Source organism: Salmo trutta, chromosome 20 (assembly GCF_901001165.1).
Source record: "Salmo trutta chromosome 20, fSalTru1.1, whole genome shotgun sequence".
NCBI classification, from domain to species: Eukaryota; Metazoa; Chordata; class Actinopteri; order Salmoniformes; family Salmonidae; genus Salmo; species Salmo trutta.
In genome coordinates, this window is record NC_042976.1 from 40,599,433 (window position 1) to 40,660,380 (window position 60,948).

The 60,948-nt window shown below is 42.1% G+C and overlaps 1 protein-coding gene across 1 annotated transcript; it reads left to right on the forward strand.

The window, feature by feature from the left end:
* The first annotated feature begins 13,095 nt into the window (after window positions 1-13,095).
* LOC115156063 (potassium voltage-gated channel subfamily H member 7) lies at window positions 13,096-60,537 on the forward strand. The gene is made up of 16 exons (XM_029703293.1): window positions 13,096-13,554; window positions 14,014-14,244; window positions 24,105-24,260; window positions 27,536-27,991; window positions 28,206-28,226; window positions 28,751-28,965; window positions 33,940-34,365; window positions 45,718-46,117; window positions 46,253-46,452; window positions 47,477-47,729; window positions 53,985-54,190; window positions 55,595-55,691; window positions 55,830-56,054; window positions 57,469-57,625; window positions 59,187-59,370; window positions 59,575-60,537. Exons 1-16 carry the CDS (start codon window positions 13,479-13,481, stop codon window positions 59,830-59,832), a joined length of 3,561 nt encoding a protein of 1,186 aa, XP_029559153.1. The 5' UTR covers window positions 13,096-13,478; the 3' UTR covers window positions 59,833-60,537.
* The last annotated feature ends 411 nt before the right edge of the window (window positions 60,538-60,948 follow it).

Sequence of the window (60,948 nt, forward strand, 5' to 3'; positions counted from 1 at the left end):
GTGACTTGTTAAGCACATTTTTACTCCTGAACTTATTTAGGCTTACCATAACAAAGGGGTTAAATTCTTATTGACTCAAGACATTTCAGCTTTTCATTTTTTTTATCAATTTGAAAACATTTCAAAAACATAATTCCACTTTGACATTATTGGGTAGGTCAGTGACAAAAAAAATCTCAATTTAATCCAAATTTCAATTCAGGCTGTAACATAAAATGCAGAAAGTAAAGGGGTGTTAATACTTTCTCAAGGCACTGTAGAATACACAACCAAAGAAGCCAGGTGTGCCAGATATATAAAGAGGAGAATTGTGGTAAGAATGTGCCTAAAAAGCTGTCCAAATTGCTCATTTCTGAAGATGTTATGATCAATAATTGTGACATTTCCTTTGAGCAAAGTTATATTCTATAAGTCAGTTAGTTCTTTCAGTTCAGTCTGTATTTTAAATCATTGTTGCCGCGATGTGAATATGTCCATAAACAGAGTACCTGATGTTAATAATTCTAAATGTATACGCTCATATCTTCCACAAGAGGGCAGCATACAACTTTTCATAAATCAGGACGTTCAACATTGATACACTCAACATACGTTCAACATTGATACAGTCTACACTCTCCAAAAGAGTATTACATGTTGCATTACAAAAACTTAACATTTGAAAGAGCGTCTTCATCCAATCTAACCTTACTGTTCAGACATGCCAAACGTTAAGATTGTCATAGATGAATATTGTTGAATCAAAAAACCCAACTAAATATTATGAAACCCAACTAAATAGGTTAAAATGATGCCTTATAAATGAAACACAATCACACAAAAAGAAGTCCCTGTGACAGAGGGTGTACTTGAACATCAAACTGCCTCAAGGCACCTATAGGATATAAGCTTCTGCCCTTTGGGCCATTCCGGCTTGGACAAAGGCTTACTTACTTACTTATGCTTATCAAAAAACTAGATCTAAATAAACGTAAACAAAAACAAGCATATATCGACATATATAAGCACGTTATAAGGAACATAGAACCAGTTATGCATTTAGGTAAGTAGGTTGAGAACGTTGGAGTGTGAGGTAACATTCTTTTAAAGATAGCAATAATAAATTGTTCTCTGAGGCAATATTTATATATATATATATATATATATATATATATATATATATATATATATATATATATATATAACGAAATCAAGTTGAATTACAATTTCATCACCGTGCCGGGAGTGATGGGATATGAGGCAGCTAAAATTAAAACAATAACGGAGCTTCCAGTGGGCTGTTCCAACAACTGATGTCTGAATAGGGGCTGTGCACATTTAACAAACTGATCTTTTGCCTGGTCTTGGAATATGAGTTATTAAGTCATTACGCAGCTCATTGTCATTTAATAAAGGGTACCTAGTGAATTAGATTGCATCAAATGAGAGTTCCTCATCATTCCTGGAACACCTTCAATTATGCAGCATGAATTTCCAATTAGTATGGATGACCTTCCTGTGACTAATGCCATGCTGAGGTCTGATATACAGTATCTCAGGGGACAATTTACAGTAGAGGAAAAACTCCAAGTGAATCCAGGGTGTTGATTAAAGACGCTTACTGTAGGCTAGCCATATTACTGAAGCATTATAATATTTTCCCCTTGCAAAGGAATGGCCCTTGCCAGGATAGAATTGACCATAAATGTTCAATTACTGTTATTTGAGGTGTAGCAGTTTCCCCTCTGTACATACAGTGTACTGTAGCTGTAAACTGATGTCTTTTTTCCTCAACATATTCTACTCAAGTGCAAGATAATGTCAGTTAAAAGATGGGTTTCACATAATACATTTTTTTGGTGAATGTGAATGTGGAAAGATAGCTTAAGGAAAGAGACTGACGTAAATGTGGCTGCTTAATTGAAGCATAACATAATTTGAGAGGGTAGAGAAGGGCTTTATGTGTTGGCAGTCCTCCAGAGAAGCTCTGCTGTGCAGACAGACAACCCACAAAGAGAGACCCCAGTGTGGGCTGTGTCAAGCAGACAGAGCTGGAGGAGAGGGGCTTGCCGAATACAGTGTAATGCACTTACGTGGTAAAGACACAAAGAGAGCTGTATGATGTAAGAGGATACGCTTTCACCTGGTTGTTGCTTTCTGTTGTATCAAACTGCAATAACAAGCTACATTTCAATGCTGCCAGCAGCTGAGTTTCCCACAGTTCAAATGACTTGAAAATAGTTGGCATTACAGTTGTTTCATTCTGATCCCAAGCCTCCATATTTGCAGGACAGATGTGAAGTCTGGCCAATGTGTTATGAAGAGATGCCTTAGAACTATGGGAAGTCAATTTACATTGAAAAAAAAAGGCAGGCAGGGATCCATTGGGGTACAGCAGTTTCCATGGAAACGTCTGATCAGGCAGACCGGATGGATCTAGCAGCAATGAGGTAATCACTCCATTGAGGCCTGCCAACAGTTTGACAACAGTGGTAATGAACTGGTTCCCTTCTAAACTCCCAAAAGGATGCTAATAGTTTTGAGCTATTCCATATCCTGTGACAGCCATATCAAGAAATCTCCCAAAGAGAAAAAGACAGAAAACTAACAGTTGCTTTCATCCACAATTAATATGTCCAGCTGGTTTTATAATGGCTGGTTTAGTGAGTGGCAGGATGAAATAATACTCCTAACCTGTCTGTGTAACATCATACCTGTTCTATCAGCTGTGTTCTAATGCTACTGCAGATAAATAAAATGCATGTGCTTTTATAGGTGGTGCCTTTATAAGTGGTTTCATATGAATATAGTTGAAATATTATATTCTGAATATTTTCCATATGAAATACTTCCTGCTCCACCTCTCTTTCTCTCTAATCATATACCCTTTTTTGTCTTCTCTTTGTCTCCTACCGTAATGGTTTTGAGGCAAGATTTTCATTGTGCAAAACAAATTAATTATTTATGATAGAAAATTGGTACTTTGGAAAACAGCTCAAGGATGGTACCTTTAGCATTCCATTGAAAATGGCAGAGCTATGCCCCTGGGTAAATGATCAACAATCTGGTGTTATTAGAGGCCTGGAAAGCCATTTCCATCCGATAAATAGGGGCACTTATAGCTGGATCAGCTCAGTGTGAAACTATTACAAGACCATTTGGAAATGATGAAAGGTTTTAAAGTGAATTCTCAAACGACATGGATGTATATCTCTTCCCTGATTATTTGATTGAGTCCAATTTAAGCCAGTAATGCAGACAGAAACGAGACGTCCTACGTAAGCACGTGCCTTTTGTTTCATCATTATGCTGTTTCATTAATATTACATTCTTAATTTGCTGAATGGTCATCCATCTGAATCATGTGAAAAATATTCTAAAGACCAAAATATTATTCAAACTGAATTCAATTGGCTGTCACCAAGCATTTAAGTTCCTCCTTATGTTTTCTAAGTGCTGTGTATTTCTAGGGTGTGAGTCCTGGATGGGTGCCACCAGCCAACTAATACTGTTACATAGTGTTACACTGGAGATAATAGAAGGATGTGTAGCTTAGAGAGATGAGCCTGCAGTCCCAGCTTGGACAGTGACAGTAGACAACGCCAGCGGTTCACCATAGGTCATTGCCCTATTTGTTGGTGACATCAGGGTGAATTATCACTCCTGGCCTACAGTGTACCCTGCCTGCCTGCGTGCTGCTCTATTCTCACGGGACCCAGCAGCAGTTTCCTACACATAGAGGCACTAGGGACACATGGTGCCACATTTTTCACCCTGCAAATTAATGGGAAAATAGGAAGCAAGGCGAGGTCTCAAAGCAAGCTGGGGACTGAGCAGGATAATTGGGAGGTTTTCACCGCAGCATGCATTCTCATTATGCCTTAGTGATGCATCATCTACTACCGTACCACCTCAATCTAACTCAGTTTAGGACTTGACAATCGATGAATGAGCTCATCGTTTTCTTTTTGTAAGCAGATGTGTCCTTAAAACTCAGTTCACACAGTATAAACTTTAAAATGTTGCCCAAGATGTTTCTAACAGGGTGGATATTTCCTGTTACTGGTAGAGTTCTTCAGTGTTTTCTATTGTGTTGAATGTGCTCTGGGTTTGATTGTGTTTGTCTGCTTGCTTCAGGTAATGAGCTGATTGGGCACACCTGTGCCCCTCCCTATAATTGAGGAGCATAATGGTGTGCTTTGGGTGCAAGCCAAGCCATATCAAGTTGCAATGCCAGTTGCTGTAAGGTTGAGGTGTATTGTTGATGGCCAAAGCTATAATATAGAATTTCTGAGTGACCTGACCAAATTCACATAGAAATGTGTGTTATATATTGTCATCAGTCTAAGAAGCGGTAGATCTGTTCTATTTGAGTTGTGTCTATGCTTCCCGTTCTTAAGTTTCATGTTTGGGTCTTTTACTTTCAGTTTTGTATAACAGCTGAAAATACAATAGTTTTCGTTATGGAAAATATATTTCACAGCAGTTTAGATGGTACAATGATTCTCTAGGCTATACTTGTTTTGTCACAAACTGAAATTAAGCAAACTATTAGAATAGAGTGATTGCTGCGTAGTGGCTCTTTTTAAAGTAAAGTCATTGGCTGTATCTTGGTGTGGCCGCTTTGAGCCCAACAAGGTAAAGCCAACCTACTGAATTGTTTGTATTCTGATATGTATACTCTTTAAAGGGGAAGGCTAACATTTTGTATTGAATGTAGCTTTGCGTCACTAACTATTGCAGCCTTGTGTGGCTTCTCACTGTGTTCTGTTTGCTGTGTTATTCACCTGTAAGCATTGTGTGGCTCCTGAACCGTTTGCTGTGCCTTACCGAAGAACTTATTGTGCAACTCAATATTAGGAAGGTGTTCCTAATGTTTGGTATATTAAGTGTTTGAAATCCTTTTAACTATACTGAACAAAAATATAAACGCAGCGTTTAAATGAGCCATGTTTCATGAGCTGATATAAAAGATCCCCGAAGTGTTCCATATGCACAAAAAACGTATTTCTCTCAAATGTTGTGCACAAATTTGTTTACATCCCTGTTCGTGAGCATTTCTCCTTTGCCAAGATAATCCATACACCTGACAGGTGTGGCATATCAAGAAGCTGATTAAACAGCATGATCATTACACAGGTGCACCTTGTGCTGCGGACAATAAAAGGCAGTTTTGTCACAATTCAATACCACAGATGTCTCAAGTTTTGAGGGAGTGTGCAATTGGCATTCTGACTGAATTTCCACCAGACCTGTTGCCAGAGAACTTAATGTATATTTCTCTACCATAAGCCACCTCCATCGTCATTTTAGAGAATTTGGCTGTACGTCCAACCTGCCTCAGAACCGCAGACCTCAGGGTGAGCGGTCTGCTGATGTCAACGTTTTCAACAGAGTGCCCCTTGGTGGGGTTATTGTATAGGCAGGCATAAGCTACAGACAACGCACACAATTTGAATGCACAGAGATACCGTGACGAGATCCTGAGGTCTATTGTCGTGTCATTCATCTCCCGCCATCACCTCATGATTCAGCATGATAATGCACGGTCCCATGTCGCAAGGATCTGTACACAGTTCCTGGAAGCTGAAAATGTCCCAGCTCTGCCATGGCCTGGATACACACCAGACTTGTCACCCATTGAGCATGTTTGGGATGCTCTGGATCGACGTGTACGAAAGCCTGTTCCAGTTCCCACCAATATCTAACAACTTCGCACAGCCATTGAAGAGTGTGACATCATTCCACAGTCCACAATCGACAGCCTGATCAACTCTTTGCGAGGGAGATGTCGCGCTGCATGAGGCAAATGGTGGTCACGTCAGATTCTGACTGGTTTTCTGATCCACGCCCCTACCTTTTTTTTAAGGTATCTGTGACCAACAGATGAATATCTGTTTTCCCGGTCATGTGAAATCCATAGATAAGGGCCTAATGAATATATTTCAATTTACTGATTTCCTTAACTCAGTAAAATCGTCAAATGTTGCGTTTTATATTTTTGTTCAGTGTAGATTGGTGAGTGAAGATTGGCAACACATACTCCACACCGACTATTAACACAGCCCTATGCTGTACTCCCTGTTCACCCACGACTGTGTGGCTTTGCACGACACCAACTCAAAGTTTGCTGACGACACCATGGTTCTTGGCCTGATAACCAACAACGACGAGTCAGCCTATAGGGAGGAGGTAGATGTACTGTCATTGTGGTGCCAGGACAACATCTCCCTCAATGTCAGCAAACAAAGGAGTTGATTCTTTATTTCAGGAAGCAGAGCAGGGAACATGCCCCGATCCACATCAAAGGGACTGCAATCGAGAGAGTCAGCAGTTTTAAGTTCCTCAGCGTCCACATCAGAGGGCTTGACATGGAACAACAACACCACCACTCTTCTCAAGAGGGCTCAACAGGGTCTCTACTTCCTAAAGCGGCTGAAGAAATTTGGCATACCACCCCGGGTCCTCTCCAAAAACTACCGCTGCACCATCGAGAGCATCCTGACCGCTTGCATCATGGCCTGGTACGGGAACTGCTCCGTCCATGACTGCAATGCCATTCGGCAGGCAGTGACGGCCGAGTACATCACCGTGCTCCCACCCATCTAAGACATCTACTCGAAACGGTGCCTGATGAAGGCCCGCAGCATCATCAAGGACCCCACACACCACAGCCACAAGCTATTCTCTCCCTTACTGACAGGCAGACGTATCGGAGCATGAGGTCTGACACCAACAGCCTCGGAGGCACTTTCTATCTACAAGCCATCAGACTGTTGAACACCTGAACTGGACTGACCACCTGCTTTGATTCTCTGCACCTTAGAACACATGCACTCACTCACGTACACACCCACGTATACATTCTTGCTACCCACACATCACAACTGCTGCTACCAGACTCTTATCATGATTGCTAAATACTGCACAATTTAAACACTTGCCCCCCAAAACCCCCTTCCCCAAAACAAAATATTTTACGATAAATTGTGCCTTCCTGTATTACGGTAAAATGTTTATTCTATTCTACTGAGACATTTACTACGTTCCTATTCTTTTTTTCTTATTGTTGCGTTGTTGAAGAAACCTGCAAGTAAGCATTTCGTTGGACTTTTCAGCCCTGTTTACATGTATATCCTACTACTAGTCACGTTTTGTGATTAAACCCACCTCAACCACTCCTGTACCCCTGCACATTGAATGAGGTACTGGTACTGACCTGTATATACAGTTGAAGTCGGAAGTTTACGTACACTTAGGTTGGAGTCATTGAAACTAATTTTTCAACCATTCCACAAATTTCTTGATAACAAACTATAGTTTTGGCAAGTCGGTTAGGACATCTACTTTGTGCATGACACAAGTCATTTTTCCAACAATTGTTTACTGACGGATTATTTCATCATAATTCACTGTATCACAATTCCAGTGGGTCAGAAGTTTTCATACACTATGTTGACTGTGCCTTTAAACAGCTTGGAAAATTCCAGAAAATGATGTCATGGCTTTAGAAGCTTCTGATAGGCTAATGGACATCATTTGAGTCAATTGGAGGTGTACCTGTGGATGTATTTCAAGGCCTACCTTCAAGCTCACTGCCTCTTTGCTTGACATCATTGGAAAATCAAAAGAAATCAGCCAAGACCTCAGAAGAAAAAAATTGTAGACCTCCACAAGTCTGGTTCATCCTTGGGAGCAATTTCCAAACGCCTGAAAGTACCATGTTCATCTGTACAAACAATAGTACGCAAGTATAAACACCATGGGACCACGCAGCCGTCAGACCGCTCAGGAAGGAGACGCGTTCTGTCTCCTAGAGATTAATGCACTTTGGTGCGAGAAATACAAATCAATCCCAGAACAACAGCACCAGACCTTGTGAAGATGCTGGAGGAAACAGGTACAAAAGTATCTTTATCCACAGTAAAACGAGTCCATTATCGACATAACCTAAAAGGCCGCTCAGCAAGGAAGAAGCTACTGATCCAAAACTGCCATAAAAAAGCCAGACTACGGTTTGCAACTGCACACGGGGACAAAGATCGTACTTTTGGAGAAATGTCCTCTGGTCTGATGAAACAAAAATAGAACTGTTTGACCATAATGACCATTGTTATGTTAGGAGGAAAAAGGGGGAGGCTTGCAAGCCGAAGAACACCATCCCAACCGTGAAGCACGGGGGTGGCAGCATCATGTTGAGGGGGTGCTTTGCTGCAGGGGGGACTGGTGCACTTCACAAAATAGATGGCATCATGTGGAAGTAAAATTATGTGGATATATTAAAGCAACATCTCAAGACGTCAGTCAGGAAGTTAAAGATTGGTCGCAAATGGGTCTTCCAAATGGACAATGACCCCAAGCATACTTCCAAAGTTGTGGCAAAATGACTTAAGGAGACCAAAGTCAAGGTATTGGAGTGGCCATCACAAAGCCCTGACCTCAATCCCATAGAAAATGTGTGGGCAGAACTGAAAAGGAGTGTGCGAGCAAGGAGGCCTACAATCCTGACTCAGTTACACCAGCTCTGTCAGGAGGAATGGGCCAAAATTCACCAAACTTATTGTGGGAAGCTTGTAGATGGCTAACGAAAACGTTTGACCCAAGTTAAACAATTTAAAGGCAATGCTACCAAATACTAATTGAGTGCATGTAAACTTCTGACCCACTGGGAATGTGATGAAATAAATAAAAGCTGAAATAAATAATTCTCCTGTACTATTATTTTGACATTTCACATTCTTAAAATAAAGTGGTGATCCTAACTGACCTAAGACAGGACATTTTTACTCTGATTTAAATGTCAGGAATTGTGAAAAACTGAGTTTAAATGTATTTGGCTAAGGTGTATGTAAACTACCGACTTCAAATGTACTTGCATTTTCATGTTTCTAACTCGCATCATAGTTCTTGTTCGGTTTTTATTTTATTCTATTGTCTTTATTGTAATTGTCACTGCATTGCTGGGAAAGAGCTCTCAAGGTAATAATTTCACTGTACTGTTTTACACCTGTTGTTTCCTGTGCAGGTGGCTAAACTTTGAAACTTTGTATACTACAACTTGGAACTTTACCTAGCCACAACTTGCCTACTCTCAGCAAGATTCTTGTGCAACAGGCAACAATTTGTGGTCGGCCTTCAATACCTACCCCGGGATTGAGTCATTGAAACTGTAATTACTTATTTATAACATCGTAATAAACTATATATTTTTAACTCTGTTTAGTGTGATCTGTTTCCATGGCCTTGTATCCAGTTGTTGTCCTGGTTGACTCTGCCCTTTCCGACAAGAATCCGTCGTTACAACTGGCACGGTATCAGCTACAGGAATAGTATTTTGTGTAAACCCTGCATGTTACATGCTAAACCTCAACCTCTAGGAGATTAGAGGATGCTTTTAGTCACATGAAATGGCCACAGGTGTGAGTCAGCTCTTGTTGTTCATTCTGTTTTTCTTTTTATCTCATTCATTGCAGATGGTTTTGGCTGCTTGCAGGATGTGGGGTATAAGCACAGCACTCTATTTTGTGTTTTGCGCCAGTAGATTATTCTCCAAGATGGGACAGTAATGGTTTATATGGACAATGAGTAAGCCCTCTGCTGTGCTGTGTTACCAGGGTCGCCCTAATCAGTGGAGATTGTGTGTGTGTGTGAGAGAGAGAGACAGGAGAGCAGCAGGGGCGGACACTGCAGGGGACAGAGATGCAGTCCCTGCCTGCCTCCCTGCCTGCCGTGAGAGCTGGATTAGGCACTGGCTGCTGTTTTCAAATTGCTCTAAATTCTCTGAGATTAAGGGGAAAATGAATGAACAGTGACAGTCTGTCATGGGGGAAAATGCTTAATATCAAAACAGCCATGCAATATCCAGAACACATCCATAAAAACCAATATACAGTATACATGGGATCCTGTTTGATGATCTAGTGTTGAAGGTACATTATCCATTAAGCTCACTGTATACCGGTCTTAAAAGTCCTACAAATATAAATAGAACAAGCATGAACAGTGCTGGGTACAGTCTTTACTTTATTATCAGGAGGTTTACATTGCTTTGCTCACTTTCAAGGTTTAAAGAGCACCCGTCGGGCTGATGATCAATGTCCTTAGCTGAATGATGCTAACCATATTCCTATGCAGCCTTCCACTACAGGCTGTTAGTGGGGCTTTTAATGCCAGTCTTAATGTCAGACTACTCCAGACTGCATAGTGATCCACATGGGAACAATAGATCAGAGTAACCACTCCCTGCAATGTCATAGACGAGGACCTAGGGATGTGTGTGCAGCATCACACAAGGGAGAATAGTCATGTAATTTCGCTCACTGGCGGTATCTGTTTGTCAATGTTATAAGCCCCAATACCTCTACTCCCGTAGTACTGTTAGTCTCTGACATCTCTCAAGCAGTATAGACAGTACAGACAGTACATTTTCTTCTGCAATGCATCATATGCATCATATTCTTTTAATGACAGTAACTTAGTTAATGGGGCAATCTGGGATTTAAAAATAATGCATGTACCAATCCCAGATTACCCCGTTTATATACGACTAATTAGGACTTCAGTAACCAGCAGCCATTAGAGACATCAAACCACCGCTGGTAAGTAGGTGCCCTTACCATGTCATGGTTTGCAATCAAAGTGAGCGCCAGCCGTCATAGGCACTGCTGGAGCTATTTCCTGTCTTTCACACTCAGGATGCTGACTGCTGAGAGATAAGGGGCCAGATTGGAGGGTCTGTAATGTCCATACCCAAGGGCACTAGGGCGTCGGTGGGAGACTGCTTGCTTTGTGTAGAACACTCAAACGAGATCAGTAAATATTACTCCTCACCCACCCGTCGGTTCTCCTCTGCCGTGAACACTCAGCATATTTGATCATATAAATCAAACACACCCGTGACTAAGATATGTGCATTAGTCATATTCTGGCACCATCTCTAGAGTAAATACAAGTTATTTTGTAGTGTCTTGCACTGTTCTAAGAATGAATCCGTTTCAACATAACAAATTCAGCTTTAATTGTACAACAGTACGGATGACATCAAAACACACGCCATTTTATTATTTTATAACTCATAACTTGATTGTGGGTGAATGATGACCAGGCCTGGTACATATCTGCAGGGTCCCAGTGTAACTGTAGAATGAGTAATGGGTGAGGCCTCGCGATTCCCTTAATGCAACTGTGATTGAATAAAAGCCCACAGATACAGCTTTAAAGCCAGAGGGAGGCTGTGTTTTCCTGTAAGCCACACCAACAGCTCTGCTTAGCCACAGCAGAACCACCACGCCTTGCAGAGATCACAACACATCAGGTCAAAGCAAAAATACACATACATTCACTCTGGGTCTATAAATATGTTTTGCCAGAAGCCAAAATATGGCTTAATTGAGACTTGTGAAGAACTGTCACGGATAAAAAATGCCTGAGAAACTAAGTTTCACAAAGAAGCTGTGCCTTTTACTGGTCTTGGGGAAAAAAGAGTGCTCAGCTGTTAACGTGACCAATAGCATCACAATAACTGATAGTGTACGCAGCTGCATATGGTTTACAACGTAATATACAGGTAACAGACAAAATAAAGGAAACATCCAACATAAAGTGGCTTAAACAGGGCGTTGGGCCACCACGAGCCAGAACAGCTTCAATGCACCTTGGCATAGATTCTACAAGTGTCTGGAACTCTATTGGAAGGATGGAATGCCATTCTTCAACAAGAAATTCCATAATTTGGTGTTTTGTTGATGGTGGTGGAAAACTCTGTCTCGGGCGCCGCTCCAGAATCTCCCATAAGTGTTCAGTTGGGTTGACTGGTTACTGAGACGGCCATGGCATTTGGTTTACATGATGTTCATGATAATCAAACCATTCAGTGACCACTCGTGCCCTGTGGATGGAGGCATTGTCATCCTATAGGGGGCATAGCCATGCTAGCCGAAATAATGGCCTTCCCAGCAGTTTTATACATGACCCTAAGCATGATGGGATGTTATTTACTTAATTAACTCAGGAACCACACCTGTGTGGAAGCAAGTGTTGACATGATTTTGTCAGCTACTTGTAGATATCTTGCATGTGCTATATTGTGCATTTGCATGCAGTTCAAATACTCGGATATACATACCAGAATGAGATTAAAATAGCCCTCTAAAAAGAACGCTGGAAGACAAAATATGATGCAAGATTTTACACACCACAAGTAAACGCTTATAATGAAAGGAGGCATAAAAAAAGAAGGGGACAGTGCAGTACACATGCCATCTATTGAATATGTTGTTCTACTGGAGAAGATGGGCGGTGCGCTCCTACTGAAATATAAGGACAGATGTTGCAGGACAGTAAGAAGGGCTTTTCATTCTGCACACATTTGCATTTGTTTACACAGAGATTAGCAGAGCTGCCGATTGGTCATTTAGGGATTTCACGAGTTCAAATATAACACTCATTGAGTACATTTGAATTGTTTTGCTACACAATAAGACATAACAATGCAAATAAAATAAAAAACGCCAAAAACAGTGTTAAAGAGTATTTTATATAAGGAAATCTAGCGTCTGAAACTTCAGCACCATGGACAAGTCCTCGTGTGCCATAACAGCATAGGCTTCTCACGAGCTGTTACAGAACGCTTTCATGTTGTCATTTCGAAATGGTAAAGCTCAAGCTGCCCAGTAATGGCATGACACATACTGTGGATAAAGTACATCTTTCATTTCTCGTTGTGGCTTCATTATTTTTGTACCTGTGAACTCACCGAGCAAAGCCTTTTTCGTGAATATATAGCCTATACTGTCTGTGGATGATATAACATATATACTCTACGTAAATAAAAACCACGTGGCTCAAAGATGCCAAGGTTAGCGCTATCAGGGGTCCTTAGGACGTCCTTCCCCTAAACCCTACTCTTACCCTAACCTTACCCTAATTCCAACCTTAACCATGTTACATTTCAACTTCAAAATTGGCAGGGACGACGTCCCAAGGATCACAGATAGCAAGGACAAAATATCTAACTCATAGCGCACATATTACCTACGCACTGAACACGACATACTGTATGTACAGGTCGAGGTTGCTTCACTGTAGTTTCTCAGCACTGCAAATTAACCTTACCCGAGGTGGCAGCGCTGTGCACTAAGCCCTTAGGGGGGTAACGTCACTCCCCCTGGCATATCAGCCCCTGTCCTCTATTCTTGTCCACCACATCGCCACAGAGAACGTCAACATCGCATCCATCTTCAACTAGAAATGGTTTACAAACTATATCTGACCAAAGCAGAAATCCTCCCCGATTCCGTAGTATCGGCAAGGAGTCATTCAAATGCTCTGGTATGCATGCTGGCTGAAGTGTATTCTAGTGAATTTGGGAAAGGTCATTTAAAGTGCAAGGTGAGTGCGCCGAGAATGATTTGTGACAAAGGAAATATCAGCAAGAATCAACAACAGTAACTTCAGGGTCTCATTGCGAAAGCGCCTTTACACAAGAGCACGGAATAATCATGCCTGTACGAAGAGGTCACGTTGCGCCACAAAATACATTTCTTGGGATAATAATACGGAAATTCGAGGGACAGAGTAAGTATAACATCCCTGGTATCCTCGTGCTAATCTAAAGTGTTGTTCTTGGCGTTGTGGCGCGTGTGTTATGTTAGTCTGTTTGTAAAAGTGGGTATAGAGTGGGCATAAAGTTAGGTTTTAAAAGCTGTTGGATCGTATGAATTAACGTTCATATTTCTCCAATTAAGAATGGGTTTGTTCATTTAAAGAATGCGTTAGAGGAACACATCAAGCAGTGTCAAGAATGTATTTTGTTATGCTCTAGTCTTAAGCCAATAGATGTTCTCAGAAATCAAGTGCTATTTGACAACTTCTCGACAGTTATTTCAAATGATGCCACATTTGTATTAATGATATCAAATACTGGACTGTCTTCAATTTACAAATACTCTTAAAATGTTCATAAACCTCAAATCTAGACACTACAAACCAATTGGTTTGATAGCATTGTGAGTTTTTGTTTCCTTTTTCTTGCAGATAGGAAATTTGTCATAGCCAATGCCCGGGTGCAGAACTGTGCAATCATCTACTGTAACGATGGCTTCTGTGAGATGACTGGCTACTCCAGACCGGACGTCATGCAGAAGCCGTGCACCTGTGAATTCCTCCACGGCGAGCACACTGACACACATGCCATCAGCCAGGTGGACCAGGCTCTGATGGGCTCAGAGGAGCGCAAGGTGGAAATCACATATCATCGCAAAGATGGTGAGTCAGTCAGCCGGGCCAGCAACAGAGAGGTAGCCTTTATACACTAGGTGTGACATGCTGTCTCTGAGAAATCATAAGTTACAGTCCCACCGCAAGACGTCCACCTCCATGTGAGTCCCAAATGGCACTCTGTTCTCTTTATAGGGCACTACTTTTGACTAGAGCCCTTTGGGTTCTAGCGCACTACAAAGGGAATATGGTGCCATTTGAGATGCAGCCTTGTTTTGATTACATGTGCCGATATCCTACTTGAGAGAATCGGTGAACACAGTAGAGATGAGGTTATACAGTTTTGACAGTGCACTTGACAATGAGAAGTAATGAGAGCTTTTCCTTCAATTAAGAAAGTGTCTCCATTGACCTGTGCAATAAACGTCACTATTCATGTGGATGGAGCAAACAACATTTATAGGCAATTAACATTTATAGGAAAGGACTATCAATAGCCATTTTTCCTATCTATGTAGAATGTGGATCTTCCTTTGCATTTACTGAACAATGCTACTTTGGAAAATGTTTTATTTAGCTACCAACAATAACAATGTAGGTCTTAAACCATTATGGATATCATTGTTTTGATGAGGTATGATGTGAGAGTTTCAGTAAATGTTATTATACTCTAAGCGAGGAAGCAAGATAACCTTTGACAATGATATCTGGCTTGATTTTTATTTTTTTTAAATGCCATTGCATAATGGAGGTGTAATCAGTTGCTTGGCAGACAATGCCAGAAGGCTGAACATTCCAATTTATTGAAGACCTTGGCATCGGAGAGGTATTATAGTGATATACAGCATCTAGGAGCATGAACCAGCATATTATCAATTTCCAATTGTATGTATAGTAGAGACTGTCAGTGGCAATATGGTCGTTTGTACCTTCTCTTGGTCCTAGTTGTCACTAAGACACATGCAGCAGAGAGAGTGGATCTTGACTCTGACAAGGTCAATGGGGCTTGGTCAGCTGCCATGGCACGGTAGGGAGTAGTGTGTTGTCTGTGACTGACAGAGGAAAGGAAAGTGCTGTCTCAGTTCACTCTGGTCTAGAGCACAATATGCCGCGACTCACCCGCCTTCCTCCAAGGCTGTTCCAGACGATTGTAATGACGATACAAATAGCTAACAGCGAATCAATGTAGTCTTGTTTCACAATGACGATAAATCAATGAATTACTGCAGTATTTGCATACCATCCTGTAAAATATCTCAACAGTGGCGAGACGGGCCATGCCCAGTCACAACCCTTGTAGAGAAATCTATGAGAGTGAACAAAAACAATTAATCCAGTAATCAATGTACCATCATCAGACTGGAACCAGGGCTGAATCCCAAATAGTACCCTATTCCCTACATAGATCACTACTTTGGACCAGAGCCTTATGGGAATAGGGTGCCATTTGGGATGCTGCCCCAGCTTCAAAAGGTGGGCTTTTCTGTTTTCCTCTCAATTAGATTTAACTGTCGGTTCCGAGTTTTTCCCATAGATATTATTCGAATTCCTAATTCTATGGCTTTTCCTGAGCACATGAACTGAGCAAGGAAAGGACATGTGAGTTACCGTATTGAGCTTCATCCCTGTGAGGGGTGACACCAGGTTTGATTCTAACTGTACTGTGCATTATGTCTATGAGGCATTGTTATTCCAGCATACGTTCAAGGTCCTTGACTCCTCTAGATGTAATCCAAAAAGCAGATGTGGTTATTATCTCGTCTATCCTTGTTTGACTGTTCTGGCGAGGACCTTCAGTCCTCTTTGGGTTCCATTTTCTTGGGCCACTATCCCCACATGGGTTCAGTGCTTTTTTAGCTTGACTCTAGACATGATATGAACCGTGTTCAGTGCAGGCAGCAGTGCTGTGAAGTCGCAGTGAATTAAAAGGAAGTTGCTGCTCAATGACATACATCTAAAAATGTAATGCCACCTCCTGCCATTGTCAGGCAGTGCGCTTTTTGGTCAGTATAATTCACCCCTCAAAGTCATTGCAGTGTCGCTCCTCTTTTCAAGGGATAGTATATGATGACAGGAAGGCAGGTCATATTTTTTTGTTCCCCCGGCTCACGGCAATAAAGAACGTTTAACCCAACATGTTCTCTGCTTGTTCACTATATATGTGCATAGTGAAAAATGACTGTAGATTCACCGAAAAATCAAAATAGTTCAATTTTTTATCTTCCAGCAGCAGCAGTCATCAGCCTAGGCATATTTCTGCTAATCACGTGGGAATCAGAGCCAGATGTTCCTCGAGTAAGTCGAATAGATTGTTTCAGAATCCTGGAGAAAGACAATAACACAAAGTACCCTAGGGAGCCATTGGTGAGGAGTACCTCTCTGAAGAGCAGGGTTTTAAAGTCACTTTAGTCTCCGTGTAGTTCTGTATAAACTCAATGTGTCAATCATGGTTAATAAGGAATGGGAGCAGAGTAAAAGCCATGCGACACATTCAAACTTAATCATTACACTCGCTCTCCCTCCCTCCCGTGCCTCGAGACAGGTCTCTTAATACTTCTCAGAGGAGTCTAGAGTGAGGCGCAGGGCTCATGAATAAAGATGTCAAGGATGACACTGCGGTGACTGGGAGTGAGCGGCTTACCGCGTAAATGCATTACAGGGCCATGGAAGGGCACAATCCACAGGCTCCCGTAGACGGGAACACAAATGCAAGATTCATGACATCCTTGAGAGCAATGGGCCTATCGACGCGAGTTGTTTGTCGACCCCATTTTTGCTAAAGCATTTAGCTAAAGCCTATCACATTTCACCGAGTGGAAATGACATTAGCCACAATAGGGCTGAACCAGTGTTGACAACATAGAGAAATAGTTGAGCATAAGGATGAATAGGCGATAGTGTCACGGCACAGGAAATGGAGGAAGTGTGCCTGGCCAATATTAAATCATGACTCACAGCTCGATGGTGTTAGACCTCAGGTGCTCCCTCTTGCTTGCTCACTCACCGTCTACAGGAGCGCGATACTATCAAATGAATCAGAGTCATGCCGACATGTTAGTATAAAACTGCAGATGGGAATAGTCATGCTTAATATCTCTAATTTGGTTTTCATACTGTGTCATGTTCCCATGAGGAGGGGGGGGGGGTCTTGAAATGCCCGGTGACGACATCATCAGCAACACATCTCTAGCTCTTTGCCCCTGCAAAAAAAGCTGAAAAGTGAAGCTGTTCATGCGTATGCTTCGAAAAGGACAATCGAGACCGCAGTGAGATACACATCCAAAACCGTCGCCACAGGCACATTATCGCTCATCTCGGCGTTGAACAGTATATAGTTGTGAGAGGAGATGAATCCGAAATCACAACGTCTTCCCCGCTCAAAGAAGATTCCTAATCAATGAGATAAATACCTTCCTTTGCTGGGCTTTGTAAAACGATCCTATTCCGACGGGTGTAATAGTACTTTGGGAATGAATGAGTGAGTACAAAGGGAAGCTTGACACTGAGCAGCACGCTGAAGTTAAATATATAACAGTCCCAGCATAGCTAGCCGTGCTGCTGAGGTATGCGTGGGTGCAGGGTTTCAAAGGTGACTCCCCTTTGAGGAGCTGGAGGGCCGTCTCCCCGCTGCAGGGTGATGGGGAGGGTGGGGGCGACGTGGGGGACACAGGGGCACTCACAGTTGGCTGCTTCGGGAGACCTGGATGGATGCGCTCAAAAAGAGGTGCATGCATTTTTTATTGATCTTAGCCTCTTTGGTTACTCCCAGTATGTCGCAAAACACATTTAGCGTTTGCCAAGGTCAGACGTTTATTAGAAAGAAGCCATCCTATCAGAATAATGATCGGATTAAATTAAAACATATCAGGTTTGAATTAGATTAGTAGATTTTGCAGAAGTCTTCGATAAAATGGGCCTGATATAAAAGCTGTTCTTGACAGGCTCTCTGTAATTATCATCTGACAAAAAACTAATTAACACTGAGTACAGTAGGTAGCAGATGGAGCACTGAACATCACGAACACACGCCTTGGCCAGTCGCCCTACATGTCCACATATGAATTCATATCTCCATTTCATGGGGGACCCTCTTGAATCCAATCCAACAGCCACCAAACCATCTGTTTTACTTCCAATTAGCTTTTGCCAGCAATTAGCTATTTCAGCCCATTGGATGACAAATATCAGCTAGCTGGCTTGCTAGCAAAACACATACAGCAAGATGCACTTGAAATTGGTGTTCATCTTGATGACTTAGAGGACACTGATTAAAGATGAAAGTAGGCCATGATGACTAGCTTAGGGCAGTCTTAACGGAGGCGAGATATGGCCACATGGCCAACAGACTCCAAACAAAGGGTTAGTATGCCTTCCCTCCCCTTACATATTCCCCTCTTGATTGGCTATGCCCCGGTGCGGTTGTGTATGGCCTCCGCAACACAGCCCTGCAACAACCATGTCACATTGTATTAGCACGATAACCGTGGAGAGTGTCATGACTCATGTATAGCCTGCTCCATCTGGAACTGCTGTTTTTCTCTCTAAATGTTGGGATTCATAGCGAATCCAAAAAAATGAAGATCAGTGTTGAATGTTTTTAATATGGGAATGTTTCTCCCCTCGTTGCACTAGCATTTAACCTTAAGACGCGTCTGCTGAGCAAAATAACAAAAACGTGTGCCTATATCAATTTTGTTTTCAATAATGTAACGTACCTATAAAGATCCTAAATAGTGTGAGTGAGTACTGAGTATGTTTAAAGGAAGTACTACTCATAGCTAACTGTCCTAAACCCACCCTTATAAAAGTACTTTAAGACTTCTCTTTCTCGTCAGAATGCTTCTGTACAGAGAAGTATTCCAAGACGGAGATCACACAGCTGTAGACCTTTAGCAATCAATAATGGCTCGATGTGCAGCCATCTTTTCAATTATTGATGGTGGAAATAGAATCTAATGAAATTTCCATCATCTTGAAATGGGAACTGATATCAGTACAGCGCTGTATCTATGTATTCACACAGGCACAATACTTCTACAGGACTGGCAAGACATTGACCTTGTGCAGTCATTGGTAAGGAATGATATCTATTTTTATCCATACTTGAAAAGCATTGGAAGGAAAATTATAGTTTGCAATGCCAAGGTGATGTACGGTCATCATGTGTATAGTATGCAAAATAACACGAATTCAGATATATCTGATCTGTCACAATTTAGACTTCACTTACTATTGGCAACACATTGAATATATAGTAAATTAAGAATCAATTTCCCTTATCAGTTTTGTCTCTGCAGACTTTTGGGAAAATTTGAAATTCTAAGACTATCAAATCTTTCAGTTACCACATTATTTTCCTAAACCTCATCTGTGCATCTTAGGAATCACACAATTGCTTTGCTCGCTGAGCTTCTGCATTCATAGTCAGCTTGATAAAAGCTTTTTTCCATGACAGGTGTATTATCCTTAAAGGCCACAATATCAGTAAGATCAGCATTTCTCTGTGGCCTGGAATCTGACATTCAATGGGACCATGGTAAAAGCGCTGGAAATCTCATTTGACCTTCTGCCAGTCTGAAGACAGTGATCATGCTTGGGGGCTGAGGCAGCTCCTTAGGGGCTGAAGGGGCTGCTAGATTGACACTTGAAGGGAAACTTGAGCCCACCGACTGAAATTAATGATAGACCTCCAATCACTAGGAGAGACACTAATGTACACTATTAGACCTTTGTGTTCTCCTGAACCTGCCACTTTCAGTTATCCCAACCTGCCTGCAAATGATCTACAACTCACACAGGGAGGAGGCGGTAACTGGGTTGTGTTCATTAGTGCACACTATATTTCGTATCGGACACGTTCAGAAAGTCCCTCCTCGTTTCAGTCCGTCGTTTGCCATTTGTGCCTAGTGTATACAACTCGGTAACGCAACTGATAACGCAATTGTTTAGGATATGTATAGCACTGAATAACATGTCTTAAACCACAGGTCAAATGCACCACTAAATGCTCTTATTGCACATCACCCAGTGCTTTTCAGTGTGATTTACCACCAACCTGAGAGATGCACATAGTGTACGCAACACTGTTTATCCTGGCAGCTTTCCACAATCATGCACGTGGTCTGATGTGATCCGTGTACTGGCAGTGGGAATGAACTGGGGAATTCTCTATTCAATCAACACACCAGAGTCTGTCTGCCATAACAATCCTTCCTAATGACACTGAAAGGTGTGAATAGTCTCCTGACCACATGAAACCAGGACTAGGAAATGATTGGCCTGTTTTACTCCGAGTTCTATTTGCTTGTAACTTGTTTCTAGAGTAAGCATGTGTGTGTGTGTGCATTTGTGTGTATGTTAACATTATATTATAACGTTAAACCATCTTGTGTTGTGATAGAATAATCTTGAGATCACATGACTAGGCTGGATATGTCATCAGCTCATCAGAAGTATCTAACGTGATGATTCGGATTCTGCCATTCATCACCCCGGTGGAGGTAAAAAAAGAGAACGTTGGCTATTATACACCTGAGTAGGTGACTTTCAGCAGGAGACAGGATGAGGAGTCACCCAAATAGGGACCCAAATAGCTCAGCCTTTTAGCGGGGTATTGTTTTCCCATCTGGTAAGTTAAATCAATTCCCAAACATGCTGCCACAGAATCATTCTGGGTCTCCTCTTTCCTGCAGCATTTTCTTCACTGTGGTCACACAGCAGCTAGTTTCCACAGATCTAAAACGTGACGCAGTGTGAAACATTAATGTATGCCAACTAACCGATACAAGATCGGTGTATACACTGAATCATTTATTGCTGAGATAGATGTCTAAGGAGATGAATGGGGGTAATTTCCGTCATGTAATTGTGGGGAAACCTAAATGCAGTTAACTAAAATCGATGAATGATTAATGATTTTAAAGCAATGACAATGAGCAGTATTGATATCGGAGGAGATGAGTGAGGAGTTTCATACAACGGACATTATAACCCATACCAGACGAAGGCGCTTCTCTTATTACCAGTTCACCACAATTACAATAATTGTGATTACGTGGTTGTCTTACCGAACTACTGTAAGTTGAATGCACTGACTTTAAGTCGCTCTGGATAAAAGTGTCTGCTAAATGTACAAAATACAAATCCAATAGAAACGTAAATGTTTTTCACAGTTTTGGACATAAAATATTGTTGTGAAGAACGGTCATTCCGCTGGGGCTCCTATTTAAGTCTGACGCGGAAATGCAGTCCAACAGAGGATTGTTATGTTTAATCAGACAGACAGCCTACTGCTGATGAATGTGACTGGCAGTGTGGATGTGAGATCCAGCTCTGGAGGAGATTACTGTGAACACTGGTAATGTGTCCTCTGCTGGCCTGGCTGGTAGACGGTGAGAGACACATTTGCATAGGGACGGATGGGCATCTTTTGATCTTCTTTGCGTATTGCTTATTATGGCACATCGGGTGTTCTTCCTGGAAGGGCAGCAGATGTGTGGCTTGTTTTATGAGGGCAGTGAGACTCTGGGAGAAATGGAGTCCCACTGATGAAAGGATTTATTTCTCTCTGGCGTTGATGCTTCTACTCTGCATGACTCTGAATTAGTCTGAACCCGCTTTTTACAATTCAATGATAATGCTGATGGCATTATAATGCAGTGGGAGATATAGGGTTATGGAGATATAGGGTTATGGAGATATAGGGGTATGGAGGCTGCACTAGGAGATTAGGGTTGGAAAATCATCAGTTGATCTAATGACAGATTTAGCCACCAGATAAATCGGCATCATCAGTACCAAGACTATATTCATTTTTAGACCATGAGACCACCCTCAACCTCCTGGCCCCTCCAATTGCTGACGACAACGTGCGCTTATGAAATGATTTTGTTTGCGATAAGGACTGCGGTGGTCCGTGTTTGCTGTGGTCTAGTGTACTATAAAATAGATGTCTCTCCTATTCTTACCACCTTGCCCAGTCATATTCGAGGTTTCTAGGGGTTCTGATGGGTCAAACTTTGATTAGCATTTTGATAACGTACGGTATCTGCAGTATTTCACTTTTTAATGTGCATAGTATTGCTTACTAGGGTTGATTTAGAAAAAGCTGTTCAAAAAGAGGACCTTGCGTTATCATATCTTTGTACCCCCCTGACGAAGGCCATGCGGCCGAAACAACACGTCAGCGTTTTGAATCTTTGTTTCCATTGAACATGCCATACAAATAAAGGCATTTTAATGAATTATATGAAGAATGCCTTGGTCCTCCCTTCTTTTTGAAGGAATGCCTCCTATTCGAATGATATAGCCGCGCAAACATATATAGTTTCTACTTGTTTATATGGAAGGACCCTTAACATTTCAGTATGTATTTCTGTTTACGATGCTTTCTGAGAAGCTTGTTTGGTATCCTTTGAAATAAGCGAGCAACACAATTCTACTGACATTGATGCCCTACCGAGGCCTCGGGGAAGCTGGCCTAACATATTGCACCGGCTCTAAATAGATTGGAGGACCCTAAGGAACCAAAACCCATTTTTCCTGTATCATCATTTTTGTTGGTAATTAGGTAGTAGTGCAGCTTTAGCATATGTGTTATAACTAATTGACACAGAATTCAGCCAAGTTGAGGTAACTGGAAGAGAACAGTCAATCTCACTTAAAAAGGTGCTGATGGCGTTGTCAACTTTTTCTTCCTATATTATTACAGCATGGCTCAGCTATAGCATGACAAGCATTCAGGCTGGCAGATTGTTGTTGTTTTGATGTAGTGTCTCCAGCAGTGCTGAAATCATTTGCAATCTGTTAAAACTCTCTTGACCCTATTAAGTTCTGGTGTGGATATTCTAATAGTTTTAGGGGTTTGTGTGATAATTCCAGTACAACATATTTAGTAATACTATTACCTAACATAATACTGATTTGGTGATGAGATTATTAAGCTTTGATTAAATGTTGCATTCAATGTTTTGCATATACTGTGTTGTAGCCTAAATGCTTCCGTTTCCGTAGAACACACATTCACTGGGTGGGGGTCAGTTGTTTTTCTCGCTCCATTCTGCCTGGAGAAATTCAACCCAAGGTACTGATCCTTCTATAATCCATTCAGTGCATCCCAGATATTGCCATCTTATGGGCACAAGAAAGGGACTTTGTCTCAAATGGCGGCCTATTCCCTAGTGCGCTACTTTTGACCGGGGGACGCAGCCAAGATCTTGATAGTGGATTCTTCCTCCTCTTGAGAAGGCAGCTCAGCGGTAGTGGGTCTGGTATGACCCAGTAGAAACCTTGGGAGTTGACTCAGTTCCAAGCATAGTCCTGTCCTCCTATGTGTCCATTGTAAATTGTACCCTTTTCCCTGTATACAGTAGAGCACTGCTTTTGACCAGAGCCCAATGAATCCTAGTCAAACGTAGTGCACTATAAAGGGTCTAGGGTGCCATTTGGGCACATTGTGTGTGCAATGTGAAGCTCTGGCCTGTGTGCTGTATCCAGGAAAAAGCACGCTACCTATAAGGTGCCCTCTTGACCAGTCTGTGTCCATGTCGAATCAGCAAACTGCCTTACTGTCGTAAAGCTAGGGAATTCATGATGAACACTTAGCACTAAGAGAGGTGCTAGCAACATGGCATTACGATATCAATATTGCTAGAGGAAAAATAATAATTGGAATAATAATAATCTCTCTAAGTATTGCCATCTAGGGGTCAAAATTCTTTTTTTTGCAGGACACGATGGTTCCATGGGTTCCAACACTACATTATTATTAAATTGGAGCGTTCTCAGGTAGAGTAACAGGCATCCATCTTAGAATGGATTAGAAGTTATACTGTAGTGGAGCTCAACTGTGGAAGGAGATGATGAGGAGCATTAGCTTTTAGACATGACAGGTTTATTATTTCTTACAGGGACGGACTTCCAGTGCTACACTCACATAATCCCGGTGAAGAACGAGGAAGGCGTAGTGATGTTGTTCATTCTAAACTTTGATTACGTACTTGAGGAAGGAAGCAGTGACTCGACAGAGAAGCTGAATCACTCATCCCCGGAAAGAACTGATTCCAGTGAGTATCCGGATTCCTGCCCTGTATATGTCTACTGGTAATGTGGATATGCAGTATTACCTTTTTTTTTTAAATGAAATGTAATGTTTCACCCAAAATTGCACCCTATTTCCTATAAAATGTGCACTAAATAGGGAATAGGATGCCATTTAGGACACAGCCTGTGTAATGATGTAAGACCACAGCTAGATCAGGGGGAGCTCATCCCATAGGAAGTCCTAACTGACTTTGCAGTCCACTAGTAGAAGTGCCTTCCTTCCAGTTCCCAAAGACACACTCCTCTTCTATAGAAGGGCAATTACACATATGGATACTACCAATTGCAATTATTCATGCTCATCCTCATCTACATCTGCAAGAGGCTAATTAGGCAAGTTGTAGAAATTCAACCCAAGTCCCTGGAACAAATGTGGCTTAAAGTAAATGTCCAGTGTTTCCAGATTTCTATGACAAGTTTGAGGTGGGGTTTTTAAGTGTTTTTTTCACCAATTTATGCATTGGCCGCGAGTATGAGTATAGGGCGAGGCATTTCCATTATTTGGGTATGAGTTAACAGAATATGAACTTTTAAAACTGATGTTTACCGGACAGTTATTTTATCATCTGGAAGACAGCACACTAGATTGTGTTTCTCTTCACAAGTAAACTGAATAGATTTTTATTTCACCATTTATTTGGCCTCCGTCATTGTGGAATTTTGCCATCTCTTTATTTTGCTTCGTCTGTGCTTATTTTTAGATAGGGAACAAAGCAGTGGTATTTGAACTGGGGGCTGTGTCTCTTTACCATCTCCTCCACTGCTGTGTGTCAGAGGGTGTAAATGTCAACAAGACGTCTCTGCTTGCTCCTGATTTTGGAGGTGCCGAGCATCTCCTCTCACTGAGCAAGGCAGAGCCATCCGCACGGTTCAGTAGGAATCCTGAACACTACACTGCACCCAAGGCTGTGGGGGGGTGCACGTGTCCTCTGTGTGTGTCGTGTGCGTGTTGTGTGTGTCATCTGTGTGTGCATTATCTGTGCGTGCGTGCGTGTGTGTGTGTGTGTGTGTTCGTAACACCACTGATCAGAGCTGATTGCTTGATTTTTCATACTAAAGGTCTTTACTGAGGGGAACAAACGCCACAGAAAGAAGGAAAAGATAAGCATGTCGTGTGATCGATCAGCAGCTTCCTCACCACAGGCATCGGCTTGCTGTTATTGGCCTCACACAAATATGCTTCCCTTGCAAAGTGATTTTGGGGGACTAATTATGAACCCATGCATACTGTCTCCAGGTATCATAGCAACTAGCACAATAGTATGAGCAAAGGAGAGAATAATCCCTTCTTCACAGTCTGCACACAGAACCCCCTTCTCAGCAAAAAGAAGTACAAAATTACAGAGAAAAGAGATGCATTGGACCGTAAGAAAATGAATCTTTCCTCCGTGCTATTTATAGGGAAATGACGGTGGTATAGATTCACATAAACTACAATACATTATTTGAATTCAGGACTTCATTGTCAGCTAAATTCTCTGGGTGCAACCAATAGCTTTTCTGCCTCTCTGAACCATTTCATTCTAATTTCATACTGAGTTATTGCGACGGATTAATAGCTGCTGTATGGAATGGAAAATGAATGTGTTTAGAGTAAATGATGCCTAGAAGGCTTAACGGTATAAAAGAGAAAGACCTCCACATGCTTTCTCTTTCTTCCCAATGGAAATACATACTCTACAGTAGTGAGGCTGAAACGAAAAAAAAGCATATTCTAAATTGAATTCCCTGTCTTCTTGCTTCTGTATTGCTTCTATATCCTGTTCCTTTGACATTTCTACAGAACGCACAGGAACTGTGTTCTACATAAGTACATTTTGACATAAGCAGGAGTAAAACACTAAAACAGCCATTATTAATTCAGAAGGCTCAGTGAGGATCAAGTGCTCTCTGCCCTACCATTCATAAATCAACAGCTTCTATCTGCATTCATACCAAGCCATTGCAGGGGAACGAAAACAAAGCATGTGTCAGCTCGTGAAGGAGGCCATGTCTGGTGATGCTGGGTTTACAGATTGATGTCAATTATATACAGATTAAATAAGTGAGAGGAGGAAAGAAGTAATAAATCCAGTAGGCTACAACCAAAAAAACTGAACGTAGGCTTGCCAAATTCTGGTAACTTTCGCACATTTCTTCCCCAATATCCTGGTTGGTTCCGGATTTCCATCTGATTCCGGGAGTCTTCCATCTGGGAATTCCTGAAGACCTGAGAATTTTGGAAAAGCAGAACTTTGCAACCCTAACTCCATACTACTGGAACTTGGAGTTCACCTGAAATACGCATCCTTCTACTTTCCTCTGGCATCTCATATGATTGTAAATCAAAGACACCTACAGTAGAGATGCTGAGACATGTATTCCTATGTCCATAAAAAAAACTGGTCTAAATTGCAGACTTCCTGCCGTTAGGGGCCTGTCCAGGGGCCCTGTTGAGTGTGATGGCTTTATTGTGTATTAGGGTTGTAACATAAGTACATGTGGTTGGGGAATGGAAGCAGATGGCAGTGACATGATGCAAGGAGGGTGCTGAACGATGGCTGCCTCATATTTATGAGTGAGCCTGGGGCTCACTTTCACCACTTCTATTGTTAATGAACCCAAACTACAGTTCCCTGACTGGTTTATATGTGCCTGTGTGTCACTCTGAAGACGTTACTGCACAGTGGACACACATGAGGCACACGTGAGATACTGAACATACCACCTCTGTTAAATTAAGGAAGGAGATTCATTTTCCGTTAAGTGTTTTCACTTATAACCTTGAATGCGGTATGATACATTATGATACCCTACGGTGTACGTCAATACATAGTGTCAATTTATCAACGGTTTAATTCATTAATCATCAAATAAGAAAGAACACTATGACAGGCATTACAGCAGTATACACACTATGCACTATGGGTAAAGGGCCGATCAAGGTTATTCAGTCACGTACCATTGAATGCCATTGGATTAGAGGTTGATTCTCCGGCTTTCTGCTTCCTCTCTTTGATCATGAACACATCATTATAGAATTCCACACAATCAGATAAATGAAAGTGCACCTTCCAGCTCAAAGAACAGTAATGAGATTTGCATTCATTGAAAATGTGACTGAATTGACTAAATAATTGTTGCTATTGCTTATGCTTTAGATCTTTTACATGTTATGGTATACAGTCAAAATCATACTTTCTTATCATTTGATTGTTTGGTGCAGGAATAAACACGTCCAACATTTTCTATTGTTTAGGAAAGGGACGATTCTTCCGATTCCGCCAGGCTGCCTTTAGTCTGGTCTCCAACAAACAGTCTCTTCCACAAGAAGACCCAGATGCCGTCATGGTGGACTCCCCCTCCCCCAAACAGAACGAGGACTCTGTGGCTCTGACCAACTTCCAGTCGCCCCCGACCGAGGACAACTGCAGCCCCACCGATGCCAACGACACACGGGCCCTCATCAGCTCCAGCCACCACTCCTCCCAGGCCAGTGTGCATGGACCCGGACCCCTGGACCACTCCTCTCCCAAGCAGCACCCGTGGGACAAGCTGTACCAGACGGAGGCGCACCAGTCCACCACCTGCCTCGCACACACCATCTCCAGAGGCAGCATCAGCGGGAGCAGCATGAGGCGAGCCTCCTCCGTCCAAGACATAGAAGGCTTCAACAACTCCAAGAGCATGTTCAGGGACCGACATGCAAGTGAAGGTAAAGTAGGACGATGAAATGTCTAGCGAAAGCTTTGTGGTCCCTAGATTTTGAATGGGGACAGAGCTATTGTCATCTTTGTGTCTTGTGAGTACTCCTTGCTCAGGAATTGTGTATTACGGTATACTATTACGTATCCATGCCAACATTATCTGCATCCACAGTACTATTTCTATCTTCTCTCTTCCCTTCGCCACTATGATGCTGCTTTTAGACAATGGTCGCTATATCAGAGGTAACGATGTGTTCCCTGACCATGCTTGTCGTGCATTGGACTGTTTGACGCATGTATCCTAGTCAAGCCAATTGACCACGAGTGATGATGATTTCTCCCTGAAATTCTACACTCAACGAAGCGCTGCACTTGAGAATGTGTTGTGACTTAGACAGTTGAGTGTTTTTGTCATGTCAGCTATTTTAAATGTCTTTGGATGATTGATCAACACCCCCTGAATGAAAGCCTGCTGCCTCCACTGACTGCTAATATTGCCATCCCCACCCAACCCAACACCTGCATGAAAGAAAGCTATTTTGCTTTCTGAGAGGGGGGGGGGGGGATCAGTGGTCACTATGCTCTGTCTGCTTCCCATCAGTTTCCCTGATCACCAACGCCAACCATCATCAAATGTGTGATGTTTGGCTCACTGCTACAGTTTTGACCTCTGTCCAGGTACTATTCAATGTCCTTTAGTAGAGCTGTGCTATACTGTATTACCATCTCTCTACAGTCCATTTCTTTGGGTTGTCTTTCCGTTCCAGGTCCGTTCAACCATCTCAAGTCCAGTTTGCTTGGCTCCACCTCTGAATCCAACATCAACAAGTACAGCACCATCAACAAGATCCCGCTGATTGCGCTCAACTTCGCGGAGCGGAATAACGAAAATAAGGCACACTCTCCCCCATCATCAGAAAACACTATCATAGCACCCAAGGTTAAGGACAGAACGCACAACGTCACTGAAAAAGTCACACAGGTGAGACAATTGGCTGTCTGGAAAGCACATTTGGCTCTTTTTTTCGTACAACTTTCATGTCACATTATGCGTACGGGTCACAAAATGAGACATTTACCAAATGAATGCCAGACACATTGCTGCCTATATTATTCATTATGTCTGCACTAATGGCTGCTTTTTTCCACACTGTTTGACATGGGTGCTAATGCAATGAATTGGAGAAACAATCTCATCAATGAATAGCCGGTGTGACATTTGCTCCGTGGAAAAACAAGTCCAGCAGTGTAATACAGTATGCAGTAGAATCTCTCCTGCTTGTTCCTTAGCGCTGTATAGTGCTGTATAGTGACTGTCCTCTCATTAACGTCAGTGTCAAACCTCAGCACAGGCTGTAGGGTAGAACACCAAGCTTTCCCGTACAACCAGACCTTCTTTGACAGGCGAAAAACAGAGCACTCCTCCTGACAATGACATTCTATAGAAGAGACAAGCCATTCTCACTCATAAGTACAGCCATCATCCGACTGAACGCGCTGAATTTTCTGGGTTGCACTACCTTGAATTGGCCATTCGGTGGGTGGGTTTTTCCACATTAGATACGGTAGATGTCGAGATGCATGGGAGAATCCATAATTCATCTTGTAGATGTACTGAGGCAACATAAAACAAAGCCCTCTGTCCTCATCATTTCTCCAGCACCATCATCAGATAGAAGGTCTCTCTTTGCAGCCTGTCAGAGCTCATTAAGATCCAAAGGAGAGGAAGGCCACATACTAACTGGCCATTATAAACTGGGTGGTTTGAGCCCTGAATGCTGATTGGCTGACAGCCATGGTATATCAGATCGTATCAAATCAAACTTTATTTGTCACACGGGCCGAATACAACAAGTGTAGACCTTACCGTGAAATGCTGACTTACAAGCCCTTAACCTCTCTGGGGTATGTGGGACGCTAGCGTCCCACATGCGGGACACACTCGCCAACAGCCAGTGAAATAGCAGGGTGCCAAATTCAAAACAACAAAAATCTCATAATTCAAATTTCTCAAACATACAACTATTATATCCCATTTTAAAGATACACTTCTCGTTAAACCAACTACAGTGTCCGATTTCAAAAAGGCTTTACGGCGAAAGCATAACATTAGATTATGTTAGGACAGCGCCTAGACAAGAAAAACCACACAGCCATTTTCCAAGCAAGGAGAGGCGTCACAAAATCCATAAATACAGCTAAAATTAATCACTAACCTTTGATGATCTTCATCAGATGGCACTCATAGGACTTCATGTTACACAATACATGTATGTTTTGCTCGATAAAGTTCATATTTATATAAAAAAAAAACATTTTACATTGGCGTGTAATGTTCAGAAATGTTTTGCCTCCCAAAACTTACTGTGAATGAGAACATCAATTTACAGAAATACTCATCATAAATGTTGATAAAATATACAACTGTTATTCAAAGAATTATAGATACACTTCTCCTTAATGCAACCGCTGTGTCAGATTTCAAAAAAGTTTTACGGCGAAGCACACTTTGCAATAATCTGAGTACAGCGCTCAGACATCAAAACAAGCCATACAGATACCCGCCATTTTGGAGTCAACAGAAGTCACAAATAACATTATAAATATTCACTTACCTTTGATGATCTTCATCGGAATGAACTCCCAGGAATCCCAGTTCCACAATAAATGTTTGTTTTGTTTCGATAAAGTCCATCCTTTATGTCCAAATACCTCCTTTTTGTTCGCACGTTCAGTCGAGTAATCCAAATGTACTGTGCTCGCGCAGTAAGTTCAGACGAAAAGTCAAAAAAGTTATATTACAGGTCGTAGAAACATGTCAAACGATGTATAGCATCAATCTTTAGGATGTTTTTATCATAAATCTTCGATAATATTCCAACCGGACAATTCCATTGTCTTCAGAAATAAAAAGGAACACACCTAACTCTCATGGGCGCGCGCCTGTCTGAGCTCATGTCATTTTCTCAGTCATCTGATTCCAATAGCTCTTATTCTCTCCCCATTCACAGTAGAAGCATGAAACAACGTTCTAAAGACTGTTGACATCTAGTGGAAGCCGTAGGAAGTGCAAAATGACCCCACAGACACTGTATACTGGATAGGCAGTCACTTGAAAAACTACAACCTCAGATTTCCCACTTCCTGGTTGCATTTTTTCTCAAGTTTTTGCCTGCCATATGAGTTCTGTTATACTCACAGACATCATTCAAACAGTTTTAGAAACCTCAGTGTTTTCTATATAACATGCATATCCTACCTTCTGGGCCTGAGTAGCAGGCAGTTTACTACGGACACGCTTTTCATCCAAACGTCAAAATACTGCCCCTACCCCGATGAAGTTAACCAACAGTGCAGTTCAAGAAGAGTTAAGAAAATATTTACCAAATAAACTAAAGTAAAAAATAGTGGGGTACCGGTACCGAGTCAGTGTGCAAGGGTACAGATTGGTTGAGGTAATTTGTACATGTAGGTAGGGGTGAAGTGACTATGCATAGATAACGAACAGCGAGTAGCAGCAGTGTACAAAACAAATGGGGGGGGGGGGTCAATGTAATAGTCCGGTGGCCATTTGATTAATTGTTCAGCAGTCTTATGGCTTGGGGGGGTAGAAGCTGTTAAGGAGCCTTTTGGTCCTAGACTTGGTGCTCCGGTACTGCTTGCCATGCAGTAGCAGAGAAAACAGTCTATGACTTGGGTGACTGGAGTCTCTGACAATTTTATGGGCTTTCCTCTAACTCCGCCTATTATATAGGTCCTGGATGGCAGGAAAATGGGCCCCAGTGATGTACTGGGCCATACACACCACCCTCTGTAGTGCCTTATGGTCAGATGCCGAGCAGTTGCCATACCAGGCGTTGATGCAACCGGTCAGGATGCTCTCGATAGTGCAGCTGTAGAACTTTCTGAGGATCTGGGGACCCATGCCAAATATTTTCAGTCTCCTGAGGGGGAAAAGGTTTTGTCATGCACTCTTCACAACTGTCTTGGTGTGTTTGGACCATGATAGTTCATTGTTGATGTAGAAACTCGCTCCACTACAGCCCCATTGATGTTAATGGGCGCCTGTTCGGCCCACCTTTTCCTGTGGTTCGCGATCAGCTCCTTTGTCTTGCTCACATTGAGGGAGAGGTTCTGGTCCTGGCACCACACTGCCAGTTCTCTGACCTCCCTATAGGCTGTCTCATCATTGTCGGTGATCAGGCCTATCACTGTTGTGTCGTCAGCAAACTTAATGATGGTGTTGGAGTCGTGTTTGGCCACGCAGTCGTGGGTGAACAGGGAGTACAGGAGGGGACTAAGTACACACCCCTGAGGGGCCCCAGTGTTGAGGATCAACGAGGCAGACATGTTGTTGCCTATCCTTACCACCTGGAGGCGCCCCGTCAGGATGTCCAGGATCCAGTTGCAGAGGGAGGTGTTTAGTCCCAGGGTCCTTAGCTTATTGATGAGCTTCATGTGTACTATGGTGTTGAACCCTGAGCTGTAGTCAATGAACAGCATTCTCACATAGGTGTTCCTTTTGTCCAGGTGGGAAAGGGCAGTGTGGAGTGCGATTAAGATTGCGTCATCTGTGGATCTGTTGGGGCAGTATGCGAATTGGAGTGGGTCTAGGGTATCCAGGAGGATGCCGTTGATGTGAGCCATGACCAGCCTTTCAAAGCACTTCATGTGGCTACCGACGTGAGTGCTCCAGGGCGGTAATCATTTAGGCAGGTTACCTTCACTTCCTTGGGCACAGGGACTATGGTGGTCTGCTTGAAACATGTAGGTATTACCGACTCAGTCAGAGAGAAGTTGAAAATGTCGATGAAGACACTTGCCAGTTGGTCTGCGCATGCTTTGAGTACACGTCCTGGTATTCCATCTGGCCCTGCGGCTTTGTGGATGTTGACCTGTTTAAAGGTCTGCTCAAATCGGCTACGGAGAGCGTTATCAAACAGTCATTACAGTATCCCACGGAAATGACCAAATATTTATTTTTACTGCTCTAATTATGTTGGTAACCAGTTTATAATAGCAATAAGGCACCTTGGGGATTTGTGATACATGGCCAATATATCTAAGCTAAGGGCTATGTCCAAGCACTCCGCGTTGCGTCGTGCTTAAGAACAGCCCTTAGACATGGTATATTGGCCATATACCACACCCCCTCGGGCATTATTGCTTAAATAGAGTACAACATTGCTTAGATAGCCATAATAAGCCCCAGAGTCAGAGTCCAACCATGGAGAGAAGCTAACCCAGAAGCTGTTGAATAATGGACACTGTCTGTTGTATCTCTACCATTGCTATGAATAGAGCACTGCAAATGTAAAAAGCTTTTGTAAAAGGTACTATTTTCAAAAGATATATTGCTAGGATATGTAACCTGATTATCCTCCCTCAATTCTATCATTAAATCAAATTGCATTTTCAAAATGTTCTACCCCCAAAAATCTATACATGAATTTACTAGCAGAATGTTAGACGGTAAGGCAGTGATTCTGTAGCCTGGTTGCCGTCTCTGTTCAGCAATTACAATCCACTCCTTGTAATTTGCCAAAGACAGGAGTGGGATGTTAGCTAAAAAGACTGTTACCCAGACTTGTGATCCTGTGGAACACATTTGATATTGGAAATCATATTATTCACATCCCAAGACGGTGGCAATCGTCCTGTCTGTCAAATGAGAGGAGAGGACTTGTCCTAATAGAGTTGGACTGTACCTCACTTACTCTCAGGTTAGCTGAATCATAGCGGCTGTCAAGTCCTTGAGGCAGGCACATTACCTCGATTGCTCCGGCAATAGCCAGCTACTGAGATAAGGGAGTTAAAAGCTGCCTCGGATAGATTATTATATTGCCACTTAGAGAAATGTTCGACACTCAAATCTACAGAGTAAAACTTTTTGTCAGAATTTGTTTAAATTAGTGCTCTTGGTGATTGCTGTCCCCTCTTCTCTCTGCTACTACAGGTACTGTCACTGGGTGCTGATGTCCTTCCAGAATACAAGCTCCAGACTCCACGCATGGACAGATTCACCATCCTCCACTACAGCCCGTTCAAAGCTATGTGGGACTGGCTCATCCTGCTGCTGGTCATCTATACAGCCATCCTCACACCCTACTCTGCTGCTTTCCTACTCAATGACCGCGAGGAGCAAATGAGGCGCGAGTGTGGATACTCCTGCAATCCCCTGAACGTGGTGGATTTCATGGTGGACATCATGTTCATCGTTGACATCGTTATCAACTTCCGGACCACCTATGTGAACCTGAACGAGGAAGTGGTCAGCCAGCCAGGGAAGATCGCCATTCACTATTTCAAAGGCTGGTTCCTTATAGACATGGTGGCTGCCATCCCCTTTGACCTGCTTATCTTCGGTTCAGGATCAGATGAAGTAAGTCATCCCTAATGCATGTCTTTCCCTGTGTTTTTCTCTCTGGGAGGTTTATTGCATATCACTTCAGCAGTGCTTCCACTCTTTTCCCATTTATTAAGCTCAGACTTATGCCCGTGGGCTACTTCTTAAAGGCTGAATTTTTCTGTCTCGGCTCTGAAAGGATTACTGTATTAAATTGCATGTTGTTGTTGTTGTTTTTTTTTGAATGGCCGTCGTTCCAAAATCCATTTACGTGGATTAATGGCTTCAATGATGCATTTAAATGAGGAGCGAGCCAGCAGAGCCCAGCAGTGCTGTGTGCACAGCTGACATACAGATGTGAAAGGCCCATTGGCAGGCAGGCCCAGGGCAGGATTAAGAAATCATAGGCCCCATGGTTTAGGATTTTTATGCCCCCCCCCCTCCTGACACACCCTAATTTTCTGTAAACAAATCTGCGCACAAAGTTGCAAATCGGTGCGTGGTAAGTTTACGGTTGAAGATAAAGCCCCTTTATAATAAAGCCATAACACTTGCGATGTGGCATAGGCTACTGTTGAGCAGAGGCATTTTTAGGATTTCTAGACATGGGGAAAAATTTGTAGCAGGGTTGGGATTTTTTGGGGGGCTTTTTATAATTTCATTTACATGCATTTCATTTACATGGCAGAAGACATTAGTAGAATACTTTTTTATACCACACAAATGAATGAAATGAATGGCTGCTCTGACACTGACAAACTGAGATCAATAAAAATGATCTGGTCTTGAATTAAAACAATAGCCCAGGCCAATGAAGGGACACACAGATTTGACAATAATTGGAGGAAATAAATGAATGAATGTATATAAAGGTAGGGCCGTGGAAAAGCAAAAAAAAAGGTAGGGACGTGGATCAGAAAACCACTCAGTATCTGGTGTGACCACCATTTTCCTCATGCAGCACAACATCTCCTTCGCATTGATCAGGCTATTGATTGTGGCCTGTGGGATGTTGTGCCAGTCCTCTTCAATGGCGGTGTGAAGTTGCTGGATATTGGCGGGAACTGGAACACGCTGTCATACACGTCGATCCAGAGCATCACAAACATGCTCAATGGGTGACATTGTCTTGTATGTAGGCCATGGAAGAACTGGGACATTTTCAACTTCCAGGAATTGTGTACAGATCGACATGGGGCTGTGCATTATCATGCTGAAACATGAGGTGATGGCGGCAGATGAATGGCATGACAATGGGCATCAGGATCTCGTCACGGTATCTCTGTGCATTCAAATTGCCATTGATAAAATGCAATTGTGTTTATTGTCCGTAGCTTATGCCTGCCTGCCCAACCCATAACCCCACCATGGGGCACTCTGTTCACAACGTTGACGTCAGCAAACCGCTCGCCCACACAACGGCATACATGTTGTGTGCCATCTGACAGGTAGAGTTGAAACCGGGATTCATCCGTGAAGAGCACACTTCTTCAGCATGCAACTGGCCAACGAAGGTGAGCATTTGCCCACTGAAGTCAGTTATAACGGCAAACTGCAGTCAGGTCAAAACCCTGGTAAGGACAACAAGAAAGCAGATGAGCTTCCTTGAGACGGTTTCTGAAAGTTTGTGCAGAAGTTCTTCGGTTGTGTTAACCCACAGTTTCATTAGCTGTCCGAGTGGCTGGTCTCAGATGATACTGCAGGTGAAGAAGCCAGATGTGGAGGTCCTAGGCTGGTGTGGTTACACGTGGTCTGCGGTTGTGAAGCCGGTTGGATGTACTGCCTAATTCTCTAAAACGACATTGTAGGCAGCTTATGGTAGAGAAATGAACTCGCCAATTGCATGCTCTCTCAAAACTTCAGACATCTGTGGCATTGGGTTCTGTGACAAAACGGCACATTTTAGAGTGGCCTTTTATTGTCCCCAGCACAAGATGCACCTGTGTAATGATTATGCTGTTTACTCAGCTTCTTGATATGCCACATCTGTCAGGTGGATGGATGAGCTTGGCAAAGGAGAAATGCTCACTAACAGGGATGTAAACAAATTTGTGCACAATATTTTTGAGAAATAAGCTATTTGTGTGTATGGAACATTTCTGGGATCTTTTATTTCAGCTCATGAAACCGAGGACCAGCACTTTACATGTTGCACTTATATTTTTGTTCAGTATATATACAGTGCATCGGAAAGTATTCAGACCCATTCCCTTTTTCCACATTTTGTTACGTTACAGCCTTATTCTTAAATGGATACAATAAATGTTTTCCTACACACAATACCCCATAATGACAAAGTGAAAACAGGTTTTTAGAAATTTGGAGGCACAGATCTGGGGAAGGGTACCAAAAATGTTTTCAGCATTGAAGGTCCCCAAGAACACAGTGGCCTCCTTCCTTCTTAAATGGCAGAAGTTTGGAACCACCAAGACTCTTCCTAGAGCTGGCTGCCCGGCTAAACTGGCCAATCGAGGGAGAAGGGCCTTGGTCAGGGGGGTGACCAAGAACCCAATGGTCATACTGACAGAGCTCCATAGTTCCTCTGTGGAGATGGGAGAACCTTCCAAAAGGACAACCATCACTGCAGCACTCCACCAATCAGGCCTTTATGATAGTGGCCAGACAGAAGCCACTCCTTAGTAAAATGCACAACAGCCTGCTTGGAGTTTGCCTAAAGGCACCTAAAGGACTCAGACCATGAGAAACAAGATTCTCTGGTCTGATGAAACCAAGATTGAACTTTATGGCCTGAATGCCAAGCGTCACATCTGGAGAAAACCTGGCACCATCCCTACGGTGAAGCATGGTGGTGGCAGCATCATGCTGTGGGGATATTTTTCAGCGGCAGGGACTGGGAGACTAGTCAGGATCGAGGGAAAGATGAATGGATGCAAGTACAGAGAGATCCTTGATGAAAACCTGCTCCAGAGTGCTCAGGACCTCAGACTGGAGCGAAAGTTGACCTTCCAACAGGACAACGATCCTAAACACACAGCCAAGACAACACAGGAGTGGCTTTGGGACAAGTCTTTGAAAGTCAATAAGTGGCCCAGTTAGAGCCCAGACTTGAACCCGATCGAATATCTCTGGAGAGACCTGAAAATAGCTGTGCAGCGACGCTCCCCATCCAACCTGACAGAGCTTGAGAGGATCTGCCGAGAAGAATGGGAGAAACTCCCCAAATACAGGTGTACCAAGCTTGTAGCGTCATACCCAAGAAGACTCGATGCTGTAATTGCTGCCAAAGGTGCTTCAACAAAGTACTGAGTAAAGGGTTTGAATTCCTATGTAAATGTGGTATTTCAGTCTTTTAAAAAAAAGAAATGTGCAAACCTGTTTTTGCTTTGGAAGCCAAATAAGTCATTATGGAGTATTGCGTGTAGGGAAAAAAAACATTTAATACATTTTAGGATAAGACTGTAACGTAACAAAATGTGGAAAAGGTCAAGGGGTCTGAATACTTTCAGAATGCACTGTATATACATACTACAGTAAGCTACTAAATAAACTTTTCAGTGCCACACTGACTCACCCAGTGATGAAGATGAAGCCATAGGCTACTCACCCAGTGATGAAGATGAAGCCATAGGCTACTCACCGGTGATGGCCGTTGCGCTCCCGTGGCAATAGCTTATCTCAAGATGAGCTACTTTTAAAAACAGTGCTGTTGTTCGCTCAAAATTGGGAGTTGTTGAGTACTTTTGTTCTGTTATTGGTTCTATAGGCAGATTAGTCTCCTCTTTTCAGCAGTAGGCATTTGCTTTAAAAACTGTACTTTTTTCTCGTGATTGTAGCCTAGAGGTTAAGAGCATTGGGCCAATAACCAAAAGGTCGTTGGATCGAATTCCTGAGTCGACTAGATGATAATCTGACGTTGTCCCAGCAAATCCCTCTAGATAAGAGTGTCAGTTAAATTACTAAAATGTAAATGTATGTATTTAGAAAATTTTAAAAGGCAAACTGACAGCTGCAACCAACCATATAAATATAGTCCATAGATAGCAGTTCCCATTCAAGTCAGGAATGGCAGCCATTGCTACTGTAGTGTACCCATGAGTTTAACAATCAAATTACCAGGGTAAGAAGTTCCAAAACCCTTCTATGAATTATATGTCTATGGCCACAACGCAACAAGCTGTTTTATATTTGGCTGGCATTCTGCCCAAATTGCTGCCTTACCGACGGTAGGCATACCTGTAACTGCCAAAATAAAAGAAATAAGTAAATGAGGGATACAAAGTATATGTTATGGTGTTGGGTGCATTTTCCTGCCATGGTTTAGGTCCACTTGTAGAATCTATGCCATGGCACATTGAAACTGTTCTGGCAGCTCGTAGTGGCCCAACACCCTATTTAAACACGTTATGTTGGTGTTTCCTTTATTTTAGCAGTTACATGTATGTGATTGTGATAAAACTTAATTCACAGTTATGTTTTTTGAAACTATTGATTCTCTGTGGCTAAATTATGCTTTCTGGTGTATTTTGAACATTGAGAGTGGGCTCCTGTGGGCTTTGGTCCAGGGGCTTCCCTGTAAGCCCCTGCATTAATCCAGCCCTGGGCAGGCCGGCATGTTTGCTTGTTTGTTAATGAGGGAATATCCTTTCAGTGCTTTATCATGCTCTGTTGGCACACCCATAGAAATAAGAATGAATAGAACAGGCTTCTATGGGCTCACCAGAACACGAGAGAGAGAGACAGCTTGCGATTCATTATAAAGCATAATCACCTATTCCACCTCTACTACTGAGTCAGCTCCCGAGTGGTGCAGCGGTCTAAGGCACTGCATTTCAGTGCTAGAGGTGTCACTACAGATCCTGGTTTGATTCAAGGCTGTATCACAACCGGACGGGATTGGGAGTCCCATAGGGCGGTGCACAATTGGACCAGTGTCGTCTGGGTTAGGTTTTCGTCTGGGTAGGCCGTCATTGTAAATAAGAATTTGTTCTTAACTGACTTGCCTATTTATATAAAGGTTAAGTATATATACAGTGAGGGAAAAAAGTATTTGATCCCCTGCTGATTTTGTACGTTTGCCCACTGACAAAGAAATGATCAGTCTATAATTTTAATGGTAGGTTTATTTGAACAGTGAGAGACAGAATAACAACAAAAAAATCCAGAAAAACGCATGTCAAAAATCCCAGTCATGTGAAATCCATGTACTAGGGCCTAATTTATGTATTTGAATTTACTGATTTCCTCATATGAACTGTAACTCAGTAAAATCTTTGAAATTGTTGCATGTTGCATTGTGTATTTTGGCCTGACTTGCACTCCTTGACGAGTTATTAAAATTGGGCTTTAGAGGGCTTGTTAATATGGAGTCTATTTTATGTTGGTAAAGGACTTGTTGTGCTATTATATCAGAGTGGTCTCATAGATTAGACGTAACATAGTAAACTTAAATCCAGGACACTCAAATTAATATGATATGTTATGTTCGGTATGGTTACATAAGATAGAAGGTTACTTAAGGCAAAGGAGGGTGGTTGGTCGGGGTGGATGGATGGGTCTATAGCAAACCAAAGGTTGCACATTCGAATCTCATCACAGACAACTTTAGCATTTGAACAACTTTGCAACTAGGCTACTTACTACTTAAATAGCTACTTTGCAACTACTTAGCATGTTAGCTAACTTTTCCCCTAACCCTAGGCCCTTTCCCTAACCCTAACTTTAACCCTTTAACCTAACTCCTTAACCTTAAACCTAACCTTACCCCCTAGTGCTAGCTAACGTTAGCATCAGCTCAGACCAGGTTGATTACATAAGCCCTATGTGGAGCTAGATCAGGGATGGGCAACTGGTGGCCTGTGAGCCGCACCCCTTTTGAAGGCCCCCCCCCCCCCCCCCCCAACAACAAAAAAAAACTTGTTGCAAGTGCATCAGCAGTTTTTATTCTTTTCATGTCAGTAATTGATAGCCATGAAATTAGCCCATGTCAGATAAAAAAAATGTAGATTGGTAAATTAGTCTAGCGGCCAAAAAGCTTTCAGTGTAAAAAACAGATATAAAGTATGTAGAAAAGATCATGGACCTATATCATTTTAAATAAAATAATCAGCTAGACAGTGAGTGGAACTGAAAATTCCAAAAACATTTTGGTATTAAGTGTCAGCAAAAGAACATGGCAAAATGCATAGAATTGGAGGAAATTATCAATGTTTTCAATTGTACCTGTTTCACATAATGCCCTGCAGCTATGTCTCACTGCAGCTTCAACTCTGAAATCTAAGGCCATTCAACAAACATACAATCCCTCAGCCACACCACGGACTCAGCCACACATAGAGCACTAGTCAAACGTTTGGACACACCTACTCATTCAAGGGTTTTTCTTTATTTTTACTATTTTCTACATTGTAGAATAATAGTAAAAACATGAAAACTATGAAATAACACATATGGATTCATGTAGTAACCAAAAATGTATTAAATATATTTTACATTCTTCAAAGTAGCCACCCTTTGCCTTGATGACAGCTATGTATACGCTTGGCATTTTCTCAACCAGCTTCACGTGGAATGCTTTTCCAACAGTCTTAAAAGAGTTCCTGCATATGCTGAGCACTTGTTGGCTGCCTTTCCATCACTCTGTGGTCCAACTCATCCCTAACCATCTCAATTGGGTTGAGGTCGGGTGATTGAGGAGGCCAGGTCATCTGATGCAGCACTCCATCACTCTCCTTCTTGGTCAAATAGCCCTTACACAGCCTGGAGATATGTTGGGTCATTGTCCTGTTGAAAAACAAATGATAGTCACATTAAGCGCAAACCAGATGGAATGGCGTATCACTGCAGAATGCTGTGGTAGCCATGCTGGTTAAGTGTGCCTTGAATTCTAAATAAATCACAGACAGTGTCACCAGAAAAGCACCCCCACACCATCACACTTCCTCCATGAACCACACATGCGGAGATCATCCGTTCACCTACACTGCGTCTAGCAAAGACAGCGGTTGGAACCAAAAATCTTGAATTTGGAATCATTAGACCAAAGAACAGATTTCCTTTGGTCTAATGTCCATTGCTCATGTCTCTTGGCCCAAGCAAGTCTCTTCTTCTCATTGGTGTCCTTTAGTAGTGGTTTCTTTGCAGCAAATTGACCATGAAGGCCTGATTCACGTAGTCTCCTCTGAACAGTTGATGTTGAGATGTCTGTTACTTGAACTCTGTGAAGCATTTATTTGGGCTGCAATTTCTGAGGCTGGTAACTCTAATGAACTTATCCTCTGCAGCAGAGGTAACTCTGGGTCTTCCTTTCCTGTGGCAGTCCTCATGAGAGGCAGTTTCATCATAGCACTTGATGTTTTTTGCGACTGCACTTGAAGTAATGTTAGAAGTTCTTGAAATTTTTGTTTTAAAGTAATGATGGACTGTCATTTCTCTTTGCTTATTTGAGCTGTTCTTGCCATAATATGGATTTGGTATTTTACCAAATAGGGCTATCTTTTGTATACCACCCCTACCTTGTCACAACACAACTGATTGGCTCAAATGCATTAAGAAGGGAAGAAATTCCACAAATTAACTTTTAACAAGGCACACCTGTTAATTGAAATGCATTCCAGGTGATTACCTCATGAAGCTGGTTGAGAGAATGCCAAGAGTGTGCAACGCTGTCATCAAGGCAAAGGGTGGCTACTTTGAAGAATCTCAAATATATTTAGAATTATTTAACACTTTTTTGGTTTCTTCTATTATCTCGGCTGTCGAAAGGAGCAGACCAAAGTGCAGCGTGGTTGTAGTTCCACATTTTATTAAATCCGTGAAAGTTTGCTAAACACAAATAACTGAATAAACAAAACAACAACACTTGACACAGCGAGAAACAAACACTACTCAAAATATAATTACCCACAAAACCCAGGAAGAAAAACCCCTACTTAAATATGATCTCCAATCAGAGGTAACGAAGACCAGCTGCCTCCAATTGGAGATCAACCCCAAAAACAACAACATAGAAATAGAAAAACTAGAACTTAAACATAGAAATAGAAAACATAGAAAAACACAAAACACCCCCTGTTACGCCCTGACCTACTCTACCATAGAAAGTCACATCTTACTATGGTCAGGACGTGACATCTATACAGTTGAAGTCGGAAGTTTACATACACCTTAGCCAAATATATTTAAACTCAGTTTTTCACAATTCCTGACATTTAATCCTAGTAAAAATTACCTCTTAGGTCAGTTAGGATCAATCAAATGTATTTATAAAGCCCTTCTTACATCAGCTGATGTCACAAAGTGCTGTACAGAAACCCAGCCTAAAACCCCAAACAGCAAGCAATGCAGGTGTAGAAGCACAGTGGCTAGGAAAAACTCCCTAGAAAGGCCAGAACATAGGAAGAAACCTAGAGAGGAACCAGGCTATGAGGGGTGGCCAGTCCTCTTCTGGCTGTGCCGGGTGGAGATTATGACAGAACATGGCCAAGATGTTCAAATGTTCATAGATGACCAGCACAGTCAAATAATAATAATCACAGTGGTTGTTGAGGGTGCAACCTCAGGAGTAAATGTCAGTTGGCTTTTCCTAGCCAATCATTCAGAGTATCTCTACCGCTCCTGCTGTCTCTAGAGAGTTGAAAACAGCAGGTCTGGGACAGGTAGCACGTCCGGTTAACAGGTCATGGTTCCATAGCCACAGGCAGAACATTTGAAACTGGAGCAGCAGCACGGCCAGGTGGACTGGGGTAAGCAAGGAGTCATCTGGCCAGGTAGTACTGAGGCATGGTCCTAGGGCTCAGGTCCACACACACAGAGGCAGAGGGAGAGGGAGAGGGAGAGAGAGAGAGAGAGAGACACCGGATAAGGACACCGGATAAGACAGGAGAAATACTCCAGATATAACAGACTGACCCTAGCCCCCCCGACACATAAACTACTGCAGCATAAATACTGGAGGTTGAGACAGGAGGGGTCGGGAGACACTGTGGCCCCGTCCAACGATACCCCCGGACAGGGCCAAACAGGCAGGATATAACCCCACCCACTTTGCCAAAGCACAGCCCCCACACCACTAGAGGGATATCTTCAACCACCAACTTACCATCCTGAGACAAGGCCGAGTATAGCCCACAATGATCTCCGCCACGGCACAAGCCAAGGGGAGCGCCAACCCGGATCACCACTTTATTTTAAGAATGTGAAATGTCAGAATAATAGTAGAGAGAGATTTAGTTCAGCTTTTATTTTTTTCCATCACATTCTCAGTGGGTCAGAAGTTTACATACACTCAATTAGTATTTGGTAGCATTGCCTTTAAATTGTTTAACTTGGGTCAAACGTTTCGGGTAGCCTTCTACAAGCTGCCCACAATAAGTTGGGTGAGTTTTGGCCCATTCCTCCTGACAGAGCTGGTGTAACTGAGTCAGGTTTGTAGGCCTCCTTGCTCGCACATGCTTTTTCAGTTCTGCCCACAAATGTTCTATAGGATTAAGGTCTGGGCTTTGTGATGGCCACTCCAATACCTTGACTTTGTTGTCCTTAAGCCAATTTGCCACAACTTTGTAAGTATGCTTGGGGTCATTGTCCATTTGGAAGACCCATTTGCAACCAAGCTTTAACTTCCTGACTGATATCTTGAGATGTTGCTTCAATATATCCACATAATTTTCCTCCCTCCATGATGCCATCAATTTTGTGAAGTGCACCAGTCCCCCCTGCAGCAAAGCACCCCCACAACATGGTGCTGCCACTCCTGTGCTTCACAGTTTGGATTGTATTCTTCGGCTTGCAAGCCTCCCTCATTTTCCTCCAAACATAACAATGGTCATTATGGCTAAACAGTTCTATTTTTGTTTCATCAGACCAGAGGACATTTTTCCAAAAAGTATGATCTTTGTGCCCACGTGCAGTTGCAAACCGTAGTCTGGCTTTTGATGGCGGTTTTGGAGCAGTGGCTTCTTCCTTGCTGAGCGGCCTTTCAAGTTATGTCGATATAGGACTCGTTTTACTGTGGACATAGATACTGTTGTACCTGTTTCCTCCAGCATCTTCACAGGGTCCTTTGCTGTTGTTCTGGGATTGATTTGCACTTTTTGCACCAAAGTATGTTCATCTCCAGGAGACAGAACGCGTCTCCTTCCTGAGAGGTATGCCGGCTGTGTGGTCCCATGGTGTTTATACTTGCATTCTATTGTTTGTACAGATGAACGTGGTACCTTAAAGGCATTTGGAAATTGCTCCCAAGGATAAACCAGACTTGTGGAGGTCTACAATTATTTTTCTTAGGTCTTGGATGATTTCTTTTGATTTTCCCATGATGTCAAGCAAAGAGGCAATGAGCTTGAAGGTAGGCCTTGAAATACATCCACAGGTACACCTCCATTTAACTCAAATGATGTCAGTTAGCCTATCAGAAGCTTCTAAAGCCATGACATAATTTTCTGGAATTTTCCAAGCTGTTTAAAGGCACAGTCAATTTAGTGTATGTAAACTTCTGACCCACTGGAATTGTGATACAGTGAATTATAAGTGAAATAATCTGTCTGTTAACAATTGTTCGACAAATGACTTGTGTCATGCACAGAGTAGATGTTCTAACCGACTTGCCAAAACTATAGTTTGTTAACAAGAAATTTGTGGAGTGGTTGAAAAATGAGTTTTAATGACTCCAACTTTAGTATGTAAACTTCCGACTTCAACTGTATGTGTTATTTAATAGTTGATGTTTTCACTATTATTCTACAATGTAGAAAATAGTAAAAAATAAAGATAATCCCTGAATGAGTAGGTGTGTCCACCCTATTGACTGGTACTGTACATAAGAATCACTGTCAGTTTTATCCGTTAAAGAGCCTCTGAATATAACCAAACGCAGCTACTAGCCTCACTTTCCAGGGACATATTATAATTGTCAGGTAAATAAATTATCTCCTTGGAGGTGACAATTGTATAACTGTTGCTCGAGCCATTGTTGATGAGACAGAGCGAGCAGCAACCTCCCTGGGACTCGTTCATTGTGCTACTTTCCTCCTGCCTAAACATCAATAAATCCGATTTTATCTGCGTGCTCTTTGTTTCACAGTTCCGTGTTAGTTTGACATTGACCAGAGCCATTACATAGAAAGTTGCCAAGATTAAGAATCGTTGAATTGTACTGTTGAGAGGAGTCTAGAGAAAAGTCATTACTAATGTTGATGAAGTGACGTTGACTCTTTTTTGGTAAAACATCTTTTGGTAATGGCTGAGCGCTGAAATATATTTCCAATGCATCTTTGTGATATCAAATACAGTAAATCAGTACCAACTTTGCATAAAATGTCTTATTCATGTTTGGTAAAAGGTGAATGCAAGGAACATCTTTCACAACGTCTGATCATATCTCTCTTATTACTGGAGACCTTGCTAATTATGTACCATGTCTTGTCTCTTTAGACCACCACTCTGATTGGCCTATTGAAGACAGCCCGACTTCTGCGATTGGTGCGTGTTGCCCGGAAACTGGACCGTTACTCTGAGTACGGAGCGGCTGTACTCATACTACTCATGTGCATCTTTGCACTCATCGCTCACTGGCTAGCTTGCATATGGTACGCCATTGGCAATGTGGAGAAGCCTTACCTGGAGCACAACATTGGTTGGCTCGACAATCTTGGGGTGTCCATTGGCAAGAGGTATAACTTCAGTGACCCTAGCTCTGGGCCCTCCATCAAGGACAAATACGTCACAGCACTTTACTTCACGTTCAGCAGTCTAACCAGCGTGGGCTTTGGGAATGTCTCCCCAAATACCAACTCAGAAAAGATCTTCTCCATCTGTGTCATGCTGATTGGCTGTGAGTCTGATACTTCCCATTTCCTTTTACTTAGCTGCTCGGAATGTTAGAATTAACTAACATTCACAAGATTCATTGTGCTAATAGCTAGCACAAAGGACTGGTGACTTTTACTTTTGTCTGTGTGTTGTGCAGCCCTCATGTATGCCAGCATCTTCGGTAACGTGTCAGCTATCATCCAGCGGCTGTATTCGGGCACGGCCAGGTACCACACCCAGATGCTCCGGGTTCGAGAGTTCATCCGCTTCCACCAGATCCCCAACCCACTAAAGCAGCGGCTGGAGGAGTATTTCCAACACTCCTGGACCTACACGAATGGCATCGACATGAACACGGTAAGCAGCAAAACCTCAATTCAGCATACCAACATAGTTCAATCCTATTGCTTGCCAATGTGATCCTCATGCAAAATGTTCAAAAAAACGTTTTTTTTCATTTCTGCTTTTCAAATGGATTAACATCTACACTGGTAAGAGCAGGAGGTACATATGTGAAAGTATGAATGTAAACCATTTCCATGTTAAGCTTAATTGCTTTACGTTTTTGTTTGGCTTTTAAATCATAATATCATACTAGCCCATGTGTAGACAGTAGACAACCAGCAACACCATAATCCATCATCATCACTTTTCTATTCAGTTTTAGAGTGAGGTGTTTGAGTTTCCATACCATCTCCTGTGTGCCAACAGCCCAACGCTGAGCTTCCACATGCATGCCAGATTACAATTACCCGAGTGCTTTGAGCTGAGGCCAAGGGCATATGTCACAGATTGGCTTTATTTGCATCCCCATTAGCTTTTACAGAAGCAGCAGCTACTCTTCCTGGGGTCCACAAAAAACAGTAACAAAGTAACAAAACACTGATAGACAAGGACAGTCACACAAATACAACGATATACAGGCAAAACGATTTTTTTTTAAATACTAAAAAGTGTGCATGTGGATGCATGAGCTTGCTTGAAGGATACAGTAGTGCTTTTTCCTTTTCAAGTACAGCATACTGTAGAAAAACTTTGGACAACTTACTGCATCTTTCATTGTGAAAAACGTCCTAACGGCCTGTGTTTTATAGAATGTGCATTTGCATCACTGAAACACTGTTGTGGGGCAACAGGGGAATAGTTTAGCCCAGATTCATTCGCATGTATTGTAGAGGTAAGTATATTCTGTTATTGTTTTTGTCACAACCGGTAGCCTATTTTAAATTCCAGGAGATAAAACCATATTGAAATACTAACCATTTGAGAAGGGTGATAATAACAATGACAACATACATGTGAAACACTGTTTCCTGACTCCTGAGGTGAATCCATCGTGGTTGCATTCTATAATTGTTTCATTTCTCTACAAACACTGTAGGTGTTAAAAGGCTTCCCTGAGTGTCTGCAGGCAGATATCTGCCTCCACCTCAACCAGGCTCTGTTGGAGAGCTGCAAGGCCTTCCACGGAGCCACCAAGGGCTGCCTGAGAGCCCTGGCCATGCGCTTCCAGACCACCCACGCCCCCCCAGGGGACACCCTGGTCCACAGCGGAGACGTCCTAACTGCACTTTACTTCCTGTCTCGGGGCTCCATAGAGATCCTGAAAGATGACATTGTGGTAGCCATTCTGGGTAAATGCATGTGAACTATAGAAACTGGTGTTTTTTTCCTGGTCATGTGGTCAGTAAAATTTTTATTATATGCTATTATTAGGCAGGGCTCCAGACTGCGACCATTTAGTCGCATTTTGCAACCCTTTGACTTGGCTGTGAGAGTACAATTCTTAATTGGTTGCATCGGTGCGAGCTGCAAATTCTATCTGCTCACTCAAAATGTTCTGTTTTTTGGATTTTTAACCATTGAAGAGAGGAGGGCCTCAGCTTTCTGTATCACAACCGGCCATGATTGGGAGTCCCATAGGGCGGTGCACAATTGGTCCAGCGTCATCCGGGTTTGGCTGGTGTAGGCCATCATTGTAAATAAGAATTTCTTCTTAACTGACTTGCCTAGTTAAATAAAGGTTAAATAAAACATTTACATTTTAAACAAAGCAGTTTCATTTAAGGACCAACAAATTGAAAGCTGTGCCATTTAGATTTCAAAATAGATTTTTGATGTACTGATTCTATGGCACGTTGTTTATGAACTGTTATGCAAAACGACGCCGGATTCAAAACTTTGAATATTTTAATTTCAATTATTATACACAACTCTTGCAACCAATAGAATGTTATATATATATATATATATATATATATATATATATATATATATACAGTTTAAGTCAGAAGTTTACATACACTTGGGTTGGAGTCATTAAAACTCGTTCCACAAATTTCTTGATAACAAACTATTGTTTTGGCAAGTCGGTTAGGACATCTACTTTGTGCATGACACAAGTAATTTTTCCAATAATTGTTTACAGACAGATTATTTCACTTATAATTCACTGTATCACAATTCCAGTGGGTCAGAAGTTTACATACACTAAGTTGACTGTGCCTTTAAACAGCTTGGAAAATTCCAGAAAATGATGTCATGGCTTTAGAAGCTTCTGATAGGCTAATTGACAGTATTTGAGTCAATTGGAGGTGTACCTGTGGATGTATTTCAAGGCCTACCTTCAAACTCAATGCCTCTTTGCTTGACATCATGGGAAAATCAAAAAAAATCAGCCAAGACCTCAGAGAAAAAATTGTAGACCTCCACACGTCTGGTTCATCCTTGGGAGCAATTTCCAAACGCCTTTAAGGTACCACGTTCATCTGTACAAACAATAGTATGCAAGTATAAACACCATGGGACCACGCAGCTGTCATACCTCTCAGGAAGGAGATGCATTCTGTCTCCTAGAGATGAACGTACTTTGGTGCGAAGAGTGCAAATCAATCCCAGAACAACAGCAAAGGACATTGTGAAGATGCTGGAGGAAACAGGTACAAAAGTATCTATATCCACAGTAAAACAAGTCCTATATCAACATAACCTGAAAGGTCGCTCAGCAAGGAAGAAGCCACTGCTCCAAAACCGCCATAAAAAAGCCAGACTGCGGTTTGCAACTGCACATGGGGACAAAGATTGTACTTTTTGGAGAAATGTCCTCTGGTCTGATGAAACAAAAATAGAACTGTTTGGCAATAATGACTATCGTTATGTTTGGAGGAAAAAGTGGCATGCTTGCAAGCCGAAGAACACCATCCCAACTGTGAAGCACGGGGGGGGGAGCAGCATCATGTTGTGGGTGTGCTTTGCTGCAGGAGGGACTGGTGCACTTCTCAAAATAGATGGCATCATGAGGGAGGAAAATTATGTGGATATATTGAAGCAACATCTCAAGACATCAGTCAGGAAGTTAAAGCTTGGTCGCAAATGGGTCTTCCAAATGGACAATGACCCCAGGCGTACTTCCAAAGTTGTGGCAAAATGGCTTAAGGACAACAAAGTCAAGGTATTGGAGTGGCCATCACAAAGCCCTGACCTCAATCCTATAGAAAATTTGTGGGCAGAACTGAAAAAGCATGTGCGAGCAAGAAGGCCTACAAACCTGACTCAGTTACACCAGCTCTGTCAGGAGGAATGGGCCAAAATTCACCCAACTTATTGTGGGAAGCTTGTGGAAGGCTACCCGAAACGTTTGACCCAAGTTAAACAATTTAAAGGCAATGCTACCAAATACTAATTGAGTGTATGTAATAAAAGCTGAAATAAATCATTCTCTCTACTATTATTCTGACATTTCACATTCTTACAATAAAGTGGTGATCCTAACTGACCTACGACATGGCATTTTTACTAGGATTAAATGTCAGGAATTGTGAAAAACTGAGTTCAAATGTATTTGCCTAAGGTGTATGTAAACTTCCGACTTCAACTGTATGAAGAAACTGGTGTTCAAAAGTTTGGGGTCACTTAGAAATGTCCTTGTTTTTGAAAGAAAAGCAATTTTTTGTCCATTTAAAATAACATCAAATTGATCAGAAATACAGTGTAGACATTGTTAATGTTGTAAATGACTATTGTAGGTGGAAACGGCTGCTTTTTCTATGGAATATCTACATAGGCGTCCAGAGGCCCATTATCAATGGCACGTTGTGTTAACTAATCCAAGTTTATCATTTTAAAACGCTAATTGATCATTAGAAAACCCTTTTGCAATTATGTTAGCACAGCTGAAAACTGTTGTTCTGATTATATTCTAGCCTATTCTACTACCCATTGAAGTTTTATTTTTTTATAAAAAATGTTTTACACATTTTTCTCTCCAATTTCATGGTATCCAATTGGCAGTTACAGTCTTGTCCCATTGCTGCAACTCCCTTACGGACTCGGGGGAGGCGAAGGTTGAGAGCCGTGCGTCCTCCAAAACAACCCAGCCAAGCCGCACTGCTTCTTGACACATTGTCCGCTTAATCCGGAATCCAGCCACACCAATGTGTCGGAGGAAACACCGTACACCTGGCGACCGTGTCAATGTGCATTGTCAGCACGTTCCACTTCCTCAGATGGTGAATTTTCCCCAAATAATTAGCCTATGTGATGTGAGTACACAAAAAAAGATATAAGCAAATTAATCTATTGAACAAAGGAGTCAAATTCTGGAGCACTATTTTGATATCGCAACAGTGGCCTAATTGTCATCCCCCAAATTCATGAAAATCACTGGTTGCTCATCAAAATAATGTAGCCATAGTGGAGCAAGGAAGCGAACCCACATCGCTGGCATGAAAGGTAAACACCCTACACATCACACCAATAGGGTCAACTCACTTGGTGGGAATTGTAAGGTGGCATATATAGCAAGAATCACTACACTGCCCACTCCAAACAGGAAGGCAAGTTCCACTGCATTGAATACTCAACCCCCTCACTCGTCCGGGCTGTGCCTTCCTATGACTCATGCCCACCATTTCACTTCTTACACCAATGCAGCAAAAGGTGGGTTCGGAAAAGCAAACCCAGGTCGCTGGCATGAAAGGCAAACACCCACCCGCACCAATAGGGTTAACCCACGAAGTGGGAATCGTAACGTGGCTCATATAGCGAGGATCAATACAATATCTTGAATTATGCATTCCTGCTGCTTGGACATGTTAGATCACAGGTGTCAAATGCATTTTATGGAGGGCGGAGTGTCTCCTGGTTTTTGTTATTTGCTTTCAATATGTGTCCAATTAAGACCTAGACAACCAGGTGAGGGGAGTTCCTAACTAATCAGTGAACTTGAATTGATCCATCAAGCACAAGGGGGAGTGAAAACGCGCAGCACATGGCCCTCAATGGACTGAGTTTGACACCTGTGTGTTAGATGAAACAACTTATTTCTTGAATCAAACTATTTAAGTATCATTGTGAATGATTTTATGGGCTGGTGCCACCAGGGGAAAGGTTAGTTTGGAGCCTGGTTAGGGGCAGGGGGTTTTTCTGACCATGTGATCTGAGCAGGAAAAACTCCAGGCTTTATACATGCTGATTGGAAGACAGCTAATGCTGATTGGTAGCTTTTTAAGCATGTTTTGGCATGTTTGCTGGATGGGTTGAATTGAATTATTGATTTGAATTATTCCGTCCTAGCCAGTGTAGGGTTTCGTGCTCATATGATATTTGGCAATGTGTAGATCTAGATGTCAACTCAGGCAGAGATACACAGTGTCACCTCCCAGAGGAAAGATGGCTGGTTATTTAAACACCGACCCACCTGCAGTGGGAGTTCTCTTGTCCAAATCTGACAACTGACTGCAACAATGTGTTCTGTCTCATCTACCCGGACTCGTAAGCGTGAACACCTGAATGTATTTTATACCAGCTGCCTTATCTTATTCTCTTATTATTCTTAAACAATAATAGTAAAACCTCCATTCCTAAGGTCTTATTTTTTATTTTCTTTGATTGAACCTTTTATTTTAACCGGGAAGACATATTGAGACCTCGGTCTCTTTTACACATGTGCTCTGTATATGTAGGTACAGCGTTATTGCATTAGAATTGTTCATCTGACAGAATGGAGGCTCTGACATTTATAATAAGTGGCTCCGCGTGAGACTGTTTGGCAACTTCAAAGAGCAAAGTGAAACAGCTGTCATTGCATTGCACCACTGCTCTTTTAATAGCTGCAAAAGTGAAGGAACACAACAGAGGCCTAGCAGAGGCATAAGAAACAATAGAAGGAGGAGATGTTATCTTCTGTTATCTGATTGTCAACAGTTCTTAGCAGTATTGTCTTATAGGTATAGTGTTTCACCTATATGCATTTGGCAGCGGCACACCGCCACTGCTAAATCGTGGCCGCCACTTAAAAGGAAAAATAAAATATTACACATTTGTGATGGTAAAACGTTTGTGTAAACCTAACCGACTATAACCAGATATAAAGTATTTACAAAATATAATGGAGCAATATCATTTTAAATAAGACTATCTTTGAGAACCGACAATCACCAAAATCAAAACTAAACAGTCAGGGAGAATCTACATTTACAAAAATGTCATGGCATGGGGCCCCCATCGATTTTTGTTCTAATGTTTGAGTCACTCAGATAGCATAAGAACACGGCATAAGCCATGGCAAAATGTGTACAATTGGAAATTAGCTTCCATTGCTAAAGAAAATCTTAGGGGGAAGCACTGAGGTAATATTGGTTAGTAGTTATTAAAATGGCCTACACATGAGAGTAGTAAGGAATTGTTTTCCATACAGTAATATCACACTTGAAACCCACAGACTACCAGGTTTTGCAGGCTAAGCCTAGATTAAATTGAGCATCTTTCATCACATGAAAGACCTGACATAATAAGGCCAGAACCAGGCCAAAGCTGCTGTGTAATACAAAACCAATAATATGAATTACACTGGAAGATGCATATCTCATAGATCCGCATATTTGGAAACAATACATTGATATATCACAGCAACGTTCCAAAAGCCAATTAAATGAATTCTGCCACTAGAGCATATCTGCCCAGGGAACACTTTTAAGAAAGTGAAACTGCAATGAGCCATAGGGAAATCAACTTGTATGTATAATAAATGCTTTTGAGAACCAAAACCCTCCAAAATGACGATTGTTTGTATGCTAATATTCCATTGAAGACTATTGTTCTATTGTAACCCTGGTACAAAGCCCTGGTGTGTGAGCTATGTGTAGGCTTCCATGTTGGAGGCGTCTGGTCCCTGCTGAGTTGGAACACTAAGGCTGGAGACCACTCCTCATAAGTCACTTAAAGCCACACAGCAGTCCAACCTATTGCATCTCATTCACACAAAATGCTGCACAGGGGTTGACATTTATTAAGAATTGACACCACTGAAAGGTCTCTTAAGATGCCCTTTAAGGCCAGGCACCACACCCTAATAGGCCTAAATATTTTTGGTTTAATTTTGTTAAGACACTCCAGGACCGGACTTACAGATGTTACTACATATAATCCAGTTTTTAACATTCTCTATGAAATGGGCTTTTAAATGAGACGTGATTCAATGTAAGGAGCTTTGAAATTATGGATGCATGTCCATTTAAAAGTGTTTACATTATGACATTTGGTGAAGGGTGGATGATACACTAACAAAAATGTACAACAGGCGGTTAGACAGACAGAATAGGCACTCGATAGGCATTCGTATCCTCAAAAGGCAAACCCAGACAGGACGTCCTTCTCTACACCAGTCCAATCCATTAGTCTACACACAGACAGACCAGAGCAATTCTCCTAATCTTCTGAGATTATATGACCATCCTTTATTCGCTGAGACTCCAACCAGCTCTCCTGATGTCTGGGTGTATTCTCCTGATAATTCTCTCTAAGAAGAACCTAACCTCATCTCCAATCTCTCTCTCTCTCTCTCTCTCTCTCTCTCTCTCTCTCTCTCCCTCTCTCTCTCTACTCGCCAGGAAAGAATGACATCTTTGGAGAAATGATCCATCTGTACGCCAAACCTGGAAAGTCCAATGCGGACGTCAGAGCCCTGAGTTACTGTGACCTGCATACCATACAGAGAGATGATCTCTTAGAGGTGCTTGACATGTACCCCGAGTTTGCCGATTTCTTCCTGACAAATCTGGAGCTGACATTCAACCTCAGAGACGAGAATGGCAAGGTATATCGACGCTGAACAAAAACATAAACGCAACATGCAACAATTTCAACGATTTTACCGAGTAACGGTTCATATAAGGAAATCAGTCAATTGAAACAAATTATTTAGGCCCTAATTTATGGATTTCAAATGACTGAGAACACAGATATGCATCTGTTGGTCACAGATACCTTAAAAAAAGGTAGGAGCGTGGATCAGAAAACCAGTCAGTACCTGGTGTGCCCACCATTTTGCCTCGTGCAGCATGACATCTCCTTCGCATAGAGTTGATCAGGCTGTTGATTGTGGCCTGTGGAATGGTATCCCACTCCTCTTCAATGGCTGTGCGAAGTTGCTGGATATTGGCGTGAACTGGAACACGCTGTCGATTCAGAGCATCCCAAACATGCTCAATGGGTGACAGGTCTGGTGTGTATGCAGGCCATGGAAGAACTGGGACATTTTCAGCTTCCAGGAACTGTGTACAGGTCGTGCATTATCATGCGGAAACATGAGATGATGGTGGTGGATGAATGGCACGACAAGGGGCCTAAGGATCTCATCACGGTATCTCTGTGCATTCCTGGACATTCCTGCAGTCAGCATGCCAATTGCACACTCCTTCAAAACTTGAGACATCTGTTGCATTGTGTTGTGTGAGAAAACTGCACATTTTAGAGTGGCCTTTTATTGTCCCCAGCACAAGGGGCACCTACCTGTGTAATGATCCTACTGTTTAATCAGCTTCCTGATATGCCACATCTGTTAGGTGGATGGATTATCTTGGCAAAGGAGAAATGCTCACTATCAGGGATGTAAACAAATTTGTGCACAACATTTTGAGAGAAATAAGCTTTTTGTGCGTATGGAAAATCATTTATTTCAGCTCATGAAACATGGGACCAACACTTTACATGTTGCGCTTATGTTTTTGTACGTCAAACAGTGCACATGGTCATAACACTAGCCTGTTGGGTCCTCTGTCGAAACTGTATGGTCAATAAACATACAGTATTCTGTAGCATATTTTGACAATGAAATAGGCCTGACTATAACAAAAAAATATAAGAATTACCATATGAGATTGGGATAAACAAAACGTTATATAATCTGTAATAATATTTTAAAAGCTCACCCCCTGTATTCTTAAGTATTTCTTAATGTTCGGAAAGGTCATTGCATGACGATGACAATTATGCGTTATGACGTTATGTTAATGTATATGTTGAGGGTATGTGACTACACTGACATTACTTAGTATTCATTGACTATGCTCACGGCCACCGCTATTAAATAGAGATGCTACATTGTGGCTTTAATTAGATGTTGCTGTAGCAAATTATGTAATATTTATTGCATGATATTACATTAGCGAGGTGGGCCTAGTTTCAGTGATTGTATGTTCTGACGTTTCCATCGTTGCAGGCTGCGTATTCTCACGCTAGTGACTCAGATCTAGAGGAAGACGTTAAGAGCACAAAGATCACAAGAAGGATCTCCTTCACACCACATCCGACTAAAGGCGAGTTCTGTATCCACACTTTGCACGAGCACTTCCTCTTGTCATTTTTCACTGAGCAGCTCTCTCAGTCCCAGAGGAGTTCAGTGCTTTCTCTCTGTAATAGTGTTCCACTGCCTCGTCTTGATTACAATTCCACAGGGGGAAGCAACAAGGAAACAGAAAATGACTCCGGGAGGGAGAGGGAGTCCTACTTGTGCCTAAAGAGAACTTCAGTTGACCTGAAACAATCAGGGAAGGAGGAGCAGATGTCCATGGGGTCGGCCATCCAGGGGTGTCCCTCGGTGGAAGACCTTGCACTGGGGCTCGACTCCAATCCCCCTGGAGACATCATGGAGAGAACTCCCTCTTATGACGATAACATTGGTGAGCAGCAATACAATCGTAACCCTTTCTGTGCTCACACATTAACACCCAAGTCTATTGTTGGAGCACAGAAACTAAATGTCCCCACATTAATCGTCAGATTTTTCTACTCATACTACTTTCTAAAATGATCTACAGTTCATTAGTGGATTTCAAATGAGCTGTACGGTACGGCCTGTACGGTCCCTGGGCCACGTGCTGTTAAGGTCATTGATTGGGCCCCTGAGTTCTAAGAGGGATGACTTCATATCAGTTGGGAGATGGCCACCGCTGTAAAACATCCCTTTTAAGAGGATCATAGAACATCATCCACTTATCCCCCCCATCAGTGTCTTGTCACAGTCATACTGTTAAGATAGGCCTCTGATTTGGTCATTGCCTCAGCTACATGGTGACGAAAAGTACCACGTACTGTACAGCCAAAAACACCCCACCGTGTCAGTGGGTGGGTGCAAGACGAAGTATCCAGAAACAGTGAGACAGTAAATGCACCTGTGTAGGAGGCTAAGAGCGAAGACACAAAGACAATATAGGCCTATCAATCAAACCCCACCCCACTGTAAATCCCGGAGTAGAGCCATGTGCATGGAGCTGAAATGTGTACCAAAACGAGTCTCAGTGGAACAGTTTCTTTCACCAGCTTAAGTCACAGGCAGCCTTTTTTTAGAGACTTTAGGGAAAGCTGCTGCACTGCTTTCGCACAGATGCTCGCCCTCCAAATGTGCACGGTACGTCCTAGTTAGTTCTCATCCCAGAAGTTCAATACCTTATAAGAAATAGGCTTACAGCATTACCTGAGGTGACTGTAGATGAGTGTCTGTAGGAGAACTGCAATTGATTTCCACGCTCTGATGGAGAAAATCAATGTTACTCACGCGTCTTTACAACACACACAACAGTGTGTCGCTGACTAAGTCACACGTAGAATTCGCGATGATGACTATTCCAATAGGCTCACATTGTTCTATGAATGGCCTGATGTTTACAATAGAGACCACAGAAAGAGGAGTGTGTATTTCAGTCTGGGCATCCCAAAGGCTCCTGCTACAACAGATAAACGTGATTAAAGTTCATTATCAGCCTGTCAGTTGTTTCAAATCATAAAAAAAAGGCTGCTTTTACCCACACCAGCATTAATCAGGGTATACAGCACGTATTAGCAGTGTGTTTAGCAGAGATAACACCAGAGTTAGCCCGAATGTCCCACCACGACATAGAACCATTGTCTCCTGAAACACTAGCTAGGCTAATAAATTACAAACACAAGGAACAACATACAGAAGCTTTTCACCCAAAGATGAATAGAATAGTGTTGTTCTATTTTCAATGGTTGGATGGTTTAGTGATTACCAGGCACCTGTGCTCTGACCCACATGTGAGCTTATAAAGGATGTGTATTTCCCTCCCTTGCCAGATCTGTGCAATGACAAATGGGTCTGCAAGAAGCCCCGAGACTACCTGGATGAGTCAGCACAATTGCAGGACCTGAGGGGCGAGGACGGCGATGCCAGTGAAATCACATACGGAGAGGTGGAGCAACGCTTAGATCAGCTCGAAGAGCACTTGAACAGGTTGGCCTGCTGTACTGCACTCCTTTGGCCATCTCTGACATCTACAATGTAATGTCAAACATTCATGAACATCTAGCTTCACTCCAGCTATAAAGACCAATAATAAGATGTGAGAGCCAGAAGGGAGACAAAATTTTATAACATCCAGTGATGGAACTTAAAGGAAAATACCACTCAAAAACTATCATAGTATTTGTAAAATGCCTCATACTGTGACACTTTCTGTATTTTGAAAGTTCTATATCTTGAAAACTTGATTGTTGACATGCAAAACATATTGGGACTGTATCAACAGTGGACTAATGAAACAAATACCAAAATATAGTTTGAGTATAATTTTCCTAGAAGTATTTTGGGCACTAGTAGACTGCATTTTCTACTAGCCTGGTCTGAAAAGTAGCCTGGTCTGAAATCTGCTATGCGATAATAGAAAAGACAACATTTCATCTGGATCTCGGGCTAGTTTGGCACATTTTCTACTAGCCTGGTCTAAAAAGTACTAGCCTCGGGCTAGCGAGCTAGCTTCATTTCCATCCATGTCAACATTACATGTAAATGGACTACTTGTTCCATGTGCATTAATACAGTACATTTGAACCCCCTTTATTTCCTGAGGCAGACAAACAGGTTGAGTGGAGAGATAACACACCTGCAGCCAGCAGGCTGCCAAGAGTAGACAGTCAAACAGCAGGTGGTACCGTATTTTTAGCAGAAATTATCACAGAATAGGAGACAACGCATTGGAGGGCTCCTGCATCCGGGTGGCCCATTTTTCTGTCTCCAAAAGACTCACATTATCCAGTGCACTCTTTCTGACCCTGGGTTTTAACCAACCATTAGCAGCTACCTTTTGTGTGGTTTTAGCAACATGTCTCCACCATTTAGGCTCTATTTCAGCGGTAGCCTAATGACCATCGTTCAAAGGGGGGGGGGAGCAGCGCTAAAATAATTTCTAATTGCTGGTCTCCTCAACACAGCCATTATATTACACTAAACGAAACAAGGTTGTCTGTTATTTGAATGGCAGAGAATCCGTCTTCCCGTATGTGTCAAGAGTGACGGCCTGCTGAACAAATGATGAAGGCATTTTACCAAGCATGTGCATAATGGCACTATTTCTGATTGACGGATGGCTGCTAAGGGCAATTACAATGATTCATCAGCATTACCACAGATAATGCTCTATATATAGCAGCAGGAGGATATGCATCCATTATGACTACCGGTAATGTGAGTTAGCCAGACATTGTTACCCCACCCTTACTGATTCATTATGACTCCTAGAGAGAATCGGTAGGACTATTAGACATAGAGAGCCGATGGAACATGTTCCCAAGCCTTTTGATTTAATTGACAACCATGATGATCCTGTAAAGTCAACATAGATCACAAGCGCCCCCTAGTGCTAGAATTTGACACATACAACAACTGTACAATAAAAGCAAAACAACGATAGCCTAGAGACAGTATGGTTATTGATTGGTGTTGAACTTGTCTTCCATTAGCCTCCAGTCCCTATAACCAAGAGTAGCCGTTCATTTTCTGCATTCTGTGTTTGCAGGCTGGAGTCCCAGATGACATCAGATATTCAGACCATCCTGCAGCTGCTGCAGAGGCAGTCCACACTGGGACCTCCTGCCTACAGCACTGTGACCGCTAGTCCAGACTATCAAAGGCCAGCTGTTAGGGTCCAGCCAATTGCTGCTTTGACCAGCACCCATTGCTTCAGCCATTCATCACCACAAGTACGTACTGAACTGTTGATTTCCACAGAACAGACAGACAATGGAAATCAAGGACTAAGACTTTTTAAACACGGAATGGATATCATTTTTGAAAAGTGATGACCAGCTCCAAGGGTTCTGAGGCACTTTCTAATGGTCAAAGCACACACTTACGTTGAAATGTGTGTGTGTGTGTGTTTGCTGTTATTTCTTTTACATTATCAGAGTCCTGAACTCAACTTGGAGAGGAGTCATCAGGAATCCAAAGACTCGCTGTCAGGCTTGGCTTACATGGATGATTCACCAATAGAGGACAGCCTTACAGTACTGCTTGTACAAAGACACACACAGAACAAACCTGCAGGGCATCAGCATTCCAAATCTCTCTTTCTTCCTATTGAGGACTCCTCTCCGCTATCAGACTCATCTCCCAACACAGGACTTCATAGGCCAGTCTCAGACCCAGGACCTCCAAGGCCATAGAGCAAGATCTCTTATTTTCATTTTGCCTGTCTTCTCTGAAGTGTGACTCAGGGTTTCATTCTCTCTTAATTGCGTTGCAATATGTGAAGTATCTTGTAGTTTTCCTCCTGAAATGATTTGCATGACAGATTGTTTACGTTGCATGGTAGCTTTGATTCAGACCTCTGACAGGCAAGTGTGATTTTGGTAGGTTTACAAGGCAGTACATTTATTTTCACCGTAGTATGTTTATTTTATTTGCACTGCTTATTTGAACCACAAGTAGCTGTATCAGAAAGGCATTGTCCATATACTTCAGACTTTGTTTTAGATTGCAGCTTATTTTACTAAATGATTATGCATACATAGTATTACATGTTATGTAGCACATGGAGCGATATAATGTTAGCTTATCAATAGGCCCAGGAAATATAGATGGTGTATTGTGCCTATAACTAAATCCAAAAATCAAATCAGTAGCTTTATGTAGCCTCACTCTGCTCATTCTCAACATCAACTCAATCACATTGTTTTCCAATGTATTCTGCTCTCATAGTAAATGCACATGAATAAAATCTTATAGGAAAGACATGTACAAATATGTAAATGTATTTTTATTTATTAAGGAATACATTAAAGGATGGGGTGCAATTGAAATGTTAGTGGTAGCATATGTTTGTCCTGAAGCTATGGGAGCAATAAAATGAAACTGAAGCATTTACTTTTGAAGAACGTCCAATTGGTTGACCTTTTTTCTAAAGATTTGGTCCACCATATCTTTTCGTGGGGGAAATGTATTTTGCACTAAATGCTGCTTGAATATTCAGCAATGCAATTATTTTGTCTCATGCATGCATTTAGCATCCATTATCAATGGTGTACTGTAGTATTTACAGTATGGGATAACAAATGCCCTTGCTCTCTCTTCAATATAAATGAATGAAGACAAGACAGTATACTTGCATGTCCAAAGCACTAAAACGTTCAAGCAGTGGAAGGATTTAGGTTCCATGATTACTGTATTATAATTATAGAACGCGTGTGTCACATTAGTCCATTTCCAAACAAGGACACATATAACAGAGTAGCAGACAGTAAACGTATAATCACAATATTCCAACTAATGAATGTTTATTT

Bases quoted from the DNA above. Each gene is read 5' to 3' on its own strand.
- LOC115156063 (XM_029703293.1), top strand. From the start codon at position 13,479: ATGCCTGTACGAAGAGGTCACGTTGCGCCACAAAATACATTTCTTGGG. The intron at 54,191-55,594 runs GTATATCGACGC...CCATCGTTGCAG, and splicing joins TCAGAGACGAGAATGGCAAG to GCTGCGTATTCTCACGCTAG. The intron at 59,371-59,574 runs GTACGTACTGAA...TTACATTATCAG, and splicing joins TCAGCCATTCATCACCACAA to AGTCCTGAACTCAACTTGGA.